Here is a 72089-nt window from a genome sequence, read left to right as displayed (position 1 = left end):
TCTAGGTGCAAGATGGGAGTCGGTGCAAGTATCAAATTAATCAACCCAAAAGGTAGGTCTTTCTATGCCGTGTATTGGTTACAGTTTAGATGCACTAAAAATGGTGCAAAATACAAAGCATTGATTCAAGGACTTCTCTTTGCACTCGAAAAATGAGTCACAGCTCTTAAAATTGAGGGGAATTCCCAATTGATCATATGACAAGTAAAATCCATATATTCTTGCAATGACAAAAGATTACTTGCTTATAGGAAAAGGCTATGGGACATATTGGATGAATTTGAGGCCTTAAACATCGAATCCATTCTAAGGAGAAAGAACATGGTAGCGGATGCTCTTGCCATCTCAGCTAGTGCATTGCAACTAGTTGAAAGAACCAAGTTGAAAAGATTTTTAGTAGAATTGGTCGCTATTCCATCCATCCCTAATAATATCACAAACTTTCAAGTCTTTCATGATGATCAACATATACTTGAGTTTATCATGTGTAGTCGTCATTTTGAGGGGCAAGAAATTGATGATACACTAGATGACAGACCTAAAGATGATGGACCTAAAGATGATGCATAAAACCAATAGGAAAAGGAGGACATGCTCAAATTACTCACCGAATATAAGGATGTCACTACTTGGAGCTATGAAGAGTTGAAGACTTATGATCCTAAGATTATCACACATGACATCTTATTGAAACCTGATGCAAAGCCATTTCGACAAAGACAAAGACTAGTAAATGCACTTATTGAACCATTAATGATGAAGGAAGTAAAAAATTGGATGCTAATATCATATTTCCTATCCACCATTCCACATGGGTGGCCAATTTGGTTCCTATACAGAAGAAGACCGAAGAGATTCGACTTTGTGTTGACTTTCGTAACTTGAATCTAGCATCTCAAAAGGATAATTATCCTCTACCCTCACTGGATGAGGTAATGCAAATTGTTAATGGTTCAAAAATGATGTCATTCTTGGATGGTTACTCAAGATATAATCAAGTGATGGTTGATGAAGAAGATAGGCTAAAGATTGCTTCCACAACCAAGTGAGGAACTTTTTCTTATAGAAGGATGCCTTGAGGATTGATTAATGCGGGGGCTACATTTCAATGAGCAATGGATGAAGCTTTCAAAGGATTGATAAATAGGTGTATAGTCATCTACATGGATGACTTGACTATATTTTCAAAAGATCAAAGTACACTTATTGCTGATCTAAGGTAGGTATTCAATAGATGTCATAAATATGACATATCCCTCAATCCCAAGAAATGTTCATTCGGTGTTACTAAAGAAAAAATCTTGGGACATGTTATTTCTGAAGCTGGAATCTCAATTGATCTAGATAAAGTTGAGTCTATTTTGAAGTTAGCACCTCCACATAGTCGGAAGGAATTGAAGTCTTTCTTTAGAAAGATAAAATTTGTGCAAAAATTCATAAGTGGATTTGTAGAGATAGTTCGCGCCCTCAATGATTTACTCAAAAAAGGGGCTAAGACAGAATGAGTACAAGAAATTAAGAAATCTTTTGAAGATATAAAAGTTGCTATCTCCACGGCCCTAGTTTTGGTAAGTCCAGATTACGAGTTAACTTTCAATATCTATTCTTTTGCTTCTGAACACTCTTGTGCAAGGATCCTAACACAAAAAAGAGAGAAGGAAGATGAGAGACCAATTTATTTCATGAGTTGTCCTTTGAAGAATGCAGAATTGAAATATTCAAACCTTGATAAACAATCGTTTGCATTGATCAAGGCAGTAAAGAATTTCCGTTACTACATACTTAGAAGTAAGGTGTATGCAATTGTACCTGATCTAGCAGTAAAGACCATTTTGATGCAGAATGAGCTTGGTGAAAGGAGAGGAAAATGGATGGCCATACTCCAAGAATTTGATCTCGATATTCAATCTATGAGATTAGTCAGAGGTCAAGGGTTATAAAAAATGATAGCTGATAACTAGGATAGAAATGAAAAGGAATTCAAGTTTGACGATGAAATAGATGAAGATGATCAAAAGAAGATCATTGTATCACAAGTTGATATCAACCAAGGTGTGGTGACAAATGTGTGGTACCAAGACATTATTTATTATCTCTTACAAGACAAATGCCCCAAATGGATGAATAGCTCACAATGTAGGGGACTTAAGATGAAATGTGAGTCTTACATGTTACTTGATAACAAGTTGTATGAAAGGAGCTATGAATGGATCTATCTGAAATGCTTAGGATGTGAAGAAGCTAAGGATGTCTTGGAACATTTCCATGACAAGTATGGTACATGACATGGTTCAGTAGAAGCAATATCTCACATGATTCAGAGATTGGGATATTTTTGGCCATCGATATTCAAGGATACTTTTGAGCACGTGCATTCTTGTCATATATGCCAAACCAGTGCTAACAAAGAAAGGCACCTAGCAATGCCATTACAAATGGTGTATGAGGTGCACCCCTTTGCAAAGTGGGGGTTGGATTTCATTGGTCCAGTCAATCCACCATAATCAACTAGACATGCATTCATCCTTATAGCTATGGATTATTGTACATGATGGATGGAGGTAGAGACATTTAGAAATTGCACTACTAAGGGAGTAACTAACTTTCTAGAAGAACACATTGTTACTAGGTTTGGAATGCCATTCACTCCTATGTGTGATAATGGATCTACTTTCGCATCTGCATTCTTGACCCAATGGGCATTTGAAAACAAAGTCATCATCAAGTTTTCTTCAAATTACTACCCGCAAGGAAATGGGGTAGTAGAATCTACAAACAAGAACCTAATCATAGTAATAAAACAATTGTTGAAGGAGAATCCTAGGGATCAGCATACACAACTAAAATATGCCCTATGGATAGATCGAGTGAGAGTCAAAAATACCTTGGGGACTTCTCCATATTTTCTTGTTTACGGACAAGAACCAATGTTCCCACTCAATCACAAAATTTTGGTTTTGAAATTCATGAGTGGGTATACTGAAGATGCTAACAAAGATTAAATCAAATTGATGAATCTCCTAGAAATGGACGAGAAACAAATAACCACATTAGAGCACATGGCTAAACATCAAGTGGTTTTAAAAAGATGGTTCGACAAGAGGGCCATGATCAAATCATTCAGGATTTTTGACATTGTTCTACTCTGGAATAAGGTGAAAGAAAAGACAGGCAGTCATACCAAGTTTCAATGCTTGTGGATAGGCCCTTATCAAATTGTGAAACTTCTAGGAGAAATCACTTTTAGCATTATTTTGAAGCCTAAAAAAAAAGATAAAAAAGATAAAAAAAAAGCAAAAGAATAAAATAAAATAATTAGTTAGATTTCATTTCTGCATTTAGCTTAGATTTTTATTCTTGCAAGTGTGTTGATTTTTGCAAGTGTGTTTGATTTCAATCATGTGTTTCTTTTTAAAGTTGAGTTAGTCCTGGGGGGTAAGGTGTACTTGAGATTTTCTCTTAAGATTTCACTAACCACTTCTTGGTCCCGATTTCAAGAAGAGGTATTTCTTTGTCAAAACATTTAAATGATTGTGTGTGTTACACCAACCAAGCGGTGAATATTTATTGTAGAAATAGGGAACTCTCAATTTGGAAATCAGAGGCCTAGACCACCAGATTCTCAACACTCTGCAAATTTAAAGATTTGATTTTTTTAGGTGTTATTGATTTGAAGTCAAAGATGACAAGAAATGATCCAAACTTTGAATAGTTGAAACAGGAGGGGTTTTCTCGAAGGGTTACTGAAGATCATTATTTGGTGTGAGAGTTTTCAAAGAGTTCTAAAAGAGGAACACAAGGGATGGTTACAAGAGATAAATTCCAAGAAATCACACCAATGTTCTGACTACACAGTCTAAGTGTAGTAAGGATATAGAAAAAAAAAGCAAAAAAAGAAAAAAAGAAAAAAATGAGAGAATAATATGGTGTTAAGTTTGAAGGATTCCAAAGATCTAAAATGGCAAAAGATACACTCTCAAAATGGAGTATCTTGTATTCAAAGTATCGTTCTATCAAATATAAAATTTTGAATGACATGGAGCAATTATTCAAACTGCCAAAAATTCAAAAGAATGTGGCATCCTGGAGAGAGCCCTCGAACTAATTCTCTCATATGGTCAAGCAATTGATTGATAAAAGCCTTCGTGGAGATTCTGAAAGAATGAACTGGGAGGAGTGGAAGATTGTCTTAAGTTGTCAGAAAACTTTGATTGACTGCATCCTAAAACTTCAAACAGAATGAATAGACAATGCACACACTAAGCTTGAAGGTTTTGACTTCTGAGATTTTTATTGCAAAGCCATCCAAAAAATGCTCAAGATGTTCAAATTCTGGTTGGTGTTTGACACACATTCGAGGAATGTTTGTTGATGAAGAAATGCCTTGGTCATTTCTTCCTTTTTTCAGGGCTATTTGTTGTGGTATTCACAACACATGCCCCATTCCTCACTAGGAATGGGGACCACCTACTATTTTCGATTACCAGACTCCACGTTCGCGAGTCAGAAAAGAGAAAATTAGTTTATAAGTTACCAACCATAATCAAATGGTGTCCACATCTGGGTCAATAGATAAACCAATTGTTTACAAATTTCAATGTGTGATCCCAAAATCAAGATTACATCATGAGTATGTTGAGATCAAAGATGCTAACCTTGGACACATAGACTTAGGAGACTTCCTGAGAGTATGCAACAATCTGACACAAAGGTCAACCTTGGTGTCCGCATTGATCTGATCCGAATTAGTGAATGCAGCGTCACATCTTGTGTCGATACAGTTAGCTAAGTTTATCATGACCTTATCTTTGCATTTTGTTCCTAATGAGAGGGTAGTTAAGAGTGTTGCCAAAGAAGTGGTCTTAGATTTGCAACCTAACAACATCGAGAGAGTTTTTCATCTGCCTAGAGCTGATCAATTCATCTGACTCTCCTATGAAGCAGCTGAGAGATGGTATAAAGATCACCACCAGGAGGCCATTGACGTCATACATTCCTTATAGTTCATTGAGAAGCCACCTCAGGGAAAGATAATCAACAAAGTGGATATGACACAGAGATACATGAAGGATGACATTGGATACTCTATTATTCTCATAAGCAGAGTCATGGACTTACCTATAGCAGGTTATCTTGCTCCTTTTATGGTCAACTTCATTGAGACCATCAAACATGTGAAGATGTCACTCGATTGGGCCACCACACTTAGTGAAAACTTGTGTGAGTAGTTTGAGTATGGTAAAGGACAAGAAGAAGTTCTATATGACTTCTTATGTGGTGTACCTACTTGCAGTGAGGGCAACCAACTATCCCAAGTTGAACAAGAAAGGCAGTATGCAGGACCCTAATGCATGCCTATATATAGTTTATCCTCAATTGGTAAAGAAGAAGCTCTCACCATAGAGAAAAGAGTATAGGATTGTAAATGATGCCTTCATCTTTTCCATCATTTGATTCATTGAGGGAGACTATGGGAAGAGATTATCCAAGGAAGCCAAGGCACAAGATCACAACTCTTGGAGCATATTTCATCCAGTTTTGCACGTTTACATACATTTAGGGAAGTGGTGCATCTATCAATTTGAAGAAACTCCCAAGGTACCCAAGTGACAAGTTGGTCCTAATGGAAATATCCCAACAAATTGAGTTAGCTTATGAGAGGATCAAAAGACAATAGAGACCTTGTTGGGATTGGCCTTTTGTAGTAGGAGCATATCAAGTGAAGATAAAATAGGATATCCCAACTTTCGGGTGGGAATGGGAGAACTACCCTCTTGAAGAGTATAACTCTCCTCGGCTATTCTTCGAAAATGTTGGTAAAGTGGAAAACTTGGCAGGAAAGGAGTTCTATCATGAGGATGTCATTGAAGAACATTGGATGAATGGCACAAATGACTACGATGTCCGCATCAAAGACTATTGTAGGATGACTTTGTATCTAGTAGAAAAGGCTCTCCATTTGACCATCCCTGATGAGATAAGGCTACAGGACTCCAAGGAACTACTTGATCCCCTATTAATTATAGATAAAGTTGGTGAGAGACCCATTCTGAATGTAGAAGTTGATAGAGAGGAAGGAGATGATATTAATCATCAAGTGAGACATGTCATTGAAATGAAAAAGAGGTGGATTAAGAAACCCTTTCCACTTGATCCAATTCCAAATACAGTGATCTTCCATGCACATGCTCACCCAAAAATGGGTAAGGGAAGGAAAGTCATAGTGCCTATCTTTGCACTCTAGTCTCTTATTAGGCCAGAGACAGTCTATTAACTTGATCGCCTAGTGGGATATTATCCCCCTCTTGAAAGGAAGGGAAAGAAGAAGAGAACTTCTCTTCAGAGGATTTAGACAGAGCATGTTGTAGAACAAGTCTCTTCCCAACAATAGGAGCCAAATCCAAAAGAATCTCAAGGTATTGGATCCTCTCAAATCTAGGATGAACCTCAGATGCCTCCTGTTTTGCCAAGCCAACCTGAACAGGGTGAAATTCCAGAGACCTCTATTCCTCCTATGCAAGAAGAGTTTGCTTCTCCTGCTACTCTGAAGAGACAAAAGAGGATCAAGGTTAGGATGAACAAGAGGCAAAGAGTTAGTAAGAGATTAGTGCCTAATCCATTAGTTCCTGAAACCATTCTAGAGGAAGATATAGATGAGGAAGAAATAGAATCAGATGAGGAGGAATAACAAGTGCCTCTACAATGGAGAACTTGGTTGGAAAAAGCCACATAATTGGGGAGAAGGAACCGTACCACGAATAGCCCACCACCCAACCAAGAAAAAATTGTAGAACTCTCTTCTGTGAAAGATGAAGTGCAGCAATGGGTGAATGAGAAAAGGGAGCAAGGTGAAGATATTCTCTTCATCATAGATTTTGATTTCATTCCTGTGGGTATAGAGTTAGTTAGGGATAAGATCAAAGACACCCCTATAGGTGAACTTCAATAGCAAGACTAGACACATATGCCACCAAAGATGAAAGGTCCTCATCTCACTCCTCCATCTCCACCACAGGTCACAATGGTAGATAAGGGTTCAATAACTCCTGCACCTCTGATTTTAGAAGAGGAACATGTTCAAAAGGAACCATCATTACAAGAGCATCCAGAACCAAGGGTTATTGATGAGCCATCAAAAGAGGTACAAATAGTAGAATGTTTGCAACAACCTTCCCAAGAAGTTGAGGATCACACTATAGGATCTACAGAGATCGAGACTATAGAAGAAGAGTCCTCACAATAGGAGACTTTGAGCAAGAGTGATAAAGGGAAGGAGGTAGTTGAACACATCCCTTCATCATCTAGATCCAAGGTTGTAGAGAGACACATCCCAAGATGGTTTTAGAAAGAAATAATGAGAAGTGCCAATCATCAATTCCGTGCTTCAAAGGATGACATTTGTGATATTGCAGAGATCTTGAACAAGCTTGAGTCTCTAGTACATGGTGCAATGCAATTTGTGTTCATTATTACTACATGAAACCATGACTTATTTGCACAAGTGGCTCACCCTCCTAAAGGTACAGATGTAGAAGTTGTTAGTCTTGATGACTATGAAGTGAAAGATATTATGTTAGAAAAGCCTACATGAGATACATCTCGATAGATGATGACTATGGGAGTCAAAGAGGTTCTTAGCCACATGGAATAGGACGAGATTAAAATCAAAACATTTTGAAGCCAAGTTGAGAACCTAAAAGGATACCTAGCCAAAGTTATTGGTCCTCTTGATCCGGAATGTCCTAAGGAGAATTTGAATACCATTCTTAGAGAAGGGGAAGATGTATGGCTCGATCCATTTTTGAAAACTTGTTAGGATTGGCGAGACAACCTTGAGGATAAAGGTGTCACTATAATCATAGGAAGTTTGAAGTTGTTGCATGCTATGCAAGAGAATATGGGTAAGATTGTGGCAATTTTGAGGTAGGACTTCAGTATCATGGATGAGGTACACGCATGGAGCAAAGATTTGCAAACTCTACAAGCCATAAAAGGGTAGAGGTACCCCATTTTGTTTGAGGTATATACCAGAGAAGAGTTAGACATGATAGATGATTTGATAGAGAATATTGCAAATGGAAATAAAGTGATAGAAACATTGCATGATGAGATACATAGGATCAAGGACCAAGCCCCAGAGCAAATTTTGGAAGTAGAAAAGTTGTACAGTGATGCATGCTTGGAAATTTTTGAAGATGAAGAATGAGAGAAGCTATTGCCATTTGAAGTAGTAGTGGAGAATTTCAAGAAAACTTTAGAGGAAGCATCCAGTGATGAAGACATCAGACAAGCCTTCAAGATAGAGGAAGCACTGTAAGAGTGGACACCAAACTCGAAGATTTTGCAGAGACTCGAATTGAGGTGGACAACTACAGGCAGAAGGTCAAGGATAAGTATGAGGCTTTGGATCTTCTAGATGTAGGTTAGATTACTGAGATGATAGAGAAATTCAAGGGCAAACATCCAAACATAGCTTTGGGGTGAAGATGAACAAAACCCAGATGCCAGAATTTCAATTTTGACACTTAGTAAAATTTTGAGATTTTGACCCAGTCGAGGTCTGCAGCTCTGTAGCTCCATAGCTCCACAAGTCCGTAGCTCTACATTTTCATGCAGGTTTGCAGGTCCACAATTTAGAGGTGCACTAACATTTTACTACGAGTTCCAAAAATAAAACTTTCCATGCATCGAGAATGCGTCTTGATGGCTAGTTAACTCTGACTCATGCCTAGTGAAGGGCTAGCTTCTATCTTTAGCATCTCCATGCACTTCTACTTTGATTGATGGCTTCCACCTACTTTCTCTCTCATGCTTTCATTGTTTTTTACATGTAAAGTGCTCATGCATTGAATTAATTAATAAAATATGGATGAAGTCCTTCTAAGCACCAGTTAGATTGTTAGTTTGTATATATTTAGTTTGTTTTAATGTTTTAAAAGCATTTTATTGCATCGAGATATCTCTCACTCTCAACACAAATTGAGGAGATTATTTCTTATAAATACCTCATTGTAAAATGTAAGAAGGTCCACTATTATTATGCAATAAAATTATGCTTTTGGTGCTCCCATTTGGAGTATAGTGATTCTTGCCTGAATGTGTCACTATTTTATAGATTTTATTCATGAAATTGTGATTGAGTCAAAGTTTTATTGTGTTGTTTCTAGTTTTGTGATCTTTTAGTTTTGGTGTTTGCTATAGATATACGAATTCCACTGACATAACAAGCTTGAGAAGAGATCACCTGATTGTGTCTAAATAGCTTTTTGTCTCGCATGAGTGCACTTTCGGTGGCCTTGCAATTTGATGAAGAGTGAAACATCATTTGATTTGTTAAATATTCTCACTGATGATTGCATCAGTGGATTCTAGGAAGCACTTCTCTAGTTTTCATTGGTTTCCTACCAATTTCTTTGAAGGTTTAATTTGTAGTGTGTTGTGTTGTGTAGCTTATGTCTATTTAGGAATTTCAATTTCAAGTTATTTCAATTTCATGTTATTTGCTTTTAGTTTTGTTATTTGCTTTATTGACCCCCTATTAGAATAGGACCTCATATAAGTTGCATTGTTAGAGTTGCATTCATTAAAAAATAAGAAAATACAAAAATATTGTTCTCTTTTGGTGTGATATTTTTGTACGTCGTAAGATAAATACTGAACCTTAGAGTGGATCCTTAAAAAGATTTACTTTTGAAGAGAGGAATTATGCAATGGATTCCTACTGTTGACCTCATGAAAAACAAACACCCAACAAGCAATACAAAAATCAAGCTAAAAACCTCAAAATTTAAAAAATTTGAAATGAAAATCCAATTGGTCTTTTGGCACAAAACCCATAAAAATCCAATAAAATTCAGGTTTGAACACTATATGCAAAAATGACCAACATAATGGTGTAAAACCCCAAACCCTCATCCCAAAAATTGGGAAACTGTTCATACCCACCCAATCAGGTAGAATGGGCAATTAGAAATAGAGGGGAATACTAGTTCTCAGCATCCTAGAAAACAACTACTAGAAATGGAGACTGAAATAGAGTTGAAATACTAAAATGGGAGAGCCCTACTTGATAGCCAAAAGGGCTAAAATAGAAAATGGCTAGATAAAAAAAAATTCCAAAGAAGCCACTAAAAGTCATGGTAAAGCAAGGTCTCCCTAAGTTGGATCCAATGAGCCTAATCTCACAGAGATCCTATGCTCATATCTCTCACAACAAATAGAAATGTAATGCAAGGGCTACATTTCAATGAGCAATGGATGAAGATTTCAAAGGATTGATAAATAGGTGTATATTCATCTACATGGATGACTTGACTGTCTTTTCAAAATATCGAAGTACACATATTGCTTATCTAAGGCAAGTATTCAATAGATGTCATAAATACAACATATCCCTCAATCCCAAGAAATGTTCATTCGGTGTTACTGAAGGAAAAATCCAGGGACATGTTATTTCTGAAGCTGGAATCTCCATTGATCCGGATAGAGTTGAGTCTATTTTGAAGTTAGCACCTCCACATAGTCAGAAGGAATTGAAGTCTTTCTTTAGAAAGATAAACTTTGTGCAAAAATTCATATGTGGATTTGTAGAGATAGTTCACCCCCTCAATGATTTACTCAAAAAGGGGGCTAAGAAAAAATGGGTACAAGAAATTAAGAAATCTTTTAAAGATATAAAGGTTTCTATCTCCACAGCCCCAGTTTTGCTAAGTCCAGATTACGAGTTACCTTTCAAGATCTATTCCTTTGCTTTTGAACACTCTTGCACAAGGATTCTGACACAAAAAAGAGATAAGGAAGATGAGAGACCAATGGCTTTCATGAGTTTTCCTTTGAAGAATGCAAAATTGAAATATTCAAGCTTTGATAAACAGTCATTTGCATTTAGGCAATAAAGAATATCAGTCACTACATACTCAGAAGTAAGGTGTATGCAATTGTACCTGATCCAACAGTAAAGACACTTTTGATGCAGAATGAACTTGGTGAAAGGAAAGTGGATGGCCATACTCCAAGAATTTGATCTCGATATTCAATCTATGAGATTAGTCAGCGGTCAAGGGTTATCAAAAATGATAGCTGATAACCAGGATGGAAATGAAAAGGAATTCAAGTTTGACGATGAAACAAATGAAGATGATCAAAAGAAGATTGTTGTATCACAAGTTGATATCAACCAAGATGTGTTGACAGATGTGTGGTACCAAGACATTATTTATTATCTCTTACAAGGCCAATTACCCAAATGGATGAATAGCTCATAACATAGGGGACTTAAGATGAAATGCGAGTCTTACATGTTACTTGATAACAAGTTGTATAAAAGGAACTACGAAGGGATCTATTTGAAATGCTTAGGATGTGAAGAAGCTAAGGATGTCTTAGAACATTTCCATGACAAGTATGGTACATGACATGGTTCAGTAGAAGCAACAACTCACATGATTCAGAGATTGGGTTATTTTTGGCCATCGATATTCAAGGATACTTTTGAGCATGTGCGTTCTTGTCATATATGCCAAACCGGTGCTAACAAAGAGAGGCACCAAACAATTCCATTACAAATGGTGTATGAGGTGCACCCCTTAACAAAGTGGGGCTTGGTTTTCGTTGGTCTAGTCAATCCACTATCATCAACTAGACATGCATTTATCCTTACAGCTATAGATTATTGTACATGATAGATGGAGGTAGAGACATTCAGAAATTGCACTGCTAAGGTAGTAACTGACTTTCTGGAAGAACACATTGTTACCAGGTTTGGAATGTCATTCACCCTTGTGCATGATAATAGATCTAAATTTACATCTACATTCTTGACCCAATGGGCGTTTGAAAACAAAGTCATCATTAAGTTTTCTTCAAATTACTACCCATAAGGAAATTGGGTAGCAGAATCTACAAACAAGAACTTGATCATAGTAATAAAATGGTTGTTGAAGGAGAATCTTAGGGATTGGCATACACAACTAAAATATGCCCTATGGAAAAATTGAGTGAGAGTCAAAAATGCCTTGGGGACTTCTCCATATTTGCTTGTTTATGGACAAGAACCAGTGTTCCCACTCAATCTCAGAATTTTAGTTTTTAAATTCATGAGTGGGTATGTTGAAGATGCTGAAAAAGTTCAAATTAGATTGATGAATCTCATGGAAATGGATGAGAAACGAAGAACCACATTAGAGCACATGGCTAAACATCAAGCGGTTGTAAAAGAATGGTTTGACAAGAGGGTGGCCAAATTATTTAGGATTTCTTACCTTGTTCTACTTAAGAATAAGGTGAAAGAAACGTCAGGTAGTCATACCAAGTTTCAACACTTGTGGATAGGCCCTTATCAAATTGTGAAAATTATGGAATAAAACACTTTTAGGCTCAGTTCCTTACAGGGGTAATTTCTTCCCTTGCCCATAAATGGGAAGTTTTTAAAGCATTATTTTGAAGCCTAAAATTTTTTTTTAAACAAAAAGCAAAAAAATAAAATAAAATTGTTAGTTAGATTTCATTTCTACATTTAGCTTAGATTTTTATTCTTGCAAGTGTGTTTATTTCCACAAGTGTGTTTGCTTTCAATCGTGTGTTTCTTTTTAAAGTTTCGTCAGTCCTAGGGGGTAAGGTGTACTTGAGATTTTCTCTTAAGATTTCACTAACCACTTCTTGGTCCCAATTTCAAGAAGAGGTATTTCTTTGTCAAAACATTTAGACGATCGTATGTGTTACACCAACCAAGAAACAAATATTTATTGTGGAAATAGGGGACTCTCAATTTGGAAATTAGAGGCCTAGACCACCATGTTCTCAACACTTTGAAAATTTAAAGATTTGATTGTTTTAGGTGTTGTTGATTTGAATTCAAAGATGACAAGAAATGATCCAAACTCTGAATAGTTCAAATAGGAGGGGTCTTCTCAAAGGGTTACTAAAGATCATTGTTTGGTGTGAGAGTTTTCAAAGAGTTCTAAAAGAGGAACACAAGGGATGGTCACAAGAGATTGAATACGAGAAATGACTCCAATGTTCTGAATACACAGTCTAAGTGTAGTCAGGATATAGAAAAAAAAAGGGAAAAAAAAGGAAAAAAAGAAAAAAAGAAGAGAATAATATGGTGTTAAGTCTGAAGGATTCCAAAGATCTAAAATGGCAAAAGATATGCTCTCAAAATGGAGTATCTTGTATTCAAAGTATCATTCTATCAAATATAACATTTTCAATGACATTGAGCAATTATTCAAAATGCTAGAAATTCAAAAGAACGTGAAGAGCCCTCGAACAAATTCTCTCATTTGGTCAAGCAATTGATTGATAAAAGCCTTTGTGGAGATTCCAAATGAATGAATTGGGAGGAGTGGAAGATTGTCTTGAGTGGTTAGAAAACTTTGATTGATTGCATCTAGACATGTCAAAGGGAACAAATACACAATGCACACATTAAGCTTGAAGGTTTTGACTTCTGAGATTTTGAGTTCAAAGCCATCCAAAAAATGTTCGAGATGTTTGAAGTCTGGTTGGTGTTTGACACATGTTCGAGAAATGTTTTCTGATGAAGAAATGCCTTTTTCATTTCTTCCTTTTTTGGGGGCTATTTGTTGTGGTATTGACAACACATGCCCCATTCCTCACCAGGAATGGGGAGCCCCTACTTTTTTTGACTCTCGGACTCCAAGTTTGGGAGTCAGAAAAGAGAAAATTATTTTATAAGTTGCGTCAAAATTTTGAAAAAACACAAAAAAAATCAATAAGGTTAAAAAAATACAAAAAAGAGGAAATAGTCAAATATATATTCAGATAAAAATGAATAAGTCCCCAAGGGGGACATTTTTTTCTTTTCTCGCTTGCATTTTTTTCACTATCCAATGACTGATCATATTTTCTTTCTTGTGATGCATAGGTAACATAATCAGATGGTGTCCACATCCGGGTCAACAGGGAGACCAATTGTTTACAAATTTCAAGGCGTAACCGCAAAATCAAGATTACATGATGAGTATGCTGAGATCAAAGATACTAACCTCTGACACATAGACTTAGGAAAATTCCTGAGAGTATGCAACAATCTGACATAGAAGTCAACCTTGGTGTCCACATTGATCCGATCTAGATTAGTGAATGCAGCATCACATCCTATGTTGATACAGTCAGCTAAGTTCATCATGACCTTATCTTGGCATTTTGTTCCTGATGAGAGGGTAGTTAAGAGCATCACAAGAGAAGTGGTCTTAGATTTGTGACCTGACAACATCGAGAGAGTTTTTCATCTGCCTAGAGTCGATAAGTTCATCCAAATCTCCTATGAAGCAGCTGAGAGATGGTATAAAGATCACCACCAGGAGGCCATTGACATCATACATTCCTTATAGTTCATTGAGATGCCATCTTGAGGAAAAACAATAAAAAAAGTGTATATGACATGGTGATACATGAAGGATGACATTGGATACTCTATTATTCTCCTAAGCAGAGTCATGGGCTTACCAACAACAGGTTATCTTTCTCCTTTCATGGTCAACTTCATTGAGACCATCAGACATGCGAAGATGTCACTCGATTGGGCCACCACACTTAGTGAAAACTTGTGTGAGAAGCTAAGGATGGTAAAGGACAAGAAGAATTTCTATATGACTTCTTATGTGGTGTACCTACTTGTAGTGAGGGTAACCAACTATCCAGGGTTGTACAAGAAGGGCAGTATGTAGGACCCTAATGCATGGCCATATATAGTTTATCCTCAATTGGTAATGAAGAAGCTCTCACTACAGAGCAAAGTGTACAGGATTATAAATGATGCCTTCATCTTTGCCATCATTCGATTCATCAAGGGAGACTATGGAAAGAGGTTGTCTGAGGAAGCCAAGGCACAAATCATAGCTCTCAAAGAATATTTCATCCAGTTCTAGACATTTACATACATTCAGGTAGGTGGTGCATCTATGAATCTGAAGAAACTCCCAAGGCACCCAAGTGACAAGTTGGTCCTAATGGAAATATCCTAACAGATTGAGTTAGCTAATGGGAGGATCAAAAGACAATATAGACCTTGTTGGGATTGGCCTTTTGTAGTAGGAGCGTACAAGGTGAAGAGAAAATAGGATATCCCAACTTCTGAGTGGGAATGGGAGAACTACCCTCTTGAAGAGTATAAGTCTCCTCAACCATTCTTTGACAATGTTGGTAAAGTGGAAAACCTGACATGAAAGTATTTCTATCATGAGGATGCCATTGAAGATCATTAGATGAATGACACAAATGACTATGATGTTTGCATCAGAGACTATTGTAGGATGACTTTGTATCTAGCAGAAAAGGCTCTCCATTTGACCATCCCTGATGAGATAAGGCTCCAGGACTCCAAGGAACTATTGGATCCCCTATTCAATAAAGATAAAGTTTGTGAAAAATCCATTCTAAATGCAAAAGTTGATAGAGAGGAAGGAGATGATATTAATCATCGAGCAAGACATGTCATTCAGATGACAAAGAGTTGGATTAAGAAACCCTTTCCACTTGATCCAATTTCAGATATAGTGATCTTCCATGCACATGCTCACCTAGAAAGGGGTAAGGGAAGGAAAGTCACAGTTCCTATCTTTGTGCTCCAGTCTCCTATTAGGCAAGAGATAGTCTATCAGCTTGATCACCTAGTGGGATATTATCCCCCTCCTAAAAGGAAGGGAAAGAGGAAGAGAACTTCTCCTCAAAGGATTCAGACAGAGCATGTTGTAGAACAAGTCTCTTCCCAGCAATGGGAGCCAAGTCCACAAGAATCTCAAGGTATTTGAGCCTCTCAAATCTAGGATGAATGTTAGTTGCCTCCTATTTTTCCAAGCCAACCTGAAAAGGGTAAAATTCTAGAGACCTGTATTTCTCCTGTGCAAGAAGAGTTTGCTTCTCCTGTTGCTCTAAAGAGACAAAAGTGGATCAAGGTTAGAATGAACAAGAGGCAAAGAGTTAGTAAGAGATTAGTGCCTAATCCATTAGTTCTTGAAACCATTTTGAAGGAAGAAACAGATGAGGAAGAAATAGAATTAGATGAGGAGGAAGAACAAGTGCCTCTACAAAGAAGAACTTGGTTGGCAAAAGCCACAGAATTGGAGAGAAGGAAGAGTACCATGAATACCCTACCACCCACCCAAGAAAAAATTGTAGAACTCTCATCTTCAAAAGATGAAGTGCAATGATGGGTGAATGAGCAAAGGGAGCAAGGTGAAGATATTCTCTCCATCATAGATTTTGATTTCATGCCTATGGGTATAAAGTTAGTTGGGGATAAGATTAGAGACACCCCTATAGGTTAACTTCAATAGAAAGAGTGGACGCAGATGCCACTAGAGACACAGGGTCCTCATCTCGCTCCTCCATCTCCACCACAAGTCATGATGGTAGATAAGGGTTCAGTAACTCCTCCACCTCCAAGTTCAGAAGAGGAACATGTTCAAAAGGAACCATCATTACAAGAGCAACCAGAACCAAGGGTTACTAATGAGCCATCAAAAGAGGCACAAATAGTAGAATGTCTACAAAAACCTTCTCAAGAAGTTGAGGATCAAACTATAGGATCTACAGAGACCGAGACTACAGAAGAAGAGTCATAATAGCAAGAGACTCTGAGCAAGAGAGATAAGGGGAAGGGGGTAGTTGAACACATCCCTTCATCATCTAGAGCCAAGGTTGTAGAGAGACACATCCCAAGATGGTTTAGAAAAAAATAATGAGAAGTTCCAAGCATCAAAATTCCATGCTTTAGAGGGTGACATTTGTGATATTACAAAGATCTTGAACAAGCCTGAGTCTCTATTACATGATGCAATGCTATTTGCATTTGTCACTACTACATGAAACCATGACTTATTTGCACAAATGGCTCACCCTCCTAAAGGTATAGATGCAAAAGTTGTTAGTCTTGAGGACTATGAAGTGAAAGATATTATGGTGGAAAAGTCTACACGGGATACATCTTGACAGATGATGACTATGGGAATCAAAGAGGTTCTCAGCCACATGGAATTGGATGAGATTGAAATCAGAACATTTTGAAGCCAAGTTGAGATCCTAAAAGGATATCTAGCCGAACTTGTTGGTGCTCTTGATCTTGAACACCCTGAGGAGACTTTGAATACCATTCTTAGAGAAGGGGAAGATGTACAGCTCAATCCATTTTTGAAAGCTTGTCAGGATTGGCAAGACAACCTTGAGGATAAAGGTGTCACTATAATCATAGGAAGTTTGAAGTTGTTGCATGCTACACAAGAGAATATGGATAAGATTGTGGCAATTTTGAGGCAGGACTTCAGTATCATGGATGAGGTATGGGCATGGAGCAAAGATTTGCAAACTCTACAAGCCATTAAAGGGTAGAGGTACCACATTCTGTTTGATGTATATACTGAAGAAGAGTTAGACATGATATATGATTGGATAGAGAAGATTGCAAATTGAAATAAAGTGATGGAAACATTGCATGATGAGATACATAGGCTCAAGGACCAAGCTCGAGAGCGAATTTTTGAAGCAGAAAAGTTGTACAATGATGCATGCTTGGACATTTTTGAAGATGAAGAACAAGAGAAGCTATTTCTAGTTGAAGTAGTAGTGGAGAATTTCAAGAAGACTTTAGAGGAAGCATCCAGTGATGAAGACATCATACAAGCCTTCAGGATAGAGGAAGCATTGTTAGAGTTGGACACCAAACTCAGAGATTTTGTAGAGACTCGAATTGAGGTGGAAAACTATAGGCAGAAGGTCAAGGATAAGTATGAGGCTTTGGATATTCTAGATGTAGCTATGATTATTGAGATGATAGAGAAATTCAAGGGCAAAAATCCAAACATAGCTTTGGGGTGAAGATGACCAAAACCCAGATGCCAGAATTTCAATTTTGACACTTAGTAAAATTTTGAGATTTTGACCCAGTCGAGGTCTATAACTCCACATCTCTATAACTCCACAACTTCACATTTTCATGAAGCTCTGTAGGTGCATAGGTCTATAACTCTACAATTTAGAGGTGCACTGATAGTTGATTACTAGTTCCAAAAATAACACTTTCCATGCATTGGAAATACATTCTGATGGCAAGTTAACTTTTACACATGCCTAATGAAGGGCTCGATTCTCTCTTTGGAACCTCCATGCACTTCTACTTTGACTGATGGCTTCCTCCTACTTTCTCTCTCATGCTTTCATTGTTTCTGACATGTAAAGGGCTCATGCATCAAATTAATGAATAAAATATGAATGAAGTCCTTCTAAGCACCAGTTAGATTGTTTATTTGTATATATTTAGTTTGTTTTAATGTTTTAAAAGCATTTTATTGCATCAAGATATCTCTCACTCTCAACACAAAGTTAGGAGATGATTTCTTATAAATACCCCATTGTAAAATATAAGAAGGGCCACCATTATTATGCGATAAAATTATGCTTTTGGTGCTCGCATTTAGAGTATAGTGATTCTTGCTTGAATGTATCATTGTTTTGTGGATTTTATTCATGAAATTGTGATTGAGCCAAATGTTTATTCTGTTCTTTATGGTTGTGTGATCTTTTAGTTTTGGTGTTGCTATAGATATACAAATTCCACTGACATAATGAGCTTGAGAAGAGATCACCTGATTGTGTCTACATAGCTTTTTTTATCTCGCATGAGCGCACTTTTTGTGGCCTTGTGATTTGATGAAGAGTGAAACATCATTCGATTTGTTAAAGATTCTCACTAATGATTGCATCAGTGGATTCTAGGAAGTCCTACTCTTGTTTTCATTGGTTTCCTACTGATTTATTTGAAGGTTTAATTCGTAGCGTGTTGTGTTCTGTAGCTTATGTCCGTTTAGGAATTTCAATTTCAAGTTATTTCAATTTCATGTTATTTTCTTTTAGTTTCATTATTTGCTTTACTAACCCCTTGTTAGAATAGGACCTCATAGTAGCTGCATTGTTAGAGTTGCATTCATTAAAAAATAAGAAAATACAAAAATATTGTTCTCTCTTGGTGTAATATTTTGAGACAGTGAACAGATTTACTTTGATTCTGAGATAAAAGAGTTTTTAGAACCAGCAAAGGCCTCCTTGTGAACACTCACATTTATCTTCTACTGAGTGGATTTTGGTATGTTGCAAGAAAAATAATGAACCTGGGTGTGGATCCTTAAAAATATTTGCTTTTCAAGAGAGGAATTATGCAATGGATTCTTACCATTGACCTCATGCAAAATGAATGCCCAACAAGCAGTACACAAATCAAGCTAAAAGCCTCAAAATTTAAAAACTTTGAAATGAAAACCCATTTGGCCTTTTGGCACAAAAGCCATGAAAATCCAATTAAATTTAGGTTCGGACACTATATGAAAAAATGACTAACATAAGGGTGTGAAACCCCAAACCCTCATCCCAAAAATTGGGAAAACTTTCATACTCAACCAATCAAGTAGAACTAGCAATTAAAAATAGAGGGGAATACTAGTTCTTAGCCTCCTAGCGAACAACTACTAGAAATGGAGACTGAAATAGAGTTGAAATAAAAAATGAGAGATCCCTACTTGATAGCCAAAAGGGCTAAAATAGAAAATAGCCAGATAAAACAAATATCCCACAGAAGCTACTAAAAGTCATGGTAAAGCAAGGTCTCCCTAAGTTGGATCCAATGAGCCCAATCTCATGAAGATCCCATACCTGTATCTCTCACAAAAAATAGAAATGTAATCCTCCAAAAGAGGATTTTTGAAAAAGCTCTCAAATTTGTAATTTCCAAAAGTGAAATGTGAGGAATTAATTTCCTCTTTGGATACATATTCAATTTTAGAGTGAATAATCAATTAGGCCAACTAATCATGAAACCTAGCTAAATCTTGAATCAACCCAAACAAAAATAGGCTATTCCAAGTAATTGGAATTCATCTATGAAAAAGCTACCAAAAATTAGAAACAATTAAAATAAAGCCTAAAAACCCAAAATTACTAAAATTCCTTAATAGATTTTGTGACAATGCAAACCTCTAAATGCACAGACACATTCATAGGTCTAATCACATAATGTAAATGAGTCCAAATTTATAAAATCACCAGAATGTTTAGTTTAAACATTAAATAAGATACATTGACCATACAAGGACAACATTGGTAACATATAAACAACTGAATCACTAACTCCACATGCCATTGCTAGGGATACAAATCCTGCACATTAAAACACATGATCAAGTACAATTGCATATAATAACATAGCCAAAGCAATAAATTATTGAATATCTAATTTAAACATTTATTTAAATGTATTGAAATAATCAATTTACATCACTCACATTTGCATAAAGCACAACAAGGAAACAATGAAGTAAATCACCATAGTAATAAATCCACATCTAACAAAATCAGAGATATTTCTGAATACCAGATAACCAGATATCATCATAAAACATACTAACATCTCAAAATGACATCATCATGAAAATATGATAAATTGAACAACCTAGTAGTCTAACATCTATGATATTGAAATCAAAGTATAACATTTGACTCTTAGGTCTTCTCAAATGTAAAAATAACATGAGTACAAGAATTTATTTAATTAAAATATAACAATGTACAAACTACAAACATGAGAGGCACTATGGATGTATTTTCTTTTCTTATCTCTTCCTCTTTCTATTATCTCCACATTCCCTTCTCTTTCTCTTCCCATATCCTTTCCTCTCTCTCCCCATTTAACTCTTCACATCTTTCTCTAAACCCTATAACTTGTAGCCATAATCCCTAAACATTTAATCAATTTTTAGTTTCCTCTCTCTTTCTCCTTTAATTGATCTCTCCATATTTCCCTTCTTTCAATTTTCCCATCTCTGTCTCACTCTCTCTCTCTCTCTCCTCCCCCCCCTCATAGGGTTTAGGGTGAAAGATTGATAGATTCTTATAAACAATACTCACTTCTAGAAAGCTAGCATCTTAACTATAGAGCTCATATTATTTATACTCACTTCTAATGTATATGAGTCATAGTTTTTAATATGTTGTCATTAATTTCATTATGCTAATTTATAATAGTAACATATCATTTGATTGATGAAGAGGATTTGAATAAAGTATGTTGATGAGTTCGAGAGTTGATGAAATTGATGAAGAGGATGTTTGCATGATTATTAAAATGAGAAATATAGTATTTTTAGGGTGCACATTTATTAACTAAAGAGGGCGGTTATAGTATCAACTTATATATTTATCTTCTTGCCTTCCCTCCTTACTACTATATATATCCACCTCGTCCATGCTTTGCTAAGCTCTTATTTTCTCTATTATTATATTACTTTGTGTTATTTTATCTCACAGTCTCTCCACCTCTCCCACCCTCCTCCTCCTCTCTCCCTCCCTCCACCTTTCTAACAATTACCAATTACCCACTTTTATCTATACTCCTACATATATCCCACCCCCTCCTTCATTATCTACATCTATAAACCCTTTTAACCCATTTGATGACAATATGTGTCCATAGGGGTCCTAGGACATATACTACACATACCCACAACAAGACCCATTAGGATACATTAAAACATGTTAGAACCCTAAAGTGTATTCTATGATAATTATTGTGTTATAAGAGGTCCTAATCTCTCTCTCTCTCTCTCTCTCTCTCTCTCTCTCTCTTGCCACCAACCTTTCCCTTCCCATATATCTCTATCTCACTTTCTCTTCATAGTTATTGTCTCTTCCTTTATTACCATTTATATATCTCTATATCTCTCCTTCCCACTCTCCTCTATATCCTTCCCTATACTTAGGTTTTAAGGCATATATATTAGGTTTTATAAGTAGAGAGAGAGTGATGGGGGAGAGGGTTAAGGGCCTAGGGATTAAAGTATCTAGTGCTAAGAGACTATTATAGGGTTTATAGTTTAAGGTTGAGGGATTATGAATTTTATCTTGGAGAGTGATTGTGTGAGAGGAAGAGAAAGAATAAAAGGTAATAGGAAGGGAAGAAGGGGGGTACTTAGGATTAAGGGTTTAGGGTATTGGATTTAGAACTACCTCTTTCTATAGGGAACATTGCTCGTTGTGGTACCTACCTCTCTTGATGGGTGCTTACTGATTTCTTTGTTATTAAATAGGAATAGTTTGATCTCTTTCAAATGCCAAACAACAAGGATCTTAGTACTTAAAAATTACAACATAAAATTTATAAGGGTTACTAATATAAGTTTCAAATAAAATTTTCATAATAAAGTCAATAACCATCCTATGGATTTCAAATAAAAAGGTTTGATGGCTTTTTGTTATCATTGAGAATTATTTATATGCAATATCGAATGAGACAATTGTTTATATGCCATAAACCTTGTGAAATCAACATTAAAACCCTAAACCCTATCAAGAAAGGGAGAGGGAGATATAAAGAGGTGATGTGAGAAAGAAGACGATGATAGGGGTAAGGGTTTTGGGTAGGAAGGTCTAGAGAGAGGAAGATAAATAAAGAGGAGGTAGATAGATAGGGAGTTCTACGTGGGTCTATCCCCCTCCACCACTCTCTCCCTATTTTCATTCTCTCCCTCTTCTTTATCCCTCTCTCCTTCTTCTCTATCACTCTCTTCATATTTTCCTCTCCCCAACCACTTTAATTTCTCTCTCAACCAATTATACAATTGATTTGTCACAAAGAATGGAGAGAGAGACATGGTGGTAACTAGTGTGAGGGGGATATATAGGGAGATATTAATAATGGAGGAGTAAACCTAGAGATGTAAGGGATATATTTACAAAGTGTATTACAATATATTCCCTATAATACTAATACATTCTCCCCCTTTCCTCCAAGATCCCTTTATAAATGTTAACAAAGTGTATTACTTCTCGCTCCCATTAGATTTCTCCCATCTCTAGGTTTCTTTATATATAAAGATGAAAATATGATATGCACTTGTGTTGATTGGGTTTGAATCTTGATAGTAAAAATAGAATGTAAGAGTGTATGGAAATTATTTTCTTTAAAAAACTAGGAAATGTTGGTATGCAAAGATCAAGAGGGGAAGTAAGTGTGGAATAAGTGAACTTTCCTATGGAGTTTAAATTCTTATAGGAATGAAAAATAAAAAATAAGTAGGAAAGAGAAACTTGTAGAGAAGAATGAAAAGGTTACAAAGATGACTAGATAGTTCAAAATTTTGTGGATTCCTTCTTAAAGAGAAAGGATTTGATGTCCAACCTTTAATTTTTGATGGAATCAAGGTAAGAGTATGAGAGAGGAAAAGAGAGAGGTATGAAGGTGGAGAGAATAACTTGATATTGGGTGGGGCCTATCTCTTTTTGCCTCCCTCACTCTCTCTTCTTTTCATTCTATCCTTCTTTTCCACCTCTCTCCCACGTCTCACTCTCTATTTATATATGTCTATGTCTACTTATTTATGTTTTTGTCTATATCTCTCATGATGACTTCCTATTGGTTTCTTTGTTATTAAAAAAGAAAAGTTTGATCTATTTCTAATGTCTTGATCTATTTTCAAGACCTCTTTATCTTCTATTAAATGACAACATTCAACAATTTTGTCTACTCCTTCAATAGAAATGATAGCTAGGGAACCTTTCTTGGAGTTGGTTATGAGATATGGTTAGAAAAATGGGTATGTCATTTCCTCCATACTTCTCTCCCTCTATTTCTATTCTCTACCTATTTAGAATCTCTCTCTCCCTTTTCCCCATCCCTCTCTCCCTCTCTTCCTTTCCCCACACTCTCTCCTATTGAGATAATGGGTGTTGTACACATTGCATAATATAGTTATATTGTATTATTTTATTTTATTATATAATGTTGCACCTAGATGGAAGTGCAACATGTAAAGATTCCCATAGGAGATACTTGATGAGTTGTATTGTAACACTGTGATAATATTTCATGTAATTATTTAATATTGGGGAAAAGAATTAAAATTCCAGTATTATTTATGTGGGGTCAAGGGGTTAGGTAGCACATAGTTTTAGCACATGGTTTATGTAATACCCCTTGGTGGTTTTGTGAGACTTGCTACTATATAAGTAGCTAGAAGGGTAGTTTTTGTAGGAAATGAAGGAAACAAGGGAAATAATCAAGCATGACAAGGCTTGACTGGTTATCCAAGGGAGCATTTGTGAAGGTTGGAAGCATGACATGGGATGTGTGGATTCATGCTTGCTCACATAGATTTCTTGGTTATGGCTATGACATTGAAGGCTTCCATGGTTGTATTGTAATGGTGTTTTTTGATGGATAATACATGGTGATGGATGCTTTTGGAGGTTGGGTTTTTCCCTCAATGAGGGTTTCTTAGGGTATATCTTATGTCACATTTTTTATGGGTATGTTATCTATTCTCTTGCATGTGGATTTTAGTTGCATATTTATTTCAAATCTATTATGAGTTATGTGGAAATGGTTATATTCTTTATTGCAAGTTTTCTTACAAGTGGTATTAGAGCTATGGTTTTATTGTTGTAACTCTAGATTGAATCCATGTGAATGCATGAGAGGATAAAAGAAAGGGTAAGATATATGAGTTATTTATTACAGATCTAAGGGTTTTGGATTTATAGTTATGATGGAATATTGGTAGATTTTGGGCATATAAAATTGTTGGACAAAAGATTTTTTTTAGATGTTTAAGTTAAATGAGAGTTTTAGGGGGGAGCTTGCAAAAATGACCTCTTGGGTAAAAGCAAACCTCACCATTGGATTCGGGTTGATGCTTCCATAAATTTTGATATATAATATGCCCTAGTTTGGCCATGTTCAGAGGAAATAAAATAGCTTTTTAGTTTTAGCCCATGATGGCTGTCAAATTTAATCCTATCAAAATTTTTGTCAAAAAAAAAAATCGCAGAGAAAATGGTAAAAAATAGTCTTCGTAAAATGGCCATAACTTTTTCTTAAGATATTGGATTTTAGACTTCTTATAGATGTTGGAAAGATAATTCAAAGCACTAAAACTTGGTGTAGGTTTGGTTCTATGATTTTAACATTTTGTTATATTTTAAGAGCCTGAAAGTTAGATGTTGTTTATTTTGAGCACAAATTAGCGAATAACTTGGGCATATAGAGTCAGATTTTTGACTTTGAATAGTCAATAGAAAGCTCTTAGAGAACTCTACACATTGGTTCAGATTTGGTGTAGGTTTGGCATGGTTTATTTGGTGAAATATTAATCTAAATAGTTTATGGTATATATTGACTATGGTAGCATTGTGAGTTTATGACACTGTATATTTTGGTGATTTGGATTTGATGTCATTGTATACTTAGTTCATATTTCAAATTAGTTTTATGATGATATGATTATCAGTGTTTGGTTTAGATATGTATGATGACTTGTTGGGTCTACAAGTTGTGTAGTGTTGTAAGCAGTCTATACCTACATGTTGCATTTATGGCTTGGATATGGATTGTTTTTGCCCATTGATCTTTCATTATTGATGCATATTCAAACTGGTGGCTTGGATTTAGATTGTCTATTCCCTAAGTCACATGATTCTCTAATTTTTTCTTTATGTAAAAGGTATGAGATGTTGTTACTAGGTATAGGCATGGTGGAGGACTATGGTTGACTATTTTATGCTGATAGGTTGGACATATTGAGAGTCGAATGCTCAGTTCATGGATGTGATCATGATGCCATGGATTTTGGCATGACATGATTGGATATATAGGTACATCCTTGATTTTCATTGGTTTGCATTCCTAATTTGGCTATGGTGGTATATCTTCTTGGTTGAGGATCGTGGTTATTTGGTTTCTTTTGTGGAGGTCATGATGTGCACTTTGATTTCTTTGATGGTTTGATGCCTTGGTTGATTCTAATGGTTAGTGGATGATTTTTTCATCATGATGTCATGGATAGCTTGGATACACAATTTAGTGGGAGCTTGTGGTAGTGATGGGGTGACAGTGCAAGATTAGTTCCTAGTTTGGTTTGTATCTTCTTGGGTTTGGAGATCTTGGTATTTGACACTTTGGTGTGAGTGTAGACCTAGAGGATCTTCATGTAGGAGATGGATTTTATGATGACATGGGTGAATTGGTACCACAGTTGAGTGGGAGTTTTTTGGCATTCATATATTTGTTGAGTGTTTTGTAGATGTCGAGGTTTGTTTGAGATCTTATTATTGTAGAAGTGTCTTTGACATTTGCATGGTGCACTTGTTATCTTCATGGTGTGTGAATATGGTTAGATTTTGAAGACTCATGGGGTTCTTAGTTATATTCATGGTATGTGAAGATGGTTCTTCATGGTATCTAAAGATGATTTTCTTCATGGTGTGTGGAAATGGTTGCATCTTGAGGACTAATGGGGTTCTTGGTAAAGGTGTGGTTTATGCTTTCATTCGACATGTTATTCTTGGTGTGAGATGGTTTAATTATTATGTCATGGTATAATCTTGATACACATTTAAAATTGTGACATATTATAGTATGTTCATATGGAGAATGTTATCTCTTTGATTGAGATGCTTAGATCATGTTGTCATGTTTATGTTCTTGAGGCCATGGTTGGAGCTTTGACATTGATCTTGGTTTAGTTTCTTGGTATTGAGTACATTGATCATAATTTGGATACTTCATGATATTTCTATGTTCAATTTAGAGTTGTCATAGATTGATTGGTTATAGGCACTCATGGATACTTAGAGACAATGGTGATGCTGATTTCTCTTGGATTAGAGAAGTATTTGTTGAGACAATTATTTTTTCTCAGTAGGAAGTCAGAGGGGCATTCAAATGATATGGAATTGAGAGAAGATTGTTCTTGGATGAGTCTTGGTTGGAGACTTAGATATCTTGATGAGCATTTGTATTCCCCACTCTTGGTTTACTTGGTGGTTTGCTACTTCAGAGGTATAGCCCATTGTTTCTCTCAAGTGCATTATATTTATGCTTGTCTTTCATGGATATGGATCTTGAGCTATGGTACATGAGTTAGTTCTGAAAGGTTCATTTGAGAGATGGTTTAGCATTGGTTATCTTCATTTGCATATGCTTTTATGGTGGTTGAGTTTGGGAGATGGTTTTATATTGAGCATATTCCTTGGATTAGGAATGGTTTATGAGTTTGATCTTCTTGTGAAAGGATTACATCCATGATTAGTTATATAGTATGGTTTGGGTGTTGTTGAGGTTTCTTGGTTGGGATTTTATGAAGGAGATCATACTTGCATACTTTACATCTAGAGGTGTGTGTAGAAGGACATGATATAAGTGATTTGCATGGTTTCTCTTTGGTCTTGATTATCTTCCGAGATGTTTGATTTTTCTTACATTGTATTTGTGATTGGTTAGATATTGTGATCACTAGTTTGTGCTCATGTATGTCATGTGAGAGATGACATGTTTATTCCTTTATCTCTTTCCTGTATTGGTTATGGAGAGCTTATGATATTGTTGGAGATTTTTTATGTAGAGTTTCTCTTGCAAGTTATTGGTTTATGTGTTGTGGATGTACTTGAGACTACATAGATTCACTTATTTAAGATGTTGTGAGTGGGTTGATTATAGATTTGATATTATCTTTTATAGTGGGAGATTCTTGCTATATATGTGGTAGGTATTTCTCTTGAGGCTTGTGATTGTAGGTTATAGATTGGATATGTTGATGATGTGAGATTCACTTGGTATTCCTTTGGAGGTATGCATAGTTGGATGGGTTTGGCACTTGTTGTGGGTGATATTTTAGCTATGGATATTTTGACAACTATGGATACATGTAATTACCTTTGGATCGGATTTTTGTGCTTGGCATTTCAATTGTTACAAGATTTTATGATCTTCTAATGCGACAGGTTGGGTGACTTTCTCTTTGAAAGGCTTCTATGTATGTTTGGTTGTAGTGGCATAATAAGAGGTGAGATAATTCATGTTTGAGATACTGGATACTTTGATTTTGTTGCAGGTACCAAGATGGAGCACATGGTTTACTTTGATCCATGATGGTGGATGTGCTGGGAGGGATTGTTCCCTTGTTCATTTATGTGGCTATGGATTGGCCCTATGCAATGTATACAAGTGGGAGATTGTTGAGATAATGAGTGTTTCACACATTGCATAATATTGTTATATTGTATTATTTTATTTTATTATGTAATGTTGTATCTAGATGTACATGCAACATGTAAAGATTTTCATGGGATATATTTGATGAGTTGTATTGTAATATTGTGATAATATTTCATGTAATTATTTAATATTGGAGAAAAGAATTAAAATTCCAATATTAAATGTGGGGTCAAGGGGTTAGGTAGCACATGGTTTTAACACATGGTTTATGTAATACCACTTGGTGATTTTGTGGGATTTTCTACTATATAAGTAGCCACAAGAGTAGTTGTTGTAGGATATGAAGGAAAAAAAGGGAAATAGTCAAGTGGGACAAGGCTTGACAGGTTAGCCAAGAGAGCATTTGTGAAGGGTGGAAACATGGCATGGGATGTGTGGATTTTTGCTTGTTCACATGGATTGCTTGGTTGTGGCTATGGCATTGAAGTCTTCCATGGTTGTATTGCAATGGTATTTTTTGCTGAATAATAAATAGTGATGGATGCTTTTGGAGGCTGGGTTTTTCCCTCAATAAGGATTTCCCAGGGTATCTTGTGTCACATTTTTTGTGGGTATGGTCTATTCTCTTGCATGTAGATTTTAGTTGCATATTTCTTTCAAATCTATTATGGGTTATGTGGAAATGGTTATATTCTTTATTGTAAGTTTTCTTACATCTCCCTATCTACCCCATCATCCTACCATACACTACTCCATGACCCCTTTCCCACCTCCCTCTATCCTCCTCGATATATCTCACCCCTCTCCTTCCTTATGTACCTCTCCTATAGCTCTATCCCCCCTATACGATTATTATTATTATTCTCTTTGTATGTGTGTGTGTGTGTGTGTGTGTGTGTGTGTGTGTGTGAGAGAGAGAGAGAGAGAGAGAGAGAGAGAGAGAGAGAGAGAGAGAGAGAGAGAGAGTTTTATAGTTATATCTCTATCATTCTATATATTACCATTTCCTCTTCTCTTCTCCATCTTTCCTTCTACATATTTCTCTAGATATCTACTCCTTTAGATATTTTTATCTCTCTCTGACCACCACTATACTAATATCTCTTCCTCGACCTCTCTTAATCTATTTCTCCCCCTCTCCCTATACCTTTATCTATATTTGTATCTTACATTGTTTGTCTCTACTTTTAGATAATTTCACCTTTCTTTAGATAGAGATAAGTATGGAAAACCCTCAACCTTGTGCACCCTAACTCTTGTACCATCAATTTTGAAACCTAAACAATATAAAAAGAGGGAGAGAGGGAGATATAGAGGTTATGAGAGACAAAAGTGGAAAGGTAAGTGGAGGTTATGAATTGTTATATTTTTAATTGGCATTTATTCTAATAAGTTTGAAGTTTACAATTGTTGCACACAAAGGGTTCCATCTATGCGCTCCATATACTATCATGTATAAATATCTTCCTCTACCCCTCTATCTCTTCTATCTATCTCATAACTCTACCATACATACTCTCTCTTTTTCAGTGTGTTTAGTGCACAAAGAGAGATAGAAGAGTAAGAAGAAAAGTAGAAGAGGTAAAATTACATGGATTAAGAGACCTAGGAAAAAAAGGATAGAGTGTAGGGGATATGACATGTACCTAAAGGGGGAGAGATACAAGAGATAGGTTAAGTATTATAGTTGTGGTTCATTTTCTTCTTAAGGTTAGGATTTTTGGTTTACAAATAGGATAAGGGTTTATAATAAGGATAAGGTTTTAAGGTTTATGAATAATTCAAGATAGCATATACGTAATTCACCAATTCAAGATAGCATATAAATAATTCTCAATGATAACACAATGCCATCAAGCCTTTGTATTTGAAATCCATAGGATGGTTAATGCCTTTGTTATGAGAATGATCTCAAAAATTTATTTTTGGCCATTTTTACCCTTCATTTAGCTCATCCCTAATAACCAATATGAGAAATCTTCAATGGGCTAAATTCTTTGCTATGGGTTAACACATAATTTTTTAGGAGTTAACATTTTGTGTTAACTATTTTTTCTATTTTAGAAAGTGATTATCATGCCCTTTCTAAAATAACAAAATTTTCTATTTCGGAAGGCTTCCTTTCTTACCTTTTTGACATAGTGAGTTTCACTATTTCAAAGAGCTTCTTTCCTTGCCTCTATGAAATAGAGACATTGGGTTATGAAAAATAGGCTTGTGCCTCATGGTGGTTGGAAAACTTTTGTGTTATCTCCATTTTTACCATTTTACAAGGATCATTTTTGGTGACCCACGAAATCGTGAAATCAATGTTGCCTCTTCCATTGTGCATTGGGAAATGTACCAACCAACAAGTTTTTGCCACATGGCATTGGGCAAACATTTTGTGTTATCCCATTTTTTCTCCTAGCAAAATGGCAAAACTAGTTAGGCTCTTCCATGTGGTAGGGTTAACATTTCATGTTATCCCATGTCACAATTTCTTTTGTTGATTGTGTAACTACCTCTAATAATTAATAGAGTCTTGGTAGATCATCATGTGGTGGTGAACAAGAAGGTAGATGTGAGATGAAATTATCAAGTTAGATACAAAATGATTATTGGCTAATTTTTCCCCCATTCAGCCATAATGAAAGCTTTCTCCCTTATATGTCATAGGTGGGTTAATGCACACAATCATCAGTTAACATGTCATGTTATCCAATTTTGCTATTTTGCTGTGTCACTTTCATGCCCTTTGCAAAATAGAAAATATTTTGTTATTTCGTGAAGCTTCCTTCCCCGCCTTTGCAAAATAGAATTTTTTCCCTATTTTACAAATCTTGTTTCCTTTCTATCACTTTGGACAAACACATTAGGTTATCTATGGAAACCTTCATTTTATCACATCTCTCTATTTTGCAGAGGTTTAATTTGGCTGCCCACAAAATGGCAAAACTTTTTGCTATTTTGTTGGGTTCACTTTTAAATTTCTCTTTCAGATTTATAATTTTCAATGGGTTGTTATATGTCATAGGTGGGTTAAAACACATGTGCGTTAACATGTTAGGTTACCTTTGTTAACCTTCACATGATCCCATTTAGCTATTTCGTAGAGGGTCAAAATAGTAGCTTGCAAAATGGCGAAACCTTTCTCTATTTCACTAGAAATTCCCTTTTTTCTCCTAGTGAAATGATGAAACCAGGTAGGCTCTTCCATGTGGCAGGGTTAACATTGCATGTTATCCCATCTGACAATTTCTTTTGTTGATTGTGTAACAACCATCATTCATCTATGTAGATACATTGCATCGTAAAGCCATATCTATATAGAAGCATTATATTATTGTAATTTTTGATGATATATATTCTTTGTATCGGTAGGAATACCTTATTTAAATGATTATTGTGTTGTTGGAGGAATACCTATAGTTGTTTTTCATTTAAATTTGATCCATATTTCTGTCAATGTATCCATATTTTTCTATAGAATTATCCTATCTTAGATTAGTGGATTAGTAAGAATGTACTTCCATATAATCTCCTATATCATAACATGATAGCTTCTTTTAGCTAGAGCAAAGATGCTATTGCAAATTCTTCTAAGGATATTTTGTTTACATTTTCTTTTGATGAAGTGGAAATAATATAAGGATCTCATTAGTCCAAAAAAGCTCAAACATTATTTAAAATTTTGATTAGGGTAGAAAATAACAATAAATTGAAGCATATATAATTGCTATTGGCTATGAAAAATGTAAAAATATGCTTTCATTTACATTTATGACAAACTATTTTAGTGTGATGTAGACCTAGAATTTGACAATTACCAATACCTATTATATGGATCTTTATGACAATTTGGTCATTTTAATGCCTTTCATTTTACTTTTTGAAAAAAAAATGATTGTCACATATTTTTGGTTCAAAATTAATTTAATAAGTTATTCAAACTTTAAGTATTGTCTTATGAAAACAAATCTCTTTATTAATAAGTTTCTAAATTTATATTTCTGGTTTAAAAATAATTTAATAAGCTATTCTAAATTTAAATATTTGATTAATAATATAAGCAAAAAAATCTCTTTATTAATATGTTTCTAAATTTATATTTTTGGTTTAAAAGTAATTTGGTTTTAAAATGATTGTCACATATTTGTGGTTTAAAAATAATTTAATAAATTATTCTAAATTTAAACTTTTTTATTAATAATATATGAAAAAAAATCTCTTTATAAATAAGTTTCTAAATTTATATTTTTGGTTTAAAAATAACTTGGTTTAAAAATTATAGTCACATATTTTTGTTTAAAAATAATTTAATAAGTTATTCCAAATTTAAATATTTCAAAGTTATTACCAAGGAACATGAAAATTTTTTCAATGATCATCCTTAGAAATGTGTATGTGTTGAGGTTGATCTCTTTAAGGATCTTAAGGATTCTATGGAGATACATATTGGTTCTCAAAGCTTCTCTCAAAAGGTGCTTTATTTGAACCTACCCAACACCTATTATAGGTGCCAGTTAGTGGAACAGATAATTAGAGATTTCCCTTTAGTTGTGCCCAGGGTTAAACCCCCGCTTAAAGAGGCCCTTGTCAAACCAATAGAAGGGAAGCAAAAAGAAGAATGGACTAGTATAGGGTGCAAGGGAAAGGCCCCCTCAGCTCCTAAATAGTCATATGTGGCTATCATTTTGGTTCCTCCTATTTCAATAGGAGCGCAAACCCCAACAATTGTAGGGTCGACAACAGTTTTGCTGGAACCAAACCCTGGTGTTTCATAGGTTTCAAACCTTGGTAGTTCCTAGGGGATCAAGGTGGCCACAAGGGTTAACACTTTGGTTGTGATTCACACCCTTTTTTCTGCTTCCTTTATTGCAACTTAGAATGTGCGACATTCTTGAGGATCAAGATTTACTTGTCATTCCTTTGCTAGATGTGATGTTATCAGACGACTATCCCATTTATTTTTCCATTTTGTAGCACATAGCTATCTAGGAGGTTGTTAGGACTCATTTTTTCCTCAATACCTATGCATGCTTCCACTATTGCTCATATCCTATGTGTTTGGAATTTGGAACCACGTCTGTATTCTTGGATAGGGTGGATTAAGTGGTGGAATGATGTTATCACTAGAACTACTCAATTTCTATGCATATATGGGTAGTAGTTGGTGGTTTTCACATGACAGTCTTATGAATCCACTACCATAGCTCTCAAGAAAGCTTTTGAAGCTCTCACCCTTAGACCTTTTGATGCTGATTTGTAAATTCAACTTGCCAAGCTTTTTCATAACAAATAGGTTGTCAATGATTATGTTATTTGAGGGGCCCATATCAAAGCTCACTTCCATTGGTTGGAGGTTGATGATAAGGCTTTGAAGGAATTCTTCTAGGCTCTTAGAGCCCATCATACTGATCTTGGTATTAACAAAATCAAACAAGGCACTTATGTTCTCTCTAGTCTCCCTGACATTTTGCAAGCTTTTTTTTACCATGATGAAAATGTGTGCTTCACAGGGAAATTCAATTGCTCAGGAGGAAGCCCTCAGAAAGTGTATTTTTGTTAATATAAGCTACCTAGCGGTTGAGCAATGTGCTTTTTGTGAGTAACTTCTCACTATCTGAGACCTTAAGGAGGTAGTTTTTTCCATGGCTAATGACAAGTCCCTCGAGTGTAATGAGTTTCCTTGTGAATTTTGTAAACACCTTTGGAAGTCTATTAGTCCCAACCTACACAAAGTTTATCTTGAAGCCTATCATTCTAAGAGTCTAGGAGCTATTATCAACAAAGGAAACATCAAATTCATACCTAAAGCTAGTGATCCTAAGGATATTTGTAATTGGTGGCCCATTACCCTACTTAATGTGTCTTATAAGATTATTGCTAAGGCAATTTCTCTTAAAATTCACCATGTCCTACCTTTAATTATACAACCAGAGCAAACTAGCTTTATTAAGTCTAGGTATATTCTTGACAACTTCATTTCTATCTGGGAAGGCATGGAGTTGGCTCATAAATCCAATTAGTTGTCTATGTTTTTGAAAATTAATTTTTCCAAAGCCTATGAAAAAATTGAATGGCCTTTCATTTTGGCTATGCTCCAAGCTCTTGGTTTTGGTCCCAATTTTCTTCAGTCTATGGAGATACATTTTGGAGATGCTAATGCTTGTATTACTATCAATAGCTCTCAATTTGAAGCATTTGGTCTCTTTCACTCTATCCAACAGGGTTTCCCTCTGGCTCTGGCTTTATATATTCTTGTTGCTGAAGTGTTTGGCTACTTGCTAGCTCACTTTGTTTCCTCTAGTTTGGTTCATGGCATTTCCTTGCCAGATTCTTCTTCCTAGATGGTCAATCGACACTTTGCTAATTATTCCTTTCTCACTCTTTTGGAGGATGACAAAAACATCACTAATGCTTTCCAATTGATAGATATCTTTTGTCTAGCCTTTAGTTTTGCTATTTAATGGCACAAAACACTCTATTATCGACAATATGTTTTGCCAACTTTTCCTTTGCTTGACTAGTTTGAATGGAAATGGGTCATGCACAATGAGATTTTCTTCTTTCTACGAATTCCCTTTGCCTTTTAGGTTTCACTAGTTGACTTGTGGAACATTGTGCTTGTCAAGATTGCAAAGAAGCTTGACCATTAGCTTACTAAACCCCTTTCTCTTGTGGAAAAATTCCATATTTTCTCAAAGGTCCTAGCGAATAAGAATGTTTATTATTCTTCTTGTTGGGATCCTTCCAAATCCTCTTATCTAAAATTAGAGTGATTTCTCTGTGATTTTCTTTGGGCTTTTGGTTCTGACCATCATGGATTTTATAGAGTTGCTTAGGATTTTTTTGTCTCCTCAAAGAGTCTGGAGGCCTTGGCCTCCTCTCCACATAGAAGAAAGGCCTTGCTCTTTGTGCCAAATGGATTATATGTGTCATTACCGGAGATGAAGCTTGGAAAGTATTTGTTCAACATTGCATTTCTTATGGGTTCCCTATTACTAGGCATGTATGGAAGGGCATTGGCTTTCAAACCCTTCTCATCATGTAGGAACCCATGGACATACAGGGATGTTTTGTTATTAAGAGCATATAGAAAGCTTGGGAAGCTGTCAAGCCTTGGCTTTAATGGTCTAGTGATGGGTTTTGTGATGACCTCTCTTTGAACCAACAGAACATTTGGTGGTCTCCTCTATTTTTCGTCTAGGATATTCCTCTGGCCAAGACTCAAGGTGCTAGTGCTTTTCATATTTTCAAATGTGGCATTAAGACTCCTAAGGACCTCTTTTCAAGGGCCTCTATGAGTCTTAGATATTGGGAAGATATGCAAGTCCCATTTGGATTGACAAACTTTTGATCTATTGCTCTCTGTTATTCTAGATCACTTAATTCACAAGGTGGGTATTCATTCTATTCAACCTTGGTGGAAAGATTGGATGTGGTATCCCACCACTCCCTTTACCAACTACATGCCAAATTTGGGTATCAATGGATTTCTCCCCATTTTTCGATGGTGCATACCCTCAACCAACATTGGCATTTAGAGTCTTCCCTTTCTCAGTGGAGAAAGCATTTTGACACTATTTGGAGTTCCATTATGGAACCCAAGATTGCACATTTTTCTTGGTGTCTAGTTTTTACAAGGTCTTCCCCTTGGGCTTTCACTCAATCATATTGGGGTTCTAGATCCTTGGTGTCCATTTTGTGGGTAGCTAGAGTCTTTTTAACATATTTTTTGGTTCTATAGACATGCTCAAAACTATTGGCACTAGATTCATGATTTCTTTAAGCAATTTTAGCTTGAACCCTTTTCCTAGCATATGGTTATTTTGGGTGATTCTCCTTAGTTCCCTAGAAAATTCACCTAGATCTAGCATACTTTTAGGACGAAGATTTTGTTTACTCTGTGGAAAGATAGAAATGTTGCTCTTTTCACTCATAGTTTTCTTGATAGAAATGTTGCTATGTACACTAAAGCATGCATTTGTAATAAAATAATGATGCAGATTCAACTACAAGCCAACAAGGTGGCTCTGGAGGTGTCCCACCTTTAGGAGCCTCTTAATCATTTGGGTAATGCTCCTTGTATAGTTGCTAGAGTGCATCTTGATGCTTTGGTAGATACTACTCCATCTAGGGGCCACCATCGAGGGTGTAGTTCTTCTAGCATCCACTTGCACATGCCACACTCATAGGCTTCTTACCACCACTCTCCTAGTGGTGGCAATGGTGGTTGGCATCACTACTCGACTTCCCCACCCCATGGTGGCACAGGCATATCCCTAGGCTTAGTGGATCCCCCTCCTGGTGCTTAGTGTGTTGTTTCTGGTAAATATCCCTTTCGCTTAGAGTTGGCCATTTCAGTTTTGTGGACTAATACCAAAGATAAAGACTAGGCCCTCAAAAATGTTGCTAATAGCTGGACTCTTCCTAGCCTACTTGCCAATCCCAAGGATGACTGGGGATTTCATGATTGGGTTGAACCACCCCTTTCAACTAGTACTTCTTTGGCTACCTGAGGGTTGTTTCTTATAAGTTTTTTTTATGAATAGTTGTTGATTCTGGCTATAGCCATGTGAAATTTCACGAGGTGATCTTGTATCCCCCGACCCCTTTTTTGTGAATTGTAACTAAGTATATTATTTATTAATAGAAAGGACCATTCATTAAAAAAAAAAAAATTGATTAATAATATATGCAAAAAATCTCCTTATTAATATGTTTCTAAATTTATATTTTTGATTTAAAAATATTTTGGTTTAAAAATTATTGTCACATATTTGTGGTTTAAAAACAATTTAATCATTTATTCTAAATTTAAATATTTTATTAATAAATGGAAAAAAACTCTTTATTAATAAGTTTCTAAATTTATATTTTTTTCAAGAAAATATCTTAAATTTTAAAAATTCTCAAATAAAATAAGCAAGTTCTAAGTTTTAGAACTTTTTTTTACTTGGAAAAGAATTACAATAATATACATAGATTATTGTGTTGTCTTAACAATTTATCTTAAACTTTATCAAGGTTAATCAAGAATGTAAATAATTTTCATTGTAATTATTGAGTATATCAATATAAACTAGATTTACATTTCTTAAGACAATCTCACAAAATATTCTGCTCTAGAAAGACCTCAACAAAATTTAATATATTTTAGGTGTGCAATCCATGTTAGATCCCCACAGACATTTCAATGCTATTACATTAAACTTAGGACTCGAGCACATACCAAAACTATAAACATAAGTGGTAGAAATTAAAATCCAAATATTATTTCTTATTGTGATCATCATCAACATCCTCATTTTCTTGCTAGCTATTATAAAGTCTCCATCCCCAGTAACCATCCACAACAATAGTAGAAACACATCCCACAAACCCCAACAAAGAAGTCCATTTTTGTGTCTGATCGATGCTTGTCACAGAATTGGGTGGCAATAGGATTTGAACCCCTGACATCCATTTTTTCTCTTGATTAAAATTTTCCTCCAATGTTTTACCTCTTATCCCAGGCATAAAGGGCAAAACATTCAACTTTTTCTTATTGTCTCCTTTTATTAATTGAGATATGTAGTCGTTGTTGATAAATTTGACACTACCATTTTGAGAATGTAGAGACAATGATTGTTCTCACACTACATGATGCCTTGTTACAGAAGTCTTGCATCAGCCTCATTACATAAAACACTATCTCATGTCTTATGCATTGTTCTCTATTGCTCTCCAAATTGCCCCTGTTAATGCAAAATGTAAGCCACAATATAGAAAAAATGTAACACCAAAATGTGGCATCCATAAATCAAGGATTAAGGTTGAAGGAAGATCAATATGAACTATTATAAAAACTAGTTGTAGATAGTGATAATTTTGGCAGTATTCTTTTGGAAGATAAAGGTATTATGCACAGAGAGAATGGTGCCTTCATTCACCCTTCCAATGCACTCTAGTTTTCCCCCACCGATGCTTCATTACCATCTATGGACCTAAATCTAGTTTCCAACCATATCACATATTTGATTAGATCTACCAATATTCATAATATGTAGCAAAATTGGTTTGGAAATAAATGTATATGATACATGTACTTATCTAAAGAATTTAGGCAATGACAATGGAACTATGTCTTTGTATTCAACTATTGTATGGCTTCCTAAATTTTCCCTCTTCATTCACAGTTGAACCTCCATGACAAATGAAAATGCATACAATTTTTTGATATTTCAAATATGTTTGAATAATTGAGTGGGAAAGAATATTTTAAAAGTTCCCTCCATTTTATATTGTGTTATCTATACCATTTCTGCTATGATGTACTGGGGAATCTATTTGACATCCATTTGTTGGGAGTCCATTTGACATCCATTTCCACATGCTGTGGCATATGATGTATCATATTATTAAAACATGCCTACCATGTCACTTTTTGTATTAGGATAGCTAGCGCCCAACACCCTAAACCCCTAAACATACATTGATTTTATTCTAACCCTTGTTACATGTCTTCCCATTCAAACACTATGTCTACCTTCTTTTCTAAAGCCCATTCCCATCTCCCAACACTATATCACATAGAAGATGTATAAGATACCTTGTTCATCTAGGGAGGTTGACCAGCATGGAAGGTGTGGGAGTGACGTGAGATGGAAAGTGAGTGTTGGGGGGGGGGAGGGGGGGGATATCATCAACCCAAAGGGGTCCCTTCCAAGTTTTAAATGTATATAAATTAAAAAATAAATTTAATTGTTGAGTTTCCATTAATGGCAGACATGACACATAGGTAGTTATATGCAAAAGTGACCCAAGGATCATGTGAAGGTGGAATACTGTCTCATAGGTCCATTTACCTATTAATTGTTTATATTATTTTTTAAAAAAAATTGGGTCCTTTTTCCCATAGATTTAGGGTGACAGTTTATATGATGGTTGTACTCAGCTTATGATATTATAGTATTTTTTTTGGGAATGACTATGACCTTTTTACACAAGCCCTAGTCACAAGTCTATTTTTTGGGTTAGCCTCTCTTTCAAGTTGCTAATATTTAGCTTCACACTCCTTATGACCAATATTATTTAATTGAGTTTTAATTTATAAGATTCTGAAGCACATTCCTCATGAATATTTTATTGGACTGTATTAGCTGAGACTTATTTTCTCATTCCCCATACAAAAACTAGAGAGTTAGATATACATCTACAACTTGTTTCCTCATATGAAGTTTTTACTATGTTACCTATTTATTCTTCCTCTGTACAACTATGATATTATGGATCTTAGTAAGGTAGTAGTATGAAGCTACTTTCATATTTCAAGGTAGATATCTAATTTAGTGAAACTAATTAAAATCATTTGAAGCAATATACCTAATTTAAACAATTCAATGAGCAAGATCAATGGACTATTTGATTTCTCTTCCTAACAATAATGAAATTTAAATTTGGTTTCTCATTGAATTGAAGCATAGTGAAATTTATTTACATGATCAATCTATTGAAAACATTTTCTTGTATAGATTCTATACTCAAATGAACAAAATACAAGAAGACATACATTCCCTAAAAATCAATAGAAATGGCTATTGCAATGGATCTCTTTTACATTACATTTATGTCTACTATGACAAGTCAATACTTCCATTCCAATGCAACTAAATGTATAACATTGAATCTTACAATTCAAATACTTATGAGAATATCCAAATTTCTTAAACACATCCTTCAATAATACACTTAAATGGAGATTTTCCATTACAACACATTACACAAAAGAACCATGGAAATTTTCCATTATAATACAATACACAAAGGCATTAAGGAAGGTGCATCCTTTCAAATACATTACTCAAGGGCATGTCCTTTCTCTCCACCAATACAAGGGAATAACCATAGCTTCTTCTTTGGTCCAAGAGCATAAAACTTGCAAAATATTCATATCAAGAACCATGGAGGTTCACCTCCCATCCTAGGCCTCTTGGAAGCCACCCACTAAGATAGGGGAATCAAGGTTCAAATGGTAATACATGCAAGCAACTTAAAATGAATACAAGCACATCATCACAACACATTTACACTCCCAACCAAGGTTTTCACAATGATTCACCATTGGAATCATGAAACAATGGGTGAAGGTGAGTTCTTAAAAGAGGATATTTCCATGTCAATACAAATTACATACATTCAATTTCACCATACCTCTAAAAGGCTTACACCATACATGCTTCCTTAATAATTCCCACTTATCACCCCCAAATCATATTATCAAGACATTGGCTTCAATGAACCCATACCCCATGAACTATCCCTTCTCTCCAAGAGAAGAGGCTCTCAACTACTTGTTGAGTCCAACTAACCCCTTCACCCAAGGCTTCTCTTCCCTCCCAAGGGTGAGTGAATCTTTCACATCCAATAATATTCAATACATAAAACAAAGAAAAATACCAAGAGAAATCCATCACAAGAATAACACATAACAATCCACTCAACACCTCACACATTGCATGTTTTCATCACTAAATGAAAAATAAATCAACACCATTAAGAAAGTTCAACAAAGGCTATGGCATGGGTACCAACCTTGATTCAATCTAAAGGCAAAGGATATTTGATGAAGAGCTCCCTTCTTTTTAGTCTTTCTTCTTCCAAAACCCTAGCTATCTCTAAACTTAGAGAGTGCATGAACACCCCACTAGTTTGTCCAAGTCCACTAGAAAGGATCTTCCACTATATCATTTTTGGCAAAAGCATTAGGCCATTATCCCTTACAAACTTGTCCCTACCAAAATTGCTATTTTGACCAAGTGGAAAGATGAGGCTAAACTCATAGAATAACTCCAATTTTGAATTGGTAGAAGAATGCATTGGTTAAGGGGTCCCCTAGGCTATCTAGGCACTAAATTGGTTAAATTTAGGCTCCTAACATGTTATGATAACATATGGGTGGCTTAATTTTACAAAAATGGCACTTTGGGACCACATATTGACCCTCTAAACTCCTTGTCAAATTTGAATTCGAATTCTCCTTGATGGTGACCCATCGTATCCTTTCTCCAAGTGCATTTACTTGAATCTTTTGAAGGGCAATTAGTTTAAGGCTAAGTGCAACCATGACTAAGGCCCTAGGTGACATGTCATCAACACATAAAGAATTACTAGTGTCAAGTGACACATTAAAACACATTACACATTAGAATGACATGTCCCTAATGTATTTATGAAATTAAATTTACCACACACATGCAAACTCACATTTGCAAAATAAACACATCACAATGACGCTTTGAATCTTCCAAAGATTCACCTTGGCTATATTGTGTCCACCTAAGTTTGGACCTTGTTTCCCCAATCAAATTCCATGGTTCAATTCCCTACACACTAAACTCAAGCATTAGCAGTTAAATGAAAATCATATAAAAATACATGTATATATGTGCATGACAAATTAATATTGTATAATTCTTATTGATTATAATATCCTCTTATCATGCTTAATTTTCCTTTCTAATCATTTTCATATAAAATATTCAAAACATTGAAATATCAAAATTAATCTCTACTTAACCTAATCAAATTAACAACGTGAATATCATCATAATCCATTTCTATCATAGTAATGAAATGTTGAATCCATAACCATTAAATCATCAAGCATTTGAATTAGTTCATAGTACATACCGTGAGTTAAAATAATCAAATGCAAATATTACAATCAAATAGATAATATGAATCCCTATCCATTTAACTTAGAGGTGTGTCAAAATATCAATTCACAGGTATCAGAATGTGAATAAATCATCTATGCTATGATGGTTCAGGGTAAGGCCTTGCACTCAATTGTGATTTCTACTAACATGGATGCATTTTTGAATTCATTTGGTGATGAAATTTTCATAAGTTTGCACATTTGCACTCTTGGAAAGAAGATAAAAGGTGAAGAGAAATGAGGAATAGACACTAGTTTTTTTGTTTTATTTACTTTTTTACAATGCAACCACACTATGTTTTTATTTTCACAAGCCTAAGGCTCATGGCATCCAAATAACAACATGATTACACTATAGTGCAATTGTGCTATGCTTTATATGAAAACAAAAATTTAGTAGCACCTTTTTGGTACCACAACTTTGTGCGTACACCTAATATTCACTCTTTACTAAGGGGAAAAGAATACATTTAAGGATATCTCCTTGTTGTTGGAATGAGGTTCCTTGTTCTAATTTTTTATGGTTCCAACTATAGTATTATTATAATGAATGTGCCATATATAGTCTAGACCTTGTATATTATATATCATTTTTTTTATTGACCCCTAAGAAGATAATGCTTTCCTTAGAAATTATCTAATTTTCTTTTGCATCCCTAAGAAGATAATGCTTTCCTTAGGGCTAATCCCACTTATTGATCCCTTAAGATAAAATATTTCCTTAGGATTGATCATTTTTATGGGTTGACATAGAGTTTAATGCTCCATCAAGGAACCCAAGAGGACAACTCAAAATATAAGAAGAAAGATAATATTTTTTATATTTCTATAAATAGTACAACTAACATTACAATTAAAGTTACATGTGTCATTATATTAAGTGAAAGCATGAATTTTAAACCTCAATCAAATAACAAGGTTCTCTTATGTTTCCTAACATCACTATTACCAACACTTAACATACAAGACTAATGCATTAACTTTTACATCATCAAACTATAAAAATTAAATTAAAATATGAAAGAATTTATTTTAAGTTTTAGAACTAGATAACACATAATCATATCACCAAATCATGGTCAAACATATTTATCCGCATCTTTTATCATATCTAAAATAAAAAAAATACATGTTACATTAAAAAATTATAAGTAATCATTGAAACATAATAACATATTATTTTACATTCATATCCTCAAGGAGATTACAAGACTACATCAATATGATGATATAGACAATGTTATATATGTTGAGATTGTTGCCCGGTTATCAAAATTGTCTCAATCTTGATATTGTTAATGCTTTGGTTATTTGTGAAATATGCCTTGTTCAACCATTAACCTATCTTTTAAAAACAAAAAAGGTTAATATAAGCTTCAAAAATTAACCTTTTAAAAAGAGGTTAAGATAAGCTTTGAAAATTAACCTTTTAAAAAGAGGTTAAGATAAGCCTCTGAAATTAACCTCCTAAAAAGAGGTTAAGATAAGCTTGTGATATTAACCTTAACTTCTTGTTTCAAAGGTTAAGGTTAACCTCTAGAATACGTATTTTAGAAGTATTTATTAACCTCATTGTCCAAAAATTCAAAATTCCATATGTGATTCAAATGGAGTAATATTTTTGTGAAGAAAGAGAATTAGGTTTGAAAGGACCACTTTGTCTGAAAATTCCATTGACAAGATTTACCTTCCACCTAGCTTGTACATCTGGAGATTAGCGGCATAGGAGTGAAAAAAAAGAAGATGTTCTTGAACTCTTTGAATTAATGAAGTTTTCTAGAGCCGAGCTCAATCACATAACCTTTGTTTCTATTTTATTTTCATATAGCCATGCTGGCCTAGTTTATGATGCTACTACAATCGCATTGTTGAGTCTAATATAACCCCCAAGATAGATCACTATGTAGGCATAGTTGATCTTATTAGTTGTGTTGGCTATCTTGAGCAATCTCTAAATTTTATCATCAAGTTGCCAATTAAACCTAATACAGTTGTATGGATGTGTTTACTCGGTGCTTGTAGATCACATAAGAGTATTGGGCTAGGAGAATTTGTGGTGAAAACTCTTTTTTGAGTTTAAATCTGATAGTGCTACATCTTACATTTTTTAGACAAACCTTTTTCTAAATTGGGCAAGTCGAGTGAGGTACAAATGGCTAGAGTTTATGAATTTTTAAGGAATTATAAGCAACTACTAGGAAGTGATTGGATTGGAGACCCTTTGTGTTAGGAGAGGTGAGTCTAAGTTATTGGGAATCTTGGATGCCCAACCCCACTCTTGCCCTTGGATGGAACACCAATGAAAAGAACAAAGGTAGTGGTGTCAAAACTGTAGAGGTTTACCACAACAACTAGTGGAAGTTGTTCTTGTTATCAAAGAAAACTCACAATATCCCATGATGTCATATGAGCTAATTTCAACAGATTCAAAAAGACTTGATCCAATATGCGATTTGAGGTTTCACACTCAATATGCAGAGAAGGAGTTCATTTATAATCTAAAACATTTAAAGAGAGCATAGTCATCAAAGTTGAAAAGAGCAGGGATGACAAACTAGATCCGACTTGTTTGATGGAATGCATAATTAGAATGTGGTTGAATTATTTGACCAAATAACAAACTTCAATTGGCAGCTTTGTAAATTAATCTGGCAATTGGAAAGGTCCCAACACAAGCACGTGAATTATCTGATATAGTTCATTTATGAATTCTTAGCAACACCATCATGTTTTTTGAAAATGCCAAAAACTAGAAGAAAGCTTAAGCATATATATATATATCTTGTACCTGCTATTATGAATAATGCATTAATCAAATATATGTAGATTGATTGAAAAGTACTAAAGCTAAATATTGGAGCTAGCTCAGGCACCTTGCACAGTATTATATGAATTGATGGATAAGTTTTCAAATGGAGTATAGGTTTCAATGTCTTCAAAAAAAAATTGAATTTGAATTGTGGAGTCTCCCATTTGAGAACTTTGAAGGAATTCAAAGCAATCAACAAGAAGGAAGCTGAACCATGAAGTATAAATATCAGAGGTTGGATTATGCTCCTATTTTAAAAAGTACACTTCTTGACATTGGTGATACCATTTTAGGAAGTGTTTGCCTTCAAGATTTCTGGTCATCTCTTGAGAGTGAAGACAGGACCCCTTTAGCTAGAAAGATATTAGAAAGTGGTTGGGCTTGAGTAGGAGGAGACCCCATCTTAGTACAGTTCCTTGATCTAGTATTGGAATGCATGAAGACCTATAATTCGAATACTAGAGAAGTTATTTCATCAAATAATAAAGTCATTATCCGTCTAGATCCTGTTTCTATTCTCATTGCCTTCTAATTGCCTACTAGAGTGCAATATGCTAGCATCAATTTAAGAACTGCCAAGGAGTACTATATGGTGAATCAAACTCAATGTTTAAACATTGTTGCTAGGTCATGGCTCTTGTAACCAAGGAAAGGGAAATCTCAACTCGCCAAATCCATCCACAGATCATTGTTAAAAGAAGATGTAGTGGACATGGTAACTCTATTAAGCAGGATAATAGGACTTCGAGATTCACATGAGTTTGAAGGTTGGATGTTCCTATTTATTAACATGGTCTACAAAGGGAAGAAACACATTGATTGGGATGAAATTATCAGTGACTCAGTGCATAGACAGCTCATGGAACTTCGAGAAAATGATTGCTTCTACATGACTTCATACCTTTTCTATGCTATTGCAAGTACCAAAAGTTGGCTATGGCTTAACTGGCAAGGTATATATGATGATATAGCTATTATTTACAATCATCTTCTTCAGATATAGTATGAAAATAGCCTACACCATTTTAGAAGGGTGAATAATGCATTCACCATGCTGACTATAAGAGAAATTTAGGGAAACATGGGACTCAAAATGTCATCAGAAGTAGCAATAAAAGTACAAAAATATGGAAGTTTCTTCATATAGTTCTCGAAGTTCACTTATATCAAGTTAGTTGCCTATGATGGGTGTCTTAATGCTACCTAGATTTGTTGATGATAAATTGCTCCTGATTGAAATGTGCAAACAGATTAGTCAAATAAATAAACTTTATAGGAATAGGAGGATAGATGAAATACCTTTTCCTATTGACATCAGATATTATAGCTTTGACACTGCCTTAGATGTGAGGAATATAGAGAGATCCATTGCCGCAATAAATTTACATCCTTATACTATGTGTTTCCCTTATGATAGTAAAGGCTATGTAGTTAATGAGTTAAAGCTAAACCCTAGCCTTAGTCACTTTCAAACTCTAGAGGACTTTTGGGAGGATTGTGAAAATGATTTCGAAGTCAGGAAGAGAGACTATGTGACTTACAATAAGGCAGGTAATAGACTTCAAGGTGGATATTGATGTGATGAGTGTAGATGATGATGAAAGTTCCTTGGTCAATCTCTTCTACTATGAAAAAATCAAATTACTAGATCTTCCTCCTATTGATTGGTCAATTCAAGAGTTAAAAAGCCTGAAAGAAAGAACTACCTATGTCCTTAAAAGAACAAGATATCGGGTTAGTAAAGTCAAAGTAGAAATGGTGACTGTTGATATCCAAAGTAGAGAAAGAAGAGGTGATCAAGGAGAATCATTTCGAATGGCATTAAAGGAAACTTTTGGTGAGAAAATGTAGCTATTAGATGCAAGTTTTCTAAATCAAGATGAAGATCTAAATCAACTAGTTAAGTTTACAGTCAAAAGAAGGAGGACAAAAGTGAAAAGTAAATCTACTAGATCAAATTAGGAAGGAAATGAGCCTAATATGAAGGATCAAGGAACTCCTCAACTTATTGAACCACACATTCTTGATACATCCTCTCATGATGTAGTAATTCCTCATTTGAGTCTCTCTCCTCTTGAGATATCATTAATAGACATCACACAGTTGGATAATCAATTATCTAATTTAGAACATTTAATGATGATTTCTGAAAATATAATAGGTGACATGCAAGTTTCAGATACTGCACATTCATGGTTCCAGACTAGTCTTTAGAAGAAGAAGAAAGTTGTTCAAATGATCTTGCCTCCATTTGATGTGATCTCTAATTTCCTTTAGAAGCCTCCTAAAGTGATGTCCAGGTTAGCCATTGATAAAACTTTAGGCAATCTATTTGTAAATTAGCCAAGCCCATAATTGAAAAGAATGTTGATGAAGCATCTGAGTCAGATTTCATTCTGGATAAGGTTGATCTTGGTCCATCTACGGTAGAAAGAGACTTTCAAAATTTTGAAGTGACTGCTACCCAAATGTTACAAAGAGCAAAGAAGGAGAAAAGAACTAAGGAGCAACTCAAGGAGCAAGTTCAGATGCTCGTGTCTTACATCAATTTGATTAGAAATTCCTCTAATGCAAAGATAGTAGTTACTTCACTAGCCTTAGTAGGTCCCAATGGCATTCTTGATCATGCTGTTGTTGAAAGGGTAAACAAATAGAAATCACATAGTATGATGATTGAAGCTTGGATAAATAGAATGATAGAAGATGCTTCAAAACTCATAATTGGAGTCAAGGAAATATATGGAAAAGCCATCGAATAGATACATGAAATTTCTAAAGAGCTAGAAAGTAGCAAAGAACAGAAAGTCACCTAGCAAAAAGTAGCTGATGAATTGCAAGAAATGGCCAAGTTAGATACAAGCACCCTAGTTCTTGAGAAAATTATTGCTGATCCAAATGAGAATTAGACATGTATCTGGAGTAAAAGTGTCAATTGGAAAATGATAAATATTAGCAAAGGGATCACTGAGTTTGAAAAACTAATAGCTTCTTGGGAGCAGCTGAAAATGAAAGTTACAAATGAATTAATCTCTACTATCATAGGTGGGGCGACAATAGGTGATCTTCAACATATTGATTGTCAATTTATTCTTGACTCTTTTAGTATCCAGATTCATTCAAAAATAGAGAATCAAGTATCAGATGCCAAAACTGTGATGAAGCTCAGTCTGGTTGTAGTCACTTTGGAAGATTGCGACATTTTAGCCTATCGACAAGAGTCAGAAGAGATCCAGGATAAATAATTCATAGCCAAACTCGGGATGGAGAACATGTTCATTCCAAATTATGATTCAATGATGATCATCCTTGATGCTTATAGGGCTTTCTGGGATAAGTCAGTCATGTCTAGATAGATAGAGTTCATAGGTAGAAGTCTAGTGATTGGATATGTATAAATCCTAGAAATTCTAGCTAAAAGTTTCATTTTTGAAAGTTTTCCTTATATAGGTTAATTTTATAGAGGTTAATTAACCTCTCTAGAATTATGTGTTTTGAGAGTGGTTATTAACCACGAAGAGGTAGTTATTAACCTCTGTGTCTATATAAGGACTCTTTTTGGCTTTGTAAAGGGAACTTTTTTGGCTTTAGAATAAGGGAACACTATGCTGAAATTTTGATCAGGAAACAAATTTTGGAAAGTATGTACAATTTTTGTCTCTAAAATTGGAAATCTTGATTATGTTCTTGGTGCAGGAAAATGAAATGAGATACACTCTTGATTTCTTGTTCTAAAATCAAGATTGTAGTAGTATAAACTACTGATTCTTTTTAGTGGGTGTTTTCATGGTATTGTGTGAATGTTTATGAATCATGAATCAACATGGTAATAATGGTCATTTCCAAGCATAGTTCTTGATTGCATTTGTTATCATTCTACATCCACTCAAGAAAGTTGTAAGGTCATGTGGTGCATTCATCCTGAACGGCTTTCTCTCAATCTTTAGAGTTTTAGATTCTTTATTTTTAAAAATTTTAAAATTATATCATACGAGGGAGCTACCCCTCTAAATGTAGAGGAAGATCGCATAACAAGGGCCTATCCAATTGTTGTGAATGGTTTGCCACATACACTCCATTGGGAAATTTTACAATGACAAATCTATTTACCAATATACATTAAGGTCAATTTGTCTATTAGAGACTTAACACTTAGTCAGTTTGTTACATTGCTATTGAGCTCTACAATTCCTACCAAGCTTATCAATCATCCAACAATGTTAACCTAGAATTTTAGAAGTTATTAAGCTAAATAGTTAGATTGTAGTTCATACCAAGCTTCACAATGTCTATCAAGAATCTGAGAGAGTCTACTATATTTCTCAAGCATAGTAGAGTCTACCAAGCTATCTAGTAGAAGTGATAAAGATATTTGTGTCAATTGAGACTTGTAGTGTTAACCAATTTCTACAGTGTTTACTAAGCTCGTAGTGTTAACAAAGTGAATCTAGTGTTGAATGAGTCATGTAGTGTCAACTGAGTGATTTAGTATCTACCGAGTTTCTCAGTGTTCACCAAGTCACATAGTGCTAACCAAGTTTGTGCTACTTGAAGTGATCAATATGGAATGAACTTCTACTTCAACCAAGTGCTAGAGTTTTCCAAGCATTGACAGTGTTTGTCAAGTGTCAAAACATCATTGAGTTGACTTCAAAACTTGAGTTACAAAAATTGGGTTGACTTTATAAATAATGATGAATTTGGTATTGTAGCCAACTTTAGTAAGTAGTTAATTGGATTGATATATATGTAATATATTATATCATATCCAAATGTAATCAAGTATGAGTTTGTGAAGAAGTAAGAGCATATGTGTGCGAATTGAAGAAGGCTACAAGTAGTATATGGTACAATAGAGACTTATATATTAGAGTAAGGTTATCTTTTCAATTCAAGGAATCTCATTCAGCAAATCAAAGTTCCAAATCAAAGATCAGCCCTTGATTCATTCTAACAGGTGCATTGGTCAAATCCTTTAATTGGGTGGACTTAATTGTCTTTTGCTAAATCTTCCAATCGAGTGCATACTTCATTGTATGTTTGTAAATCCTTTAACAAGGTGGACCTAATAGTCCTTATTGCTCCTAACAAGGTAGATCACCAGAAGTGGTCATTTGTAAGCCTTAACATGCCAACTTTATACTGCAGTACTAAAGCTTGTGGATATCATCCCCACCCCAATTTTACTTTCTATTTGGAAGGTTTTTGGGTCACCATATCTTGTGTCAAAGTGTTATGAATATTTTATTGCTTTGATTCTTTCATGCATGCAATTAGATCATAATTATATATGAAGGATTAATTGGTGAAGTGAGTTAAAGTTTTATTGGTTCTTGATTTACCCTCCCCTCTTAGTAACCTAGCCTACCTTATATTTCCAATAATTGGTATCAGAGCATCTGATTCTCACATCAAAAGTTTAACAACTTGAGAAAAGATTAGAGGCAATGGAGGTATATAGGCTAGAAAAGGCTATTGAGAATGAAAAATTGGATCTAGAATTGACCATTGGACAACTCAAGAAAGCAAAGGAGCAACTCTCTAAATCATTGCAAAGAAGGAAATATCTTGCAACACAAATGGATGGCAATCTATACATTGAAGAAGAATTAAAGACTTATACCCAAAAAGAAATTCTGATGAAGCTGATGCAATAATCAAAGACCTGCTTGAGAAGAATCTCATTCTTCAAGAAGAAGTCAAAAATATGAAAAGAGAGAAAGAAATCCAATCAGTTAGATTGTGTGAAGTCATGGAACAAAGGACACATCCAAAGAAGAGATAGAAGAAAAGTACAATGAAATTCAACAACTATCCCTCCAACAAACAGACTTGATTGATCAACTTAATGATGCAAATAAAGAGTTTATCAATCCAAAGATAGAGAATGAAAGCTTATAGAATGATTTTAGCATGGAAAAGAAAACCAAGTAGAGAATGATGAAATCTCAAGATAGCATGAATCAATTGAATTAGAAAACTCAATATAGACAAAAAGGTAAAGTTGGATTAGGATATACAGATGAAGGTGAATCATCTCAGCAAGGAGCTCAAAAGAATAAAAGACCTACTTGCAATCATTGTGGTAAGATAGGTCATACATCAAATAACTTTTGGAGCAATGGAAAAGAAAAATTCAATGGGAAGTGTTACAATTGCAATAAGCATGGTCATAGAGAAAGTGAATGCACAAAGAAACCTAAGTTTGAAGGAAAGTGTCACAATTGCAACAAACAAGGATAGAGATCTTCAGAGTGCAAAACCTAGAAGTGGAACCCAAAAGAGAAAATTATGTAACATCACATGAGGAAAAGAGACACTACAAAGAGATGTTTTGTTTGTACAGAACTTGGACATCTTGCCAAGAATTGTATGAACAAAGGCAATGTTGAAGATGAAAAGAAGCTAAAGCTGACAACATTAGAAAACAAATGAGGTAGCAATGGGTGTAGAAATATTTAGAGAATGCAAGCCAAATCCATGAAGTAGTTGAAAACCAAGTCAATGATTTGGAAGTTAGTTCCCTATGAAGATCAATGGAACTATGATTCAGAAGAAGTCATCTAACATTAGTTCTAGCTAGTAAGAAGAAAGATCCATATCAATATACAAGATGCATGAGGATCAATAAGTGATGATGGAAATTCAAGAGCTTGTCGAGCAAGGCCGGGTCATAAGATCTTTCTGAGCAAGGTTGGGTTGTATATCTTATTCTGGATGTAGATGTCAAGTTAGTAATTCCTATTGAGTTAGGAGACCTTATCAAGTTGAAGGTGTCTTTTGAGCATTAAAGACCAAACTAAGTGAAGGAAAAATTGTCACTAAGAAAATATGTGTACGAAGCATTAATAGTGATCAAAATTTGTTAAAATAAGGAAATTGAATGTATTTTTTCACCATGAATTTCTAAAGCATTGAGCAAAGAGTGAATTCAGAGCCCTTAAGAAATTTAAGTAGTTGTTGAAGATTTCTTCCATGTTTGAAACCCTACCATACAATGACATCTTCTAGCAGCAAGGTTAAGAAAGGTTTGGAGATGTTGGTTTGTGGAGTGGATTACAAGGCTCCCACATGCAAATTAAGTCCAACAATAGTAGAAGCACTTGACCTCGCTGAAACACAATCACATATTCTACTTAAGGTACTTCTTGTACATGATATTCGATCATTTTATCACTATTCTATTTAGGAGCTTGGAACTCTAGAGATGAATGGAGCATACAATGAACTATATGTGGATGGTGTTTTGAAACCTAAGCACAAACATTTGGAGACAAAGGGTTTGATGCATAATTTACATATGCCAAGGTATTTTCAAGTGAAGTGGATTAGATTCATCTTGAGTCATGTTCATAAAATGTAGTTATGACTAGATCATCCTATTTTGATAACCAAGAAGATGATACACAAGATTATTGGATTGCCCATGTTGAACAAAGAAAAGACCACAAAAATCCTAGGCTAGGTTAAATTGACAAAGCAGACTCTTTCTAAATTTGATGGAAGAGGCATGGAACTGAGTGGAGTAACTAACATGGAATTGAAGTTTGGCATCCCTATGATAGCTCACAAAATCTATAGCTCAAGCTAGTTGAATGATGGATCATGTGAAGTAGTTGACCTAGCATACAAAGTGGTAAAGAACAATATGTCCTTCAACCTTGCCGAGTTGCTACTAAATCGATTGAGAAAGAATATGGAGAGCATCCGAGTATCAAAGAATAATACGTGTAAGTTTGGTTCTCTATTGACATTTTTATATTTCTATGTTCAAAATTTTTTCCCTTCAAAAGGTACTATAGTATGGAAGAAAGATACTCTAGTATTGTATCAAATAAGTGAATTTATAGTAGAGATGAGAGAAAATTTTGATAGTATTATAGATAATTACTTTGAGACATTCAAGGAGAAAATGTAGAGAAGATATAGGATACCAAGAAAAGTAGTAGAAGATTATGAGTAGGATATCTATTTTATGGTTGACTATGACAAGGTTTACATTCAAGCAATCAAGTCTAGAGTGGAATGGGTTAAACCTCTAGAATAAGAGGTTAACATAGATGACACTAAAGATATAATTGAAGCTCTATTGAATGAGCCTGTGGGTCCTAAGGAAAATTATTTTGGCAATATGAAGAGTCTAAGGCTAGGATAGAACTTGAGATTAAGTTACCCCAAGTAGGAAAAGGATAGAGAAAATAATCAAGAACTCTAAGAAATCAAGCTCTCCTCTCATGCAAATAGAGAGAAAAGGAGATGATATAGAAAAAGGAGGAGAAGAGGATGAAGCAAAGGAAGCAAAACTTGAGGAAGGGGAACCTCAAAAGAAGAAAGGGAAGGTTACAATAACAAATCCTACAAAGTCTTGCCCTATTGTGTTCACAAGAAGATCTACCAAAACCAAGAGAAAATTGGAGTTGGGTGAGGAAGATGAAGCCAAACAATTATATTTTAGAGGTCCACCCCTACCCTTAATGAAAAGTTGAATAAATTGGAATTGGGAAGAGGTATATCATGTTTCAAGTCACTTAAGTATGAGACTAGGAGCCAAAAAGATAATAAGCAAATTGAGGATGCCGTTGTGGCAAAATTGGGTAAGTGGAAGTATTCACCTAATGAATTAACACAACAAGTTATTGATGTTATTATGAAAGCAGACAAACCTTAATGGGATAATGTATTGAAAGTTGCTAAAGACATCAATGAACAAACCTTGAGACAACTTATGCTAAGTCTCAGTGAAAAGGAGATGAAGGAATCACTGAAACAAAACCAGAAGAAGCTCACACCTAAATTCAATACATGTCTAATATTTCTAAAGGAAATTGAGTATGTGGTGAAGTCTACTACTACCACATGGAAAAAACATCTATGCGTTGCACAAGCCTAATGACTTAGTTGTGCAAGTTGATGACAAAGATGCTCAAGAAGATGATACAAAAGAGGACGTGTAAATCAAAGATGATGAAATAGACAATATAGATCTTGATAATGAGGAAGAAGAATAGGAAGTCACTAGAGGAAGTCTTCAAAAAATTCAAAGTATTAAGGAATCTGATACAGAAAAGATTGCAGCAGAAGGTATGACTTCCTTTCCCCATTCTCTGAGAAACACCTTAGTGCAATCAAGCTTAGAGAAGCTTTTTACCAAGTTGGTTGTGGTTACAATTGGATCACCTACAACCCAAACAATCTCTGTGATTACTCTATCAAGTGTTTCATTGACTGAAGTGTCAAGCACTTCATCTACCAAGCAACAAGTCTTTCTAGCATTAGGCTTGACTGAGAAACAACAAGGTATTCATGTTGTTAATGTTATTTCTATTATTAGTACATTTGGTGCTATTCCTACTTTTTCAACTATTGTTTCCACCATAGCTAGTGTAATGACAGTTGAGACCTAGTCTCAACCGAGCACTGAAGTTTTGAATAAGGGAAAAGAAATTAATCATTCTACTATTCCAGTAGAAAAGGGTAAAGATGAAGAAATTGATCTAGATGAGGACATTGTTATTCCAAATTGGGATACCTCTAATCTCACTCTTGATCAAATTGATACCCTAGGAGAACTTTGGAAGGAGAGGGCTAAGAAACAAAAGCTTTAAGAAGAGAGGAAAAAGAAAAATTAAGTCCTTGAGGACATCAAGAGAATATTTGTAGATGCTCTAAGCATTAAGGTTGATGTGAAACAACCTATTCTAGAGCAGTTAGTTGAAATTGTCCACAAGTACAATGAAGAACTAAATGGACAAGAAAAATTGTTGCATAGAGCAGAGAGAAAATTTGAGAATAAAGTTTTGGAGCAAGTAGCATAGAATATTTCTATTGATCAAGTAGAACTATCTACTATTCTTGCTACACTGGACACATCTATAAATAATATTATTTCTTTATTTGTCAAGTTGAGTGACACATCTATCTTTACAACGGAAATAGAGGATAAATTATCCAAGATAGATGAGGATATGAAGGCAAGTGCACATCAGTTGGCACTTGATCTAAGTTGTAGTTCTGCACACTTTATAAAGATCAGGTATCTAACAAATCTTCAAGCAACATTGCTAAGGAAAGAAGCTAAAATTAGGGCCACACTTGTAGAAATTTAGGGCATGATTCTTCCAAATATGGATGTAATGCAAAAACATGTTGCACATGTAAAAACATTGGTCCATGATAATAACTTCTCCATAGCTAACCATGTGATGGAACTGTTAGTAGAGGTACATATATACTTACATGCATCCAAGGTATTACAAGAGAATCGAGACAAGAGTATGGTAATAATTTTGAAGGTACATACTGATTTCTTCTCACATTTTGGTATTAACTTGTAAATATTTTGCACCTTTGAAATTTATGTCAAAAATGCAGAGAATACTATTGATAAAGATAAAGGAGGAGGAGATTTTTTTTTTAAAAAGGAGAAAAGATTATTTGTATATTAAATATTATTATACTCTAGATATATGTATACGGGAGATATATGTATGGGGGAGTAGTAATATGGAGAATCATTCATAGAATAGCATAAAATATGTTTACAAAAGCAATTTTGAAAAATTAAAAAAAATAGAGTAATTTACCAAGCTACAACAACAGACAGTAAAAATTGAGTTGAAGACACAAAATGATGATAAAGGAAGTTTTTGACTTGTAATTTTGAGAATTCAGATTTTTGGTATGATAAGTGTTTTTGTCACTAATACCAAAGGGGGAGATTGTTGACATTAAGGTTAATTTTTATATTAGTGACTTAACACTTAGTTATTGGTTACATTGCTACCAAGCTTATCATTCATCCAGCTATTTTAATCGCATGTTTTAGTTGCTACTGAGCTAAATAGTTAGATTACAGTTCATACCAAGTTTCACAATGTCTACGGAGCATCTAAGACACTTTACTATATCGGTTGAGCATAGAAGAGTCTACTGAGCTATCTAGTAGAAGTGATGAAGATCTTAGTGTTAACCAAGCATTGTAGTGTTAACCAAGTTCTATAGAGTTTACAAAGCTTGCAATGTTAATGAAGTGAATCTAGTGTTGAATGTGTCATGCATTATCAATCGAGTGATTCAGTATCTATCAAGTTTCTCAGTGTTCACCAAGTCACATAGTGCTAACTAAGTTCGTGCTACTCAAAGTGATTAGTATGGACCAAGCTTCTACTTGAACTAAGTGCTAGAGTTGTTTGAGTGTTGACAGTGTTTGTCAAGTTTCAGAACATCAACAAGTTGACTCCAAAACTCAAGTTACAGTAGTTGGGCCAACTTTTTAAATTATGATGAATTTTGTATTGTAGCCAACTCTAGTAAGTAGTTAATTGGATTGAAATATATGTAATGTATTATATCATATCCAAATGTAATCAAGTATGAGTATGTGAAGAAGTAAGAGTAAATGTGTGCAACTTGAAGAAGGCTACAAGTATTATATGGTACAACACAAACTTATCTATCATAGTAAGGTGATCTTTGCAAATCAAGGAATCTCATTCAGCTTATCAAAGTTGTAGATTAGAGATCAACCACTAATTCATTCTAAGAGGTGCATCAATCAAATAATTTACCTGATGGACTTAAAAATCTTTTGCTAAATCTCCTAACAGAGTGCATACATCACTGTATGTTTGTAAATCCTTTAACAAGGTGGACCTAACAATCCTTATTGCTCCTAATAGGGAAGATCATCGGAAGTGGTGATTTGTAAGCCTTAATAGGCCAACTTTATACTACAATACTAAAGATTTTGTGTATCATCCCCACCCCAGATTTACTTTTTATTTGGAAGGTTTATGGGTCACCATATCTTGTGTCAAAGTGTTATGAATGTTTTATTGCTTTCATTCTTCCATGCATGAAATTAGATCATAATTATATATGAAGGATTAATTGGGGAAGTGAGTTAAAGTTTTGTTGGTTCCTAATTCACCCCTCCCCTATCAATAACCTAGCCTACCTTATAATTCCAATAACATCATTACATCAACATGAATACATGTAATAAGATGCAATGCATCATAGATATGATTTGGCCACATGGACAAGAACCTGCAAAGAAGGATATAGAAATCCATTCCATCTCTTGATCAAACTCTAAAAAATAATAAATTGCTAAAATATTTTCCCCCCAACTACAAGCTGAACGCCTACTTAAGCTATGAGATGACACAAGGACCCACACCACACATAAAACACAAGAAAGAAAAGTCTAATACAAGGAATACCATAGGAAACCAAAATGGAATACAACAAGATAACATTTAAGACAATAAAAAATTACATCCTATATACTATAGGAAATTTTAAAATATAAATATGGGAATCCAAGGTCACATACTAAGGAGTTTCATCACATAGTTCCATGCTAGTGTCATCTTGATAGTCTCTATGGACCTAATGCCTAGGTGAAGCTTATATAGAATCAACCACCTCTCCTATAAATATCATGTTATACTACAAGATCTACAACTCATAAATGGATAGACCTTCGTTAACCCATCCTCATATATCAATGCACTATATAGGACAAGGGTGAAGCAATTATCTTTTAAAATGAACATGAATTCCCAACTTAGTTTATTTATTAAAATGTTCAATTCATTGAAACTCCACAATTGGTTGCCTTGGACTGATCACTTTGGGCCCCAACCCCCATTGTGATCCACCCTCTAAGTTATATTCCTAGGAAACCCTCCAGTGAACTCTACAATGCATTACCCCAAACCAACCACTTTGGGCCCTGACACCCATTTGAAGCCACCCTCCTATGCAAAGAATAGAGTAAATAAACTCAAATGGAGCAATAAAATCCTCATAATCAAGAGAGAGAAATAAATATATTTTGGAGCATAAACTCAAAATCATCAATAGGTACCACAATGCCAACATAGTAAAGAGGACATTGAAAATAAAATCATAGTGAGAAACTCATAGGAAATCTCTAGCTTCTATAACATAGCCATAACTATGGATGCAACATAGCCCTAGTATAAGTCCTTTGTTGGATCCATTATGACCAACATTGGACATAAGATCCATATGATCCATTGATGTACAAACAGGATCCAACACATAACTTATCCATCATATAACAGAACATGATCACCAAATACAAAGTAGATCAAGAAAACCAGATTTATCCAAAAGAAAACACCAATTTTTTTAGAAATAGATAATACTGAGAGCTGGGGGGGGTGTCAATTAGTATTCTACAAATTTTTTCCCACAACTAGATATTTTTATTTACTTTATAGCTTACATATGAAAGTAAACCAAAAATGTTCAATAGTAAATACAACCATACACATAGAGGACTCATAAATATTTGTTAACTAGGGAAACCTTGGCCAAGGGAAGACCCTAGTGGGTATGATACCCACAAGATGATCCACTAAAAAAAAGAATCCTATTAAGGATATTGACCCTATTAGGAGTATATGAAATACATATAGTGTGAGTCCTTGTTAGAAGACTAGACCCTATTAAAAGCCTCAACCCTGTTATTAGTTTCTTCAACCCTGTTAGGAGTTGGTAGATCAAATACAATGTATGCAAGAAGAGCAACTACCCTAACATGAACTTTATATAATTAAGTTCCTTCACAAGAACAGATATACATGCAATACTTTCTTACTATTGTATCTCATGCTTTCTTTGATTACACTTTAGATCTTGCATCATATAAAGCTTGCACTATCTTCACAATAGCTTGCATCAACATATATTTCTTGCATAACTCACACTTATTTGAGCAAAATAAGATCTTCATATATACCTTGCTAATTAAAAAGCTATGCTCTATTGGCCTTCATGCTTCCATGTGCTTTCCCAAATATAATTTAGGATGTCAGATAATCAAGACTAAGTAATTATTTTGTTACCAAAATAATTCCTTAAGTTGTAAAACTCATCTCTGGTAATCTTTGTTCATCTATGTTGAATACTTGAACTTGTAAATCAATTATAACTTGTGTCCTATAGTCGGTATAGGTCAATATACTAGCACACATCCTCATAACATTGTCATATAGCTAACCTCAAGTGCCCATGAGCTAACTCAAAGTGTGTCAGTTGTACACATCACATATGTTTATGTACTATTGCAAACTATCTAACATTTAGGCAATTTTCTAACTCTAAATACATAAATCAAATATTGAATACATGATGCCATAAATGACAACAATCTAGACATCTTATTGGCCATATTTCCAACAATCTCCCCCTTTGGCTTTGATGGAAACATTTGGGAAAATTGGCTGAGTCCCAAAATGATGTCATACAAAACAAAACAAATAAAAAGTAACTACACAAATATTACCTTCAAAATAGAAAATATTTTATTCATGTTTTGATGGATCATTACATTCCTTATCACTCCTTACAATAATAGATAGGTCTCCCCGCCCCCAAAAATATACATACATATACAATTTTCCTTACTTATATTTTTCCCCCTTTGACATCAATCGCAAAGGTGTAAAAAAATGTATAAAAAAATTGTGTGGCCTTGCTTGATTAGCTTGTAATTCTGGAAAAACACTCTGCAAAAACAAGTTTTAGGCTCTCAATTTCTTTTTTCCAATTCTCCTTGACAATGTCAAAGATGCCGATGAGTGTGCAAAGTGCATAGAATGCCATTTCAAATGTGCTCAAGTCACTATAGGTAAATTTTTCATAGGATGATTTAGCTACAAGGCACTCCTCCAATTGCCTCTTTAAAATGTTGATCTTAGGTGACACAATTTCTCTAAGAGTAGAGAATCTTTAGATTACATTTTCATTATCAATCTCTATGCCTTTGATGGAATTTTGAATCTTCTCCACTTTGGTTCTGATATCTTCAATGTTGGCCTCTGGTAACTACAATCTTGTAGTGAGTGTTTGAAGCTCACTCATTTGACCCTTAATCTTATCTTCAAAATATGATAGGTATTTTTATGACAGAGCACACTACCCATACAAATTCTTACCTCCATCAACATTCTTCCTCAATTCCTTGATGTATGCATGAAGTGTCTTAAGATAATTCCTCACATTTGTGCATGCTACATCAAATGGTGATGCATCATGTTTGGCTTGAGATTGTACTGAAACAATTTCAGACAAGGTTGTGAATTCTTCATCAAAAGACTTCACCAATTCTTTTGCCTTAGTCTGCAGGTCTAGAGTTGTAACAATTGTGGGAACTATCTTCTACATTCTATCCAAGACTTTAGTTAATGTTTTCTCCAAAGACTTAACTGACTTGTTCTTTTGGATATATTTTCTCAAAGAAGTCATTAGTCCTTTCTAGTCATCATTGTCATCTGATACTATTGTTGTTGTTGCTATTTGTTCTATTGGAGCTAATGTTGGAGTTTCTATTGGAGTAACTACTTTTATCTCTACACTCCTCTTCTTTCCTTCGTTTCTCCTTATCTTCTTCTTCCTCACTTTTCTTCCTCTCTTCTTCTAGTCTTTCTTTTTATTTCTCAGCTTCTTTTCTTTTCTCCTCTTCTTTCTATAACACTTATTCTCTTATTCTTCTTTCCTTTTCTTTCCTTTTTTCATTCATAGTTCTATCTTCTTCTCTCTTCCTCTCTACTTCTTTTCTTTCTTCTTCTCTATTTCTCTCTACTTCCTTTCTTTCTTCTTCTCTTTTTCTCTCTAGTTTCTTTCTTTCTTCTTGTCTTTTTATTTATGCTTCTTTCTTCCTTTCTTCTTCTTCTACCCTTTTCTTTTCTTCTTCTTTCTTTCTTTCTTCTTCTTCATCCTCTTCATTCGAACTTGAATATATAGTGATATTGTTGACATTGCCAACAATGTTTGTTTCATATTGAGAAAATGGATTATCTTTAGTGTCCATTTTTATGTGTGTACTACCACTTGTATGGATTTGGTACCCATAATTATATGAGGAGGTGACAAGGTTTTCTATTCCTCTTCAACTTCTTCCTCTTCATTAGATGGTGTACTGGCTTCTACATATATTGGGCTTTTTTATTGTGGTTGCACACTCTCCTTTGCAATGGAATTCAAGTATTTGTCTATAAATTCCTCTTTTTTTTTCTCACTTACTCATAATTTCCTCCCATGACAAGAATGGCTCTTCTTTTATTTCTTAGCAAGGGTTCAATACCTTTCAAAATTCTATCCAAGTCTTCTTTTGTGTTGACTTCACATAGGCGCTTATTTATCATATTCTCTCTTAGCTTAGTGTCTTCTTCCATTACTCTCCTTTTCTAATTTAACAATCCATTATATAGATCTTCTAGGATCTTTCCTTATATGCTATCAAATCTTTTGTTCCTTAGAATTAGATCTACTAGAGTAACTTCTTTTATCTCTGCCCTTCTCTTCTCCTCTTCTCTCCTTTTTTTCTCCTTCTCTTCTTCTTCCTCTCTTCTTCTAGTCTTTCTATATCTTTCTCATCTTCTTTTCTTTCCTCCTTTTCTTTATTTAACTCTTCTTCTTCTTTCCTCTTCTTTCCTTTTCTCATTTGCAATTATATCTTCTTCTCTCTTCCTCTCAGCTTCTTTTATTTCTTCTTCTCTTTTTCTCTCTGCTTCCTTTCTTTTATCTTATCTTTTTTTTTCCCTTATTCTTTCTTTCTTTCTTCTTCTTCTTCCTTTTTCTTTTCTTCTTTCTTTCTTTCTTTCTTCTTCTTTATCCTCTTCATCTGATCTTGAATATACAGTGATATTGCTGACATTTCCAATAATGTTTGTTCAATATTAAGAAAAGGGGTTCTCTTTAGTATCCATTGTTATGTGTGTACTATCCACTTGCTTGGATTTAGTACTCATAATTATATGAGGAGGTGACAAGGTTTTCTTCACCTCTTCAACTTCTTCCTCTTCATTAGATGGTGTAATAGATTCTACATACATTGGGCTTGTTGATTGTGGCTACACACTCTCCTTTGGCATGAAAGTCATGTATTTGACTATAGCTTCCTCAATTTTTTTTCTAACTTCCTCATAATTTCCTCCCATGACAAAAATGACTATTCTTTAATTTCATAGCAAAGGTTCAATACCTTCCAAAATTATGTCGAAGTCTTCTTTTGTGCTGACTTCACATAGCTTATTTATCATATTCTCTTTCTTCTTAGTGTCTTCTTCCACTACTCTCCTTTTCCTTTTTAACAATCTATTGTATAGATCTTTTGTGATCTTTCCTTGTATGCTATCAAATATTTTGTTACTTAGAATAATATTCCTTGCAATATAATTTTCTAATTGTCTCCTATCCATATTGCTATACAAACTATAATACTTATTTAATTGTACAAAATTATCATTTTTTATAATCTACATGTTCAGATTCTCTATGTTGGGTTTCCATGCTTTCTTCCCATTTGGTGTTCTTCCTTCTTTTGATGCTTTCTCAACTAGTTTCTCTTCATTAGATTCCCCTAAATCACTAACTTCTAAAGTTTCTCTCCTTTTCTTGGGATTGTTAGTGGTTTGCATGACCCTTTTCTTGGAGAGTGGCATGGGTACTTGTTTGCTCTTCACCAATCTCTCAGACTTTCTCTACACAACTAATGTTTCAACCTCTAGATGCTTCTTAAGTTGTTGAACTCTAATTGGTGTCACTTGGACAACTACTGCATTGGATGCAGTAGGTATTTGTACTCTAAGTCCTACAACATTTACATATCTAAATGGTTTGCAATAACAATAGGTGTTACTTCTATTACCTCATTTTTCCCACTTCCTTTCATTTCTAGTGCAATGCCTTTGATCTCATTAAATTCATCTTTAGTCATACCTTATTCCTTGAGAATAAAATCTATTTTCTTCTCTACATTCTTCTTAATTTCTTTGCTATGTAGTTCAGAATGTACTTCTCTTACATTTTCATCATATGTATACCATCTAGGGCATTCAATGTCCTTCTCAAACTATAATATGATCTGCACATAACCCTCTATGAGTTCTTCACTCATTTCATATCCCATGGGTTCAATTAATTTCACTATGGGTTTGACAACTTCCATACATATTGATGTCTATTTCTACCATGAAATATATTTCATCTCTATATTTCTCTACCATGGAGGGAGGGCTTCTATATCTCCATTTAATCTCAGATTGAAAGGTCTCCATAATCCTGTCAATGTCATTATCTCTAACATTCTTTAATATTACCCTATAGCACTATGTCACCAAATTCATTGAACATTCATCACTTTACCGACTTGTCATGCTAGGAAATTGCTTGATGCATAGAAGAATAGGTGTGTTAATAATGATTCAAATCTAAAGACTATATTCTTGGACTTCTTGAGCTTTGCAATGTTATCCAAAAAATATATTCTGATAGTTTTACACATATTTACTTTCCTTCTCTCAACTGCCATCACATAGGCTGCATGCATGAAACCTGCTACACAAAGTTCACTCTAGAACTATGATTTAGTTGATATCCTATAATTTTGCTTAACACTTTGACTCCTTTGTCCTAAATCATATCAACCTTAATGTTTCTCCCATCAAATCTTGTGTATAATTTTTTCTCAACTATATTACTCGCATTTCTATCATTTACTGGTTTACAACCTTTATAACTAAGACCTGTAAGTCTATAGATTAGGTCATTATCAATTTCAATAGGCGCACCACCTATCCAAAACATTCCTTCATGGGGTTGAATTAGTATTATTCTGGTCCAATCACGATTACGAAATTCTATATAGAACACACACTTTACCAGGTTTAACTCATTTAAGTGTGCATACTTAGATTTTAGGGTAAGGTCATTATTACACACGACTCATAAATCCTTATGTATGTCTTCATCTCCAATGATTTCAAACTTATAATAAATGTAACTTCAAACATCCTCTACATGAAGCACATTCAAGGAGATTCGTGAAAATGCTCCTAATAGATCATCCTTAAGAGAAACAAATGGGTGTTTCTTGAGCTTATACCTTGGCCTTTCACTAACATCATATACTATCTAACTTGCCATAATTATTAACTGTATACACTAAAAAATTAATTCAAGCTTCATAAAATACCTTAAATGTTGCACTTAGGGCTTTTTCAACTTCACACTTCAAATACTTCTTTTCACACTTGAGTTTGCTATCAAATCACTTTCAAATCATTCTAAAATCATTAGATAATCCTTATATCACTTCAAAATAGACTCCACATTAAATGCATATCTACCACAAATTCAAAAACTATCACTAATTACCAGTAAACTTATTTTTTGTCTTCCAACTTCCTACAATTGTATCTAAGCTTATGCACTTGAGCATAGCTTTCTCTCTATGTCCTCTACCTTCTGTTAACTATGAAACTTCTAACTAGCTCTCTAACATCCATCTTGGTTAAGTGACACTTTGTCTTTACTAGAAGTTCTTAATTCAAATAGGATGAATCGCAGATGATTGTTGACTTCAATCTTTCATTAGGTGCATCAAATAATTGCTCCTCCAAAACTGTATAAGAACTATCTAGATCCTTAGCTTTCACAAGCACTTTCTTAAATTCATTAACATGTTCTTTAACTACTTCTTTCTGACTGTCATCATTTCTTCTATCATTTGTTCTATCATTCTTGTTATTGTTCCTTCTATAATTAGGATTTATATTGAAGTTCCTTCTATCCATTCTACAGAATATTTCCATGTGTCCAAAATTATTGTTAGAGTAATAAGATATTTCCTTATTAATTAAATCATTTTGATTTAATTCTTAAGTCACTTATTATCTCTAGTTTACTTAAGCTAAACTTTAGGCATATATTAATTAGTTCTTTTATTAATTATTATCATGCAACCTAGGTTTTACCCTGTTAGGGTTTTGATCTCCTTTTATAAGGATTGATATCTTTGTAATTTTATTTATTCACTTTTGATATTAGCAATTTCTCTTTTTTCTCTTCAAGAATGTCTCATCTATGGATTTGGCAATTCTGGCCTACATAGATTTTCCTTCTCTCTTTTTGTGATAGGTATTTGCATGCAGGTGATTCTTGGGAGCTATGGGGTTGATCATTCATAAACTTCAATATGGTATCAAAGCTCCAAATCTTCATGCTCCTATTCTATTTGTGAGAAGTTTGTCTTGGCTTTCAAATTTATGTTTTTTTGCATTCAAAGGGATTCATTTTTCAAAAAAAAAATGTATTGAATTTGGGGGGGTCACCATTTTTTGATGCATTTTGAGCCCAAGCAGACATCACCATTGAGCTCAAAACACCCAAAAACCCCTATTTTCATATAAAATCTGACCAATTTGGAGATAGTTGGAATTTGAAGCTAATTTTTTTTACACAAAAATTGAGATTTTTTTTGGTACACAAATCAAGATTTTTGGGCATGCAAATCGAGATAGTTTGGTATGAAACTGACATGCTTCTTAAGGAAATTTCTAGTACTGGTGGGTACATTTTTTGAGGTGTTTTGGCATGACTCTTGAGGTGGTATTTTTTTTTACATTTCCAGCTTTTTGACGTACATGTGGTTTTTTTGACCATAACTTGCTCATCGAGACTCCATTTTTCAATCCAAAAGAAGCATCAAAAAGATAATTTTTAGCCCATCATGATGGTGTAGTTTATTTAGATTTTTGATGCTGTTTGGTGGCCTATTTCGGCTATCAAACGCAGATCCCATTCAATTTTTTTCTTTTCTACATTCTAATGGATATCTTGGTTGTTTCATGTTTGGGTACCAATTTTGTTATTTTAGATGATTTTTCATGGGTTGTACTATCTATTATATTAGTCTTATGTCTCTTTTGATCTTTGTTGAGATCCTTTTCTAGAATTTTTGCAAACGCACTAAGATAAGGTGCTACTCTATTGTATTTTGGGATGTTGGACATCTTTTTGTTTTGTTGTACTCGCACTACATTATAAAGAACCTTGGGAGGTTTTATGTTGTCCATATTCACTATCTTCCTTTATCAAGTGAGTATTCCTTCCATGACATTAGCCTCATGATGTATTAATGACACATGCCAGCATAGGTGTTTGCACTTCTTTGGCACTCTTGATGTTTCTATTTCTTCTGCCTGCATGAGATATTGCATTCAATTTCAGTGTTCATGTCTTACCTCTCAACATTAGAGGAAGGTTATGTTGGTTCTATTGCTTTCTTCATTTGATGGAGTGAGCTATGTATTCAATATTTGATCTTATGTACTAGGTGATTGCAGTGGCTTTATAACTATGCATGTTAGTGAGATGGATCATTTACCATATAGACATTCTTTCATTCCTATTTTTGGAGGTCATGATACCTTCCATATTCGATTGATCAGCTCTTCAAACTTTGTATTCTCTACCTGGTCATGTTCTATACAGTGGAGGTTCTTCAAATCAATAGTTTGGTAGTATTTGCAACCTCATGCTTTAGTGGTGTTCTTCATAATCATCTTTTGTTCCTATCTTTTGGAACATTCTTTCCATCTTTTTTTGGAGTATGATTTTTCCCATGTGGTTTTCTCTATTTATCCTCTTTATAGAGATTTGGTTACACTTGGGTAACTCATCAGACCTTGTTACCAAGACCCAATTTTCTTTCGGCAGTAGTTTCTAGATTTTTATCTACTCCCTAAGTTTATCTTAGGGAGGGTGTTAAAGTAATAAGATATTTCCTTATTAATTAAATCATTTTGATTTAATTATTAAGTCACTTATTATCTCTATTTTACTTAAGCTAAACTTTAGGCATATAATAATTAATTTTTTTATTAATTATTATCATGAAACCTAGGTTTTACCCTATTAGGGTTTTGATCTCATTTTATAAGAATTGATCTCTTTGTTATTTTATTCATTCACTTTTGATAATACCAATTTTTCTTTTTGCTTATAAAAAATGTCTCATCTATGGAACTGGAAATTCCAACCTCCATAGCTTTTTCTTCTCTCTTTCTGTGATAGGTGTTTGCATGCAAGTGATTCTTGGGAGTTGTGGGGTTAATCTTTCATAAACTTTAATAGTTATTACATAATTGACATACAGGTGCACTTCTTCTCTGATTGGTTCTATTCTAGCTTTCAAGTGCTCTACAATTCTTTGCAATGTGTCTTGGATTGTTACATCTATAACATGGGTGAATGCACAAAGTTGGATCGCAATTCTGTGGAAGTCAAATCCACAGAATGAGACCTCTTAGAAATGGGTACTCGATTTTAAAAAATGGGCACCTGTTTTTGGCTCGGGTACCTGACCCTAAATTTAAAAAGTGTGCACCCATTTTTTTAAAAATCGGGTACCCATTTGTTAAAAAATTAAAATTTTGATTTTTTAAGAAATGGGTACCCATTTTTTAAAAATCGAGTACCCATTTCTAAAAAGTTCATTTTTTTTAGTTTTGGGGGGATTTCATAGGCTACTTTTAGTTTTTCAAAACATGAATTTCAAATAACAGATGCCCATTTCTTACAAGATGAGGTGAGATTTTTTTTCCTACCTCAGATTTTGGTTTGGGAAAGGCTTGGTGAGACCAAGTCTATGCCTTGGCCTCCCAAGATTTGGCTAAGACATTGAACTAACAAATTCATGCCTTGCCATAATTTTTAGAGGGTCTTCCCGATCAAATTTTTTTAAGAAACAAAAACCCATTAGAGCTCTCACTGTCTTGATTTCAAAAATATAAATTTTATAGCATTATGATTTTATTTACTATTTTTGTATTATTTTTTAATCAAAGGTGGTACCTAAATGTAAAATAACAACATTCACTAAAATTTTAATAACCCTTTTATTTTATATTTTTTCTTAAATTAATTTATATATCATCAATCTACATTCAATTCTTTTGAAGTTTAATTTTTTTTGAAAAAAGTGAAATTTTGATCAAATTATGGTGTCCGTACACGAGAGGTTTTAAAATTTACCTTTATAGCCAATTAATTATTTTTAAAAAAAAATATTCATTAAAATATTCTCATCAATCTTTGGTGTGTCATGTAACTCTATTTAAAAGGATTTGTAAAAATTCATTTAGTTGTGTCAAATTATGGTATTCGTACACGAGTGGGGTATGGTCCTAAAATAGGCATTTTGAAAAAGTTGTTTTTAAAGATCCATACCAAAAAAATAATCTATCATATGGGTATACAAATAAATTACATATTCAAAAAGAAGATCCCAGGCACTACAATTTTTATTCCTAAAGTTTTTTTCATATTTAATCTCTAAATGACTCAAATTTTAGCATCAATTGACAAAATATTTCAAAAACAGGAAAAACACTTCCACTTTTTGGCCAAAAGTGAAACCCAACTTCTTGCATTGATCTACATACAATTTGTTTCCTTTCTCCACTGGGATTTTGTCTATCATTGGATTTGCTTTGTAATCTTCCTCTTTCATTACTTGCAGGGTTAGTGTTCCTAAACATTTGACTATTTGCACTATTAGTATCAAACTTAGGTTTCTTACAATCTACTACTTTATGTCCATAACCATGACAATTATAACAATAGAAATTAGTGATAGGTTTAAAAGACTTACCTATGCAATCTCTTTTCATATGACCAAATTCATTGCACATGAAACATCTACATCTAAATGCATGTCTAATTTCCTTGGATGGTTCATCTTTCTTAGGCTTATCAGCTTGCTCTATTTCCTTTGGTTTATCATGTTTTACAGATAAATCAACAATTTCTTTAGATACTTCTGATTCAATCTTACTTTGATCAATTCTTTGGGGTTTCAACAACTGGATCTGGGTCTTTCCTAATTTCAACTTTCTTGGCTGACTTTTCTCCAATAAGATATCCAAGACCTATCTTGTCATAAGAGGGTCTGGTGAAATATTTGTTCATCAATTTTTACACTACTGGAATAAAGTTTCTCTAACTACTTCTTATCTTGTGTCAATTCTCCTTTCACATTGGTATTGTACTTTTCTAATTTTGCATGCTCAATCTTGATAGAATCTAATTTAGATGTTACTTGACTCAACTGGGATCTATAGTCTAAATTCATAGTTATCAGATCAAGTTCATTCTTACTGTCACTTTTCTTAAGACTCAACTTAAGTTCAACGATTTTCAATTCATGCTTCAAAATCTCATTTTATTTCTTTAGACTGTCTACTTCATCATCACTACTAACTTGATCATTTGGTTCTTTCCTAGGTTTCAAATCATCTATCTTATCTTTCAGTTTACCAAAATATACTTTTGCATCCTCATACCTATCTTTTAGGTTGTCTGTTTCTTTTGTAAGAAGATCAATTTGTTCAAGACATTCTTAAAGGTTTCTCTTCAATTGTTCCATATCCATAGGGATATTACTCAAGCTATTATGCCTCTTCTGAGTAATTATGCTCTGATACTAATTTTTAGAAATAGATAATACTAAGAGGGGGGGGGTCAATCAATGCTCTACAAATTTTTTTCCACAATTGGATATTGTTAATTACTTTATAACTTGCTTATGAAAGTAAACCAACAATTCTTAATAAAAAAGAAAACTATATGCATAGAGAATTCATAACACCATTATTTGTTAACTAGAGAAACCCTAGCCAAGGGAAAATCCTAGTGGGGATGATACCCGTAAGATGATCCACTAAACAAAAGAATCTTGTTAAGGATATTGACTTGGTTAGGAGTCTATGAAATACATAAAGTGTCTTGAGCCCTTTTTAGAGGATTGGGCATTGTTAAAAGCCTCAACCTTGTTAGGAGTTTCTTCAACCCTGTTAGGAGTTGGTAGATCAAATACAATGTGTGCAAGAAGAGTCCACTACCCTAACTTGGACTTTATACAATTAAGTTCCTTCATAAGAATACATATACATACAATAATTTCTTATTGTACTATATCTCACACTTTCTCTAATTACACTCTAGATCTTACATTATATAAAGCTTGTACTATCTGCACAATAACATATATTGCTTGCACAACTCACACTTATCTGCACAAGATAAGATCTTCATATATACAGTGCTGATTATAAAACTATGCTCTATCAGCCTTCATTCTTCCACATGCTTATGCAAATATAATTTAGGATGTCAGCTAATCAAGACTAAGTAATTATTTTATTACCAAAATAATTCCTTAAGTTGTTCAACTCGTATCTCTAGTATGCTATGTTCTTCTATGTTGAATACCCAAACTAGTAAATCAAATATAATTAGCACCATACAATTTATAGAGGCTTGCACACTGGCATACGTCCCAATGAAATTTTTATATAAATAACCTCAATTACACACGAGCTAACTCAAAGTGTGTTGTCCATACACATCACATTTGCCTCTATACTATTGTAAATTGTCTAACACAAACAATTTTCTAACTCTAAATACATAAATGAAATATTGAATGCATGTTGCCATAAATGATAACACTCTAGACATCTAATTGACCATATTTCCAATAGAATTTACATTAACAATAAAATGCCAAGAACATCACCTAGATCATCATGCAACTTCAATTATGAAATTGGGTCCATCTTGTACATATAATAACTTCAAACCAAAACTCCACGCCCCCAAGGAGTCTATTATCAAATGAAATATACTACAAGGAAAATCAACACATTAGGAGACACCCGTGAAAATAAAAGGAACTCAGAGTTAATAAAGTCAATAGGCTTCATCTCCTTGAGGAAATATGACCTTATTATTTGGATTTCTCAGCATTCTTATGTCATTAAATGTAGAAAATTGTGTCATAAAAGTTAAGTTGGCACTCCAGACATTGTTTGGCATATGGTTGAGAGGATTTTTATAGCATGGGTAAAAGTTTTGAAGGGGATCTGAGAAGTGGTAGACAACTTAAACATCACATACTAGTGCTTGATTTCTAGGCTTAAAGTGTTAAATAGTCAAAGTGGACTTTTTTTCCAAGCTTAATTTTTTCCTTAGTGTGCAATATTTAAGGTTGACCGAGAAGTGGGTTTCTGTAGGTGTTGAGCTCCATGGAAGTTTGCATGGATTCAACTAATTGGCCATAGGTAAAATCTACTTTCCTCCCTCTCTTTCTATTATTCAACAAAATAATGCTTTTCTTTTAACTGAAAGCACATTAATGAGCACAAGGTAATAGAATCATGTGGGCATGTAAGCTAATTGTCAGAGAAAATTAGATTATTTGTAGTTGAATGAGGATGGTTCCTTCCTTGCATAAATAAGCCATCTAACAAAGACCATATCTCTTAAGCTTTCTAGTAATCTAATAGATATTAATATGGCCTTACTCTTCATTTTGGGTAACACCTACTTTCTTTGAAGAAGCTCTCTAGAAGTACATGTGATTGTTTTCTCTTGTTGGTGTCTTGTTTGAGGTTTTTAACAAGCTTGATGCAGATGGCTTACACATCATACACTAAGCATAAAAGTGTTAAATTGTCAAAGTTGATTTATTTTTTTTAGTTTAATTTCTTCTTTATTGTGATGTTTAAGACTAGCTACCCTCATGGATGAAAAAATGAAAATTATAATTTTTTTTGAAGTGAATAGTTATCATTATACTTTAGGATAGGAGAGAATGCTTATTAAATGCGATCACTCATCCATTCTATTGGGATACCTCTAAGAATCTTGGCAATGACCATAAATAGTAGTTTTTACAAATAAATCAGGGTGCCTATCTTTGAAATGTATTTTCTTTGAAATCACATAGTACTATACAGATTCTAGGAGAAGTAGAGCCCAAAATTTGTCTATTCCATTCTTTTCACCAGCCATAGATTTTCTTAAATTTTATGCAAATGATAAAATTGAAATAGTTGAGTTCAATTTCAAACACAGAGGCATTGATCTTGATAAATTTTGACATTATCATTTGCATTCGGATTGACTTAAAATTCATGGTTGTAATACACAATGTGTGTCCTATTTCAATTGTGGTAGAATTGGAATTAGAATGAATAACAATACAAAAACTATAATTTTTCAATGTCATTACACATTGTATATAATGCACACAATAAAAATATTGACTATAAAAATGAAAACAATAGATGAATAAATAAATTAAACAAGTGAAAATACAACACCAAATTTATCTTGGTTCACCACAAATGTGGCTATGTCATAGACTGAGAAGTGTATTGTATTATTATTATAAATGTTTGAATACAAATGATGCAAGATCAACATATATAAAGGCTCCAATTACATTATACATGAAGAGTCTCATAAAATCAAGAGACATACAATTGGAAAGAAGAAGGATTATGATTATTGTCCTTCACATATTAACAAACTCCCACCTAAAGGACAACCAATGTTGCAACTAATCATCCAATACCCTTCTTAAACATTTCTTTAGATTTTCTTCACAAACCCAAAAGAAGTCTTGGCATAGTTGAACTTCTCTTTGGCTATAACCTTTGTGAGAATATCTTCTAGATTGATCTTTGTGTCAATATTTACAACTTTCAATTGTCCTTCTTCAACTACATGATGAACAAAGTGAGCATGGACGCCAATGTGCTTAGAGTGACACTATCACATGAATAATTATGAACCATGAAAATGGTGCTACAACTATCACAAAATAAATTATATTTTGTTTGTTGAACTTTCAAGTCACCAAGCAATAGTTGAATCCAAATCATTTCCCTTGCACCTTTAGAAAGAGCCAAATATTTGGCCTCAACTAAAGAAAG

This window comes from Cupressus sempervirens, chromosome 2, assembly GCF_028749045.1.
Source record: "Cupressus sempervirens isolate cs-2001-9-10 chromosome 2, ASM2874904v1, whole genome shotgun sequence".
NCBI lineage: Eukaryota > Viridiplantae > Streptophyta > Pinopsida > Cupressales > Cupressaceae > Cupressus > Cupressus sempervirens.
This window is presented reverse-complemented; position numbering follows the sequence as displayed.